We start from the raw sequence: 72,089 nt of genomic DNA, 5'->3' as shown, positions 1-72,089 counted from the left end.
TTGTGTATTTTTATTTTATTTTCATGATTTGGAATATATTTTGAATATTAATTTGAAGAATTATCTATTAGTTTTTAAGAAAGTGTTGATTTTTATTTCTGGAGTTGCATTGAAAAGATATATCATTTTCCCCTTGTGCTGATATTTGGAGTTATCTGCCCTTTTTCATACAAAAAAATCAATTTAAGCCTTCTTAAAGTGGTTAAAATCATAAATATTGTTATCTATTCAAGCAGTTAACCTAATTCATTGATGGAAAATATCTAAAAACAGAATTTCATGCTATTATTATTTGTTAAGTCTCAATTAATAGACTTTCTTGCTTGGAGTTATCTGCCCTTTGCAAAAAATATATAGAAACAATTCTTATAAAGCCAAATTAAATTATCCTGATACATTGAATTTTAAATATTTTAAAATATTTAATAAGTTTTTCATTTATTTAAGCAGAAAAAGTATTTTAAAGAAGTTTTATGATCAACTTATTGTTTAAAAAATATTTCTTAAAATTTTTAGGGGGTTGGGAAGGTGTCAAATTAAGAAATTTTGGAAGTAAAATAAACAAAAACGAAAAAGATACCCGCTCTAGTTTTTATAAATAATATTTTATATACATATGATGTTTTAAAATTTGCAATTGATTTATTTTTTCTTTGCCTGCAATTTTTGAGAGACTTTCAAAAATACAGGGTGAAAATTGAAATATCAAAATTTAGAAATTTTGGCCATCTTTGAGCCACCAGCTTTATAATAAACAAGGACATCGAGATTTTTTTTCTCTTGCATCATGTACATCTATATTTGTACTATGTATATTATGTGTGAAATATCTTGAAAATTTATAAATAAGCCCATTCTGTGACTTTGAGTTTACCTTATTTTCCAACTCAAAAACTGTGTATTTGGGCCCTAAATGAATGAAATTGGTTACCATGGCAACCAAGGTCATTGGCATCATTTTGATGGTGGATAATGTCATACCTTATGAGTATCAATCACCTGAGAAAGTTTCATGAAAATCTGAGATCATGCGTGCCATGACCCTATAGTAAAACTTTGGTTTTTACAGAGAATTGATCTTAAGATATAAAAAAAATCAAGAAATAAAGAAAAACGGTTTATTTCCCAAGAAGATAAATATACCTTTTTTATACCACAGAAAGATTTCAAATTTGATAAGAGAATGCTCAACCATAAAGGGATAATTTCTTTTTTTATGCAATAGCTAATTCCGATCCAATACTATGTAAAATGTAATAGATACAGTATAACTATCATTGAATAATGACATAAAAATGTTAATCATCTCAAGAATGACCCTCAATAAATAAGAGATAGAACCATTAGATAAGGGATCTGATTACTACACATGTACAATGTATACATGTACATGCACCAACTCTATGTACACAAAGGAATGACAATTACAATGTAAGAATATAAAAGGAAATGTCAACGATGTCATATATTTTTCAAAAAGGTTGACGACTTATGCTTGAAACAAGTTTGAAAAACCATTTCTAAAAATAATTCTGAAAGTAAAATGTTGAAATAAAAACGAAAAAAAAAAGAAAAGAAAAAACGAGAGGATTGAATACGACAAAAATCTTCCTTTAGATGTACAAACGTCTATTCTTATAATACTATAATATTTTGTATCGGTTTGCCGCTTTCTGAAAGAAACAAAAGGTGTAAAATTACACAGATTCAAGTTTACCTACGGTAAAACAAACTCATTTAAATTCATAAAGATAATATTACAGTCTTCTATATGGACCAGTTTCAAATGTTCTACATATTATTACCTTTTAATCAGGACCCATTTATTATGCTATATCAAGGGTTACAATGACAAATACAATATTTGTCGATTCTCTCACACTGTGCACTACTCAATTTGCAGTAAATAGGATCCATAACTCTGTATTTATCTGTAAGATTAATACGTAATTCATCTAAAACCTACACACATCCTTTATAAACATTTGGAATAGACCTTCAGACTTTCACAAATCATTGTTTAAGTATGTGTGTGACTAACCTTTATTCCACGACGAACATTTAATATATATGTCCATGGATTTATATGCCCTCTGTGACGGTCGACAAATTGACTGCGTGAATGTCTGCTCAGTTCCTAATGTGACATGAACTTGACGTACGTAGTATGTGTACTGATTATTCAAATAATAAATCCGGACATTGCATTTATTAGTACAAGTTGCCCCTTTAATAAGAAAAACAAAACAAACACAAGCATTAAAACATTTTTTACATTAGCATACACTACCCATATATTATATTTACATGTATAAGCGGAGCCTTTGTGCAGGCCAATTTATTGTGTCATCACTTTTGTTGTGTCATTGACATTTTTTTTTCATCCAAGTCAATGTGTGTTGTCAACGTATGATTTCTATTAATCAGTTAAAGGGAGTAACGACATTTTCTTTGTAAAATTTGTTGATAATTGCAGATATCACTGTGGTACATGTATAAATTTATCTTATTTGATAAAAGTCAATAAACTAAAATGTTTTAAAATATTTCTGATTGATATTTTTTTTTTTCAAAAGCTACAAATTAACCGTTTTTAGATAACAAAGCGTAAATAAATAAGTGTAAAATAAATGGAACTGAAACATCATTTTTTGTTTTCTAATTAACATATACAATGGAAACTGAACAATTTCTAAAGATCATTTCTCAAAAGATTATAATTTTAAGATGAAAATAATTAGGATAATTTTATATTCTTTGCAGAGGCACATATGAAACATGAACATGCAGTTGTTGTTCAGATTTATACATATTATATAGGATTCAGTCAATTTGCTAGATTATTTATAATCGAATTATATCATGTTACATCCTTATTGAAAATCAATCCTATTCAAACAATAACGTTTATGATACTTGGAAAATAAACATATTCATTCTGCAACATTTTTAAAATAAAAAATAAGTTTTGAATATACCCTACCGTCTTTTAGAACAACATCTTCATTATCAAATCGATATTGACATCGGTATGGTCCATTTATAAATCGTACAGCTGTTTCTAAACATATATTTCTGAAAAAAGACGTCATTATTAGCGGTTATTCAACTCTTTAACAAACATATACATACTTTATCAATAAGATGTCTTCTGATGGTTCAAGCAGATATGGTATAATTATATCCTGTCTGCGTCAGCGCATGGAAATAACAATGTATTCATGACAGTCCAGATCAAATATCATTTATATTAATACTTCAACAAACGACTTTGAAACGACATATGAACATATAGATATGATAAATGTTTATCCTCTTTTTTGCTATAATATGATAAAGCAATGCTTTAACAGGCAGATCACGAATTTAACACGTCTTCAAGGATCACTTGATAAAGTTAAATTTAAATGAGGATCCAGCGGACTTGTTGTAATAATATATGAACTGTGTATTCTAGTTTTAGAATTTTACTTTTTCCACTTAAATGCTAAATCGATTTCGATATTCCATTTTTAACAAATATATACTTCCTGAATTGATGTAAATTTCATAGCTTGTATAAGACAACTTCTTATATTTAATTTGAAAAATTTGACTGATTTACAGTTAGTGAAGGAATACTATTATTTTTCTTTAAAGAACGTGGTAATAATGTGAAATACATTTATTTAAACAATTCGTTCAAAAATATGCTTAGGCAATATGTTTCACTGTTTTATACAGTCGCTGATGCGCTTCTCATATTTTGTTTCTACTTACCTGTTTATGTTATAATAGGCAGCAGATGTGTATATCATGATCCCAATGACACCTATATAAAACAAAAACAAATTTTAGTCGGTTCAGGGCTCCCGATGGGTTTTTCCTACGACAACAATAGCATCTAGACAAGTGGAGAAACGTTCGCACTAATCTTTTCAAATTTCACATCAAACGCACGCTACTTACACCCTCAAACTGTGATCAAATATCTTTAATAATTTCCAAACTGAACTTTTATTCTGTAACTACATAGGCAAAAACCCATAATTTATGAGACACTTTAAATTTATCATAACAAAAGATAATGGTTACTTGAAACTCTATTTTAAAAAATGTTGTTGCAAGTTTATGACACGATTTAATGATTAACTTCGTCTTAAACTGGCTAAGGTCCTGTCACACCAAATTGCGTTTCCACGGCGTGTTCATGGCGTTGTAAATTCATGGAATCGCCGTAGGATCGCAAAAAAAAATTCAGATAAAATGTACAATTTTATTTTAAAATTTTACAAGTTGCGATGTTACGGGGTCCTCTCAGCCACCGAGGCGTTCTTACGGACCTCGCATGGCGTGCAACTGCATTTCCACGGAGTTATTGGCGATTGACTGTGCTCTCTCTGAGTATCCACTGAACTCTCATGACGTGTTAGGAGTTTTTACCGCGCGTGCACGACGTGCTTTGAGCGCTGACTGCGTGCACAAGACGTTCTTTACTTCTTGGTAGGTTAATGTTAATTTGTACAATTGGATTGGAAACAAAAAGGAATTTGCAACTAGTAAATAAATGATAAAATAAATGTTTTGTTTTGATGATTAAGTACATTGTAATTGAAACGTTACTACTTCAAAATAATTTATGAAGGACTAGGATAACAGTTTTTGTAGTCAAGTCTATAAAAAGATCCGCTGTAAGTTGTTATAAAACATAGAAATGATGTGATAACATCACAACCAAATGGCATGAATTCCATGTACGTCCTTGAAAATTAGCAAGTGTTACTTTTTACATACTCATCCACATCTAGTTTGATAACTACTACATCGCTTGCTATTGTACAACAGCCATTGTACAAGTTTTCGTGGTCTGGATGTTAACGCACTAGAAACGCCGTTGGAGCGCGGTACAAACGCTAACAAACGCAGAATAAACGCCAAGAGAGCGCGATGAACGCAGCAATAGCTCTTTGGGGTCGCTGTGTGAACACAGCCAAATGAAAAAGAACTTGTTCGAACGCAGTGGATGCACAGTGAGAGTGCGATCGAGACGCAGTGACATTTCGCAAAGGACTCTGAGATGCCTCTGTGCAAGCGCAATCGACTTATCACTGCGTCTACACTGCGATTAGCTGCGCTCCTTGAGCATGCCAACGGAGCTCTCGTAGCGCTGTTGGAGACCTTACGGCGCTGTCACGACGTAATCATTCCGTTTCTACGGCGTTTTTATCAGAACGCAGAGCCACAGCGCGTAGTTTGTATATGTTCAAAGTGCGCGCCTTCACATGGCGTTCTAAAATGTTCTAGGCGATCCCACCGCGACAAATGAAGATGCTGTTGCGTTGTCCCAAGAAAATAACAACGTGTTGTCATGTTTTTCAACTTTTACAAAGAAACACTCCGTGAAGTCTACATCGCTATCGCACAACCTTCTTATGTTTTGCACATGTATGATGATAAACATGAACACAAGAAAACACTCTACGGTCGTCCTATTTGCTTGGACCCTGAGGTCCACGCAGAAAATATATAAGCGAAGTTAAACCGGATGCTATGGGGAAAATGCAACCTGCGCATGAGCTGGCCTGGTTCCTGTGCGTAATGGGTAGCTCAGGCTAGCAAACGTTTATCTGAATCGGGATCGGGATTCCGTGCCATAAGTTCAAAGGCGCTGTTATTGTAAAGTTGTCGGTAAACAGTACAGAAACAAAGTATTCCTTTTAAAGAAATGATCGGCATGTGATATGAACTGTCAGTATTATTATGCCGAAATTACAACATGCATCAAATATCATAATTTGCAATGTATTGTTGTTTTCCGAATACACATGTAACTTAACTTTGTATCTTTATATTTACATTTTCATGTGTTTTTGCCTGTGATAACACTACGTATAGATTTTGTATTATATAACTCGTAAAGCCAAATTGAGGCGCCAGCAGGGTTTGCTTATTTATATTCAAACATTTAATCGATGGTTTAAAATGATGGCTTAAGATGGTTTAAAATTATATAAATATAAGTAATAAGGAATCATTCTTTGAATATTATGAGGTGATAATTTCGGTAGGGGCGTGATCAAATCTATCATTAAGCCCTTCGGGCTTTATTTGATTTTATCACGCCCCGACCGAAATTATCACTCATAATACTCAAAGAATGATTCCTTATCCCTTATATACATGTAGTAGGCGGGGCTAGAGTACGTCCCGATTAAAAATTTTTAAGCATTTAAGTATGATTGAATAACTATGTCACTGTATAAAAATTTAAATCTCAAGAAAAATGCATGAAAATATGAAATTTTTAATTTACACAAAGCTGTCCCTGCATAGTTAACAAAGTAGTGCGGGTCGTAATGTGTGAGCAAATAGTAGAATTCACCGAATGCCTGATACTATACATGCAAACTTCACTAACAGATAGATCATGATTATTAAGGAAGTACGAAGCCTTTTAATTCTGAGATAAAAAGTCAGGGTTATACATACATGTATACGTAAACAACGTACACATTTAGTGGTTAAAAGCAGGAGGCTATGGTCGGTGGAATCTCTGATAATCTGAAGGCTTTCACGTTTTCATTGGAAACACATGCAAATGGTCCACTTATTGTAGTCCTTTTTTAAAGGACAGCAACTTGTTTTGTTAGATATTAGTATGTTAAGATTTTAGTATTTTTTTTTTACTTGAATATTCCTTTCCTGTGCAGTGATTGTCATATTTTCTATATATTATATTATTATTGAAATGTTCGGATAAATAAAAACTGGAAAATTAATGGTGCTCTTGCCCATATAAAAGGGGTGTTTAGCGATTAGCTTAACACTGGTAATCGAAAACTAATGATTCGGTAGTCACAGATGAAAATAAAATAATGCCTATATATGAATTTACGTCAACCTTTACAGAAAACATGATTGTGGGGTCATATTTATATATATTTATATTCATATTTCCTGAATGTAAGAGTTTTGTTAAAATAACTGATGTTGTGTAAACTTTTTATCATGATTATCATTTGATGAAAAGGTATGATATGTCTTCTAAAGAGTTCTTAAAGGTAAGGAGTCTTAGTTTAAAAGAGAAGTTGAGACATTGCACATAACAGTTGTTATAAAAGGTTTAAGGCAACATTAACAAATTAGATTTAATTCAGTTTTAACTTACTTTAATTGAACCTTTATGGTATTTAAATTCAAATTGCTTGTTGCTATGCAAAAATATGTTCATGAAAGCGATGAATTTTAAATATATAAAACTGATAATTAAAAAAGTTCAGAATTCAGCCTGTCATCCATGAAAGTTATTTTGTATTTGTTTGAAATTAACTACACTTGTCTTGATGATTTTTTGAAATATTTCTTCCTTGTTTCGGAGAAAAATGATATTACATGTATTAACCCAATATAGCTGGATTACCGCATGCAAGAGGAAACTAAACCTATTACAGTTTTGCGCACATAATTTATAATGTATAGATCATGGGAGAATTTAAAAATTGGCTAATAAAATCTTCAAAAATGTTTTTCTTAACAAGAATTGTCTTACGGTATATTACAAACGAAACGAAACAGTTACAACGATGGTAAATTGAAATTAAAACGCTATACCATTGTATTTTTATGTATATCACATGTACATGAACGCGTTCAAAACAAGATGACTGTAAAGGTCAACGTATTTGTGAATGCAATGTATAATCAATGAGATAATCATTAATCAATAGTTGTGTTGGTATCCTAGTGTTCCTTCTACATATTTGTCTTATACGATAGAAAGTAAAACATTACGTATACAATATAACAACTGATATAGTGTGGTGATATTGTATGCTTAGAGATTTGTTTGTCGATCTTTTATGAACCATGATTTTAATATATTTAAAGTCCAATGAACACAGGGTAAATAAAAATAAACACACGATGATCACATTGAAGATAAACAAAACGGAAAAAATTATGTACAAAATAAGTTCCCCCTCGAAATATTTTACTTTTGGATAAAAACCTGAGTGTATATACATGTTCAGTTTACATATAATCTAGATGTTTTAGAACAACAAATATGCTATATGGTTTTATCAAATACATCTGAAACAGTGTAGTAAATATAAAAGCACTGATTGAAAATATAAACATTATAATCAATAAAAAATGGAATGTGAGGTTAGGAAACATATCATTCAATGTGATTTCAGAGAGAGAGAGAGAGAGAGAGAGAGAGAGAGAGAGAGAGAGAGAGAGAATACTAAATACTAAGAGGGAATACTACTTACATAATATGATGGACTCATACATGACCACCATAGCACAATTATAAAACGTGTTAAGATCTTCAATCCTTTTCATCAACTTCCGGGATTGTTTGATTTATTTGACAACAAGGAAATACAATATTGAAGCATGTATATACTTCCTATAATCAAAATATTGATTTGTTAGTAACAGTACATGTACAATTTTTCTAATACATTAACACAAATAAATCGATCGCTACAAACATTAAGTTGAATTATTCATTTTTTTTTCTACAAAGTTTTTTTCTATAAGACCATAGTCATCCAATCATTTTGTTTTTAAATTCAAAACAACTAAATTAAGGACTCAAATAAAAGAATAAGACTCCATAAAACGTACATTTAGTATTGATCATAGTGTAGTGAAAGTCCAGCTCTTTTGTGTTGACAAAAACGTTTACATGGTTGGCACATAGAAACAATAGACTTTTGATAGTGATCATTTGATAGCCAATAGCTGCATTTTTCAAAGCAGGATACATTATGACGAAAAGAAGTATTCATTACGAATGCAATTCTCTGTTGAGTTGAATCACATCACTGAGTTTTAATCTAAGTGTCAGACTAATGTGCTTCTTGAAAATTGCTTAAAAGCGTCTTTACTAAATGGCACTTTCTTCCATGCTCATATGTCTTCTCATAGTTCTTTTCAGGAGTCCTTTCTGGAGGTTTGAACATTTTCAAAAACCTTTTCTGGTGCCGGAAAGAGAAAGAAACCTTAATTGATACGTTTTCGCTTCCATTCACTTTTTTGACAACTCGTTTCTCTTATTTAAAAACAAACATGCTATACAATTTCTTTACTCTGATAGCAGTTGTTGTCAATCAACAAGTATCCTGTTTGTACACTTCCACATACATAAACCTGCAAACTTGGTCCCAGTGCATTGCCAATCGTAGGTTACTAATCTGGTGAAAAAAAACCAGTGGAATAAACAAAAAATTAAGTAAATACTTTTTCCTTTATTCCAGTGTGTTTTGAGCAGTATCCATACGTGCCAGTTAGATACTGACACAGCCGAACGGTATAAAATGAGAAATACTGCTTGTCTCCCCTTACTATTAAGTTGGTCTAAAGAAAAAAAACCGATATTATAAATCAGATGTTGCCTCTTCCAGCGATGAGGACATCATTGATAACAACACATGAAATAATAGAGTCAACGTCATTTTGAATCTAAGCGTTTGAGTTACACTGATTTGAAAAAAGTAACTGCTTAAAGCGTTTTTGGAGACCCAAACTTTAAGTATTTTTTCCAAATCGGATAAAAACGAAAATAAACGATTTGCTTAAAAAATCCATTAAAAATTGAGTCGGGGGTAAAAGCGAGGGTCGGTCAGGAAAGCTGGAACAAACTTTTTTTTTCTTATGCCTTAGAGATAGGCATTCGCAGGTGGCCATGCATTAATTAATATGTTAAAACGTGTGTCAAAAGCAGAATCCACCTGGCAGGTTGGAGAAGTAGTTGCCTTACCAACTTGATATTTTTGGAAAGAGTGACTGTACTGTGGTACATGATCTAATCTCCAAATTCTTTGCAATGAGGTGCATATTCACGTAAACGTACGTATAAAAGATTGCCAGTGTACTAACGAATAAATTCAATGTGTACATGTAGTACAAAATGTTTCACTACCAAGATCACAGCTGTTGTCAATCAACAAGTATTCTGTTTTACACACATCAGATCTACACAGTGCAGTAAATTTAGCTCAATGCATTGTAACTCGTGGGCAGGGATGGGGTAATGGTAATTTGTAATGGTAATTGAGTGTAATTAATTACAAATGTTGATGTAATTGGAAGTAATGTGTAATTGGCCACATTTTCCATTACATGTAATGGTAATTTAATTCATTACTTTCAAAAAAGGCATGTAATTCCAACATACTAAATATTTTTCAAAATGGATTTTTTCAACGATTCAATATTTAATGATAAGTTTGCCAAATTTCATTAAGTACATGTATTCTATGATTTGTTTGATCTCTTTTTTCTTAAAAAATACTTATTTCCCTTCTTATTAGAATATTTATTGTGTCAATTATGATCATTGAGTTAGTTTAAAACATCACTGTTTAATTTACAAACAAAATCAGTATTATCGAAATTATATAAACTATCAAGTCATGTTTTGTAAGTGATAGCCTAAAATACACAGAGCCAACATGTATGGCTTCAAATGGGTTTAAGTTTTGGATGCCTAGCATGTCCACAGGGTGTGTTCCCTTATTGCTAACATTTTGATAATTAGGTAGAGAACAACAGGTGTGGATTGTGTTTTGATAACAATTATAGTCAGCCCTCTACCCGAGAATAACCAAATAACAAAAGAAAAAAAAATAGTGTATAACAATGCAAAGGAGAGAGTTTTCATATAATAGTTTTGCATGCAAGAAATACTTTAGTTTACATGGTAGGTGTAGGTTAAGGGATATGACTTTTAAATGTTTATTAAATATCAGGGTGTATGGGACACCTCCATATTGTGACTACCAGTACCTGCGTTTTAAAATAAACAATAAAAACCAAATATATATTTTTTCTTTCCAAAAATTGTAACTACTTATCAGAATAGTAAGCAAATTCTCAAACAGTGAAATTATTTTGATTATGAGGAAATTTTATTTATTTTATAGATATACCTCCTTAAATGTTTATGTGTTGTATATAAATCATGGTTTTAGTAAATTTTGATGAAAATGTAATTTTTAATTTAATTAATTACATCTGCAAAGTAATTGTAATTTAATTAATTACATTTGAATTAAATGTATATCTTAAAATACTACTTAACATGATTCAATTGCGGTATTTCGTCTATAACTCGGACTTCTTGTCAGAAAAGTCCGAGAACTCATATTCGAATAAAATGTGCGTAATTTTTCAAATACTTGTCATGCAAAATTGCATAATGTTGATTTTAAAATGATTTAAAATTATTAAACTCCATTCATACTTCAGTACTTTGAGTTGATGGAAAAGTCTTATATTTGCAACGAAGTTTGAAACAAATTTTCCTTATGCGATGATGTGCGTTACTCAATTTGTAGGTACAAGACGTTAAGTTGCATGCATGAGAATATCTGTACTACTATATTGAAATACTAGACTCGAATGTTCGGGCTTTAATACCGATAAATCAGAATAGTACTGTCTTTTGTTTCAAATATTTTTTAACATCATTGGTACTTGAAGATTACCAATTCGGTTTTTTATTCTCAATTAACCTTTGCTAATTAATAATCAACGAAAATTCCTCAAGAAATCCCGGAAATCATCTTAATTTTTCAGATTTTATAATCTTGCGCGTGCGCAAAACATTCACGCTAACTAGTTTATGTTTCTACAATATCATAGTTCCATGAATAAACTCAGACACAATAAAACAAATTCGTGTACATGTTTATTTGAAATTTGCTTATATATGAGAGAAAATATAAAATAACAATTATACATATCAACTTAGTACTTTCTTAATTGTGTCTTCTTGATGGCAAACAAATATTTGATTCCATGCAAAAATTCACATTATATTTCTTAGGAGAGTGAATATGGAATGTTTTATCGTTGAAATTATAAAATGTCCTATTGACCCGGTTTTACGATTAAATCAGTTCCGTGTATTGTCTCTGTAGCAAAAAAAATACGTGTACGTTGGTGAAAAAGTGTTGAACTCTTTCATTATATGGATTAAAATTTTAGATAAAAGGTATTTACAGTGTCAAAAAGGTTTATGATGATTAATTTGACTTATTTTCAATGCAACTCCAATTGTCTGTTACATTACGGGTATATGGGAGGCATTCTAACTGTGGTGATGGCCTTTTCCGAGACACACTTGGGTTGTTCTAGCCAAGGAAAGTGTTGTGAAATTAATAGCATTATTGTAGGCTTATAGCTTTGTTATGTAAATGTCAACAATACAGTGTTTTGGATATATTTATTTCGTAAATATCCGATATGCAATGCACAAGTCAAAATCTAGTATCTTTTAAAAATAGTGATTCCCCTGACTTCCGGATAACAACGATCCAAGTAAGAGAAAACGAAGTACATGATTCAAATATTGCTTTCATATTTTTTAGCAATTAAGCGTTGATTATAATAGCAAAATAACCTTACGGTACAGTACATGCGGTACACGTCCAGGGAGCTAGCAATAACAGAAGGGCTATTGAATATATGAAACAGTGCCTTTGTTATGTAGAAAATATCAACTAATTGCTTTCTCAGTAATATCTTAGCACTGAAGGATATATACCTCTGATTTAAATGTGCGCTTTACCTCACCAAAATAAGCATACACGTTAAATAATTAAGGATTTTTAGACGCTTATAGGTATTCTAAATTAGAATCGTACGGAGCCTATTTAAAATGTGTCCAATAAAATAGAGGGAAGAAACATTAAAGTCGACTTTATTCTGTTGGTAGATCAATTGGTGCGCTTGCTGGGTTATACTTTGTGTGTTATTTTTGTTTTTGGAAAAAATCGAATAAAGCTTTAAAGTTGCATATTCAATTAAGCAAAGTGATCAAATAAAAAAAAGAAAATAACAAGCCGTGATCCATCTCAAAAATTCATTAAACGAAATACAAATTCAAAGCACAGCAACACGAACCTCCAAAAAGATGCGCCCAGTGTCATATCGGTAAAACTGTCATTATCGGGGAAATGTCGTAACTTATGGAAAATATGATGATCGAGAAAAACGGAGAAAAATCCGACAACAATTCGGTATTCAATCAATAGTCGAGAGCAGAGCCATCACGGACATCTGGAAAACCTCAGATGCAGGATCAGGTGCAGAGGAGGAGTGAGCATTCTTTGCTGACCGTTCACACCCGCCATGTGCTCTTTGTTGTAATTGGGAAAAAACCGGAAAAGTCCGTAGACAATTAAGGGATTAATTATGCTCTAACAATTAGTATGCAAAACGTCAGTCAGCATGCGACCCAGTGGCAGATTGTATTTGCTGACAAGGTCGTTAAATTGACCATACGAAAAAATGACTTCAAACGAGACTGTTGATAGTCCTCTTTTATCAACTAGTTTGTAAGTAGCTTTAGAAACTGTTCATACGAAGAGCATATACCATTGCGTATTGAATTAACTTAGAGACAAAAAAAACATATGCAGGTGATGAAAGTATATTGCTACATAAATAAGGAAAGTTGACTATAGAAAAATTGAAGTTATCGCGTTTATCATAGGTTAAACCATCAGTGCCCATTTCCTTTGAAATATGTAAATATGAAACAGATGACGCAGACTCTGTGGTATTTTTTATGTCAAGTTCACTGGGATATATCGAGTCGACGTAAGAAAGGAAATACATGTAACAATTGTGAATTGATAATACGTCGTCGATATACCTGAATGTTGAGTTAAAGGCAACGGCGATTTATTAATTTTTTGCACTTACAAGTTTTGTTTTTAATAAATTCTGCGTCATAAGAATACAAAAATAAGACTTCTAACAATGGGGCACGATTGGTACCCATGGGAATTCCAACAGATTGTTGGAAGACTTGATTTCCAAAAACTACATAGATGTTGTCTATCAGAAACTCAAACATATTTTAATGTCAACTTAAGAGTACATGTGTGTGCAATCAGAATGGTTTTTAACAAAAAAATTTTGTCAGATTTCCAATGATAAGGTAAGCATTTTTATGACTTCAATTTTAATAGAAGAAACAACTATCGATGATATCAAAAAGCCTAGATTTTAATTTGTCATGAGGAATGGTTGTATAAAGCGTCAAAAAATCGTACGTTTAATGCTATGGATTTTGGTCAGATTTTGTGACCTCAAAGTTTCTAATAATTCTTAAGAGTTTTTTAGTATCCACATCTGATTCACACCACTTCTGGAATATATATTGTTGTTCAGAACATTTGAAGTTTTCCTTCAATACTGTAAGAATTTTAGGAAGGAGTAATGAGAGGTTTGGTATAACATTTATTGGAATCTGCTATATATCTCTGTTTGTAAGGACTTTTGTGAAGCTTTGGAATCCAGTACAAATAAGGTAAAGGCCCTGTCACACCAGGTTGTGTTCCCACGGCGTGTTCACGGCGTTGTAGAATTCATGGAATCGCCGTAGGATCGCAAGGAAAATTTAGAAAATATGTACAATTTTATTTGAAACATTTTTAAATGGAGATGTCACGGAGTCCAGACGGCGACCGAGGCGTTCTTCCGGAGCTCCCACGGTGAGTAACTGCGTTTCCACAGAGTTCTACCTTGCAATTGACTGCACTCTCGCTGAGTCTCCGCAGAGCGCTAATGACGTGCTCTACGCGCTGACTTCGTCCACAAGATGTTCTTTACTTTTTGGTAAGTTAAATTGTATCAGAACGCAGAGACACAGCGCGTACTTTGTGCATGTTCGAAGTGAGCGCCGTCACATGGGGTTCTAAAAAGTTCTAGGCGATCCAACCGCAACAAACAAAGATGCTGTTGCATTGCTATGGCGCTATAGAAGACTCTATTGACTTTACCTTCGCGATTAACATTATTTAAAGACGCAGTGGGATCGCCGTGAGGACGCAGCTCGGTGTGACAGGGGTTTAAATCAAATTATGTTTATTGGTGATTTTAAAGATATCCATAATCGATTTATGCTTGGAAAGGGTGTTATTGCTGTTAAAAGATTACCATGTGTAGAATAAAAAGGAAAAAAAGAATCGTTCTTTGAAAATGCAATTAATATAATGTGCATTACAAACATAGACATTGTTGTTACATGCCTTATCAAGAGAGATCAGAAGATACTGATCGTACAATCTATCTAGTATTTTCTCACTTCTGATTTATTAAAACAGGATACATGGTTTTCATTTTACCTCTCAAATGTTAAATACGATATTTTAATATACATATGATGCTTTTAACCCACTATGACAAGGTATCAATGTCTTCTTTTTCCGATTTTGCCCATCGCTTGGCGTAATCTTCAACAGAATTTATGACAGGTATAACAATATAACGCCATGTGAAGGATTCTGGCATACTGCAGTTTGAAAAAATAACGTGGTGCATGAGCAGTATTTTCTGTTTGTGTAGGTTTAAAAAGCCGATGATAAGCAATATCCATCATATTGACTTTTTGCAAGAAGATTGTTTAACTCGTTCAAAGGGACGGAGTGTGATGCGAATGTAATGGAGACCTATTTTTACATAAGGTAATACTAATTCAAAAGAAACATCGTGTATAATTGGTTTGTTATAAGACCGATCTCCATGAACAAACAATCCTGACTATACAACGTTGATGGAAAGCGATTTAAAACGTGTCAGTGTTTTACAGTGAGCACGTTTGACAAACGTCTACCTGGATAGAACCCACGTGACTATTTGAAATAATTTATTACATACGTAGGTTCAGCATGGGTCACTTAAGTAAAAGCTCTCGCTTGCTATCTGGGAACTCTTAACATTTTATATATTTGTGTTTTTAAAGTACCAGCCTTCAAGTCTTTGGTGAGATTTGCACTAGCACTATTATAAGACACTCCAATTTAGACTATCAAATATGTTTGTTGTCTACAGGCTGGTTGTACTGTGTGAAAAACAGCAAGTATAACCAGATTCAATAATTATTGGTAATCTTTATTGAATGTAGATCTGATGTAGATCTGATGTGTTAAATTGCTGAAACAAATTATAAACAATTTATAAATACATGGGATAATATGCAAACTGACATTTTAACAATTCACACAATAATACATTTATATCATATATGTATATATATCATAGTTATCATAAAAAATAAATTGACAATTATCAAAATAGACCAATTCCAAAATGTGCACCCAGTATTGAAAAAGTAGCCCGAGGGAAAATTACGGAATATAGGTAAAAAATGGAAAATAATTTAATTGAAAAATATAAACATAGAATTCCCACTTTATAGGTGTGCTGTGTACTTAATAATGACCAGTAAATCATATAAATGATGAAGGTATCCTTATATGTTTAACCTCAAGATATGTCAACACGAGAAAATATGGCACCTACAACCTACTTCAGTAACAGTCATTACGAGGGTGCTTATGTTTGCTTTATAAACATGTCATGGCAAAAACAACAAATAAAATGAATATTTCATATATCTAAATGCATATGATACTACAATTTGAGGGGACAAGGATGAAACATGGAATATGTTGGTATAGAAAATGTGTAGCACTGCGGCGGGACCGCACGTACACAGCGTGAAAAACTGAACATAGAAGACTTCCACATAAAGAGGAATAACTCTCAGACTGTATAATACAAGATCAAGAAAGATAACTCTTGGTTCCACTACACTCCCCGCCTGGCATCTTTGAGATGCCACTACTCATATGCATGCACACAACATTTAAAAAAAAACTAGTTGATAAATAATACATGACATCTCGTGATCACTTGATACATGAATCATAATACCGGTACAAGTCAATGTTTACAAATTCATTGTTAACAGTCCATTATTCACAGTCCATAAGATACAGTTCACATCTAGTCACTGTTCACTTTCTATTAGCAACACGAGATCATGAATTGGTCGAATATAAAATGTTGGTTTTCCTGCTCGAATAGTTCGCACAACAACTTTTCTCACGATTCCATCGTCACTTGGAAATACGCGGTCGATAATACCGGTTGGCCAGTTGTTCCGGTGCTCAGCGGGATCTTTCAACAGTACCACATAATCTACTTTAACGTTTATTGTTTTGCTTTTCCACTTACGTCTACTTTGTAGGATAGATAGATACTGCTTACACCACTGATTCCAGAAAATATCTGCAAGGATTTGGACACGTTTCCATTGTGCTCTGTAAACGTCTTGTTGACTGAGTGAATCAGACACGACTGGTAGGAAATCAACTTTTCCGGTGAGAATCATAGTTGGTGTAAGAATCATTGGGTCATTTGGATCCAAAGGTATCGGTGCTATAGGTCTAGAGTTTATGATGGCACAGACTTCACATAAAAATGTTGCTAATGTATCATGTGTTAGAGGTTTACCACTATATTCCAAAAGCATTGAATCGAGGATTTTCCTTGTCATTCCTATGACTCGCTCCCAGACACACACATATGGGAGGAATGTGGGACGTTGAAAATCCAGGTGAAGTAGGATTTGTCCAGGAACTGTTGAACTGGTCCCTCTTCTACTTTTATCGTGTTCAATCTCATTTTCTCAGCAGCTCCAATGAAATGAGTGCCACGGTCAGATCTTATTATCTTCACTGGGCCACGGAGTGATAGAAATCTACGCAGCGCATTTATAAAACATGAACTCGACATCTCTTCAATAACCTCTATGTGAGCCGCTCTTGATGTTAAACAGGTAAACATCAGTCCCCTTCTCTTGCTGTTTGCAGCTCCTCCTCTAGTTCTGCGGGTACAGACTTCCCATGGTTTTGAATTGATTCATTTGGCATAGAGATTAACCCGTCATCAACGTAGAAGTTATGCTGTACAAAGTATTTCACATCTTGATCAGCGTGTTCGACAGTCTTAAGGAGTCCATAAGTTGCAATAGCAGGCGACGGACTGTTGCCGAATACATGTGAAGTCATTCTGTACTCTATCATGATGTCATCTGGGTTGTTTTCTTTTTACCAAAAGAAGCGTAGGTAATTGCGGTGGTCTTCATCAACACGAAATCGGTAAAACATCTGCTCTATATCTGCTGCCATCGCCACCTCATCCTTCCTAAAGCGAAGCAAGATCCCAAGAAGACTGTTGATCATGTCTGGACCAGACATGAGTACTGAATTGTGGGAAACTCCACCATACTTAGCTGACGAATAAAAACGCCTCTTATTTGATCTGGTTTCTTTGGGTTACGAACGCCAAACAAAGGTAGGTACCAGCAACCTGTGCTTGTTGGAGGTGGCGCAACTTCTGCTGCTACACTGTTTAGAACTTTCTCCATGAATTTCACAAACTGTCTTTACTTTTCTGTATCTCTCTGTAAACTGTTGTGTAGTATCCGAACTCGATGTAATGCATGAGGTCTGTTGTTCAGAAGATCAGGTTGGTTTTCTCGAAAAGGAAGAGGTGTAGTCCACATGCCGTTCTTGTCTTTAGTGAATGATCTATCCATCAACTTTAGAAATAGTCTGTCTTCTACCGATAAACCAGTACAATCATCTCCAGGGGTCTTCATGAAGACATCTTCACCATGAAATTGAAAGTCACACACACCAATTATATAGCTAGACACAAGTGTTTGCTATTTCACATCAATGTTGTTCTGACACGGTTGACTGCACGTAACTCTACCATCATTGAGAATAGACACTTTGTTGACATTCACGGAGGTTCTTCTATGAAGTCTCCCAAGACAAACTTCACCAATTATAGCCCAACCAAGACTAAGTCTTTGAGCGAATAGTTCCTCTCGAGGTCCAGTGATCTGCTCTTCAATGTGATGGGCCTCAATCAAGTCTCTACCAATAAGGAGCTGTATTTTTGAATTCACATCAAACTCAGGTATACTAGATGCAATTCTGAGAAGGTGAGGGTAGCTCTTAGCAACTTCTGGTGTAGGAATTTCAGAAGTTTTGTTAGGGATGTCATCACACTCCATTAGAAGAGGAAGGTCCATTGTCACAACTGTGTCTAATGATCGTAACTTCAAACCATGTGCTTGCCGACCATTTTGGGCTGTCTTTCCCATACATGTAGTCAAAGTGTAATGAATGGGTGAGGACATAATACTAAGGCATCAAATAGTTCTGGAGATGCAAGAGACTGGTTGCATTGGTCATCCACGATGGCGTAAACACGATACATGTTGTTAGGACAGTCTGTGTGAAATACATTCACAAGGAAAATTTTGCTGCATGATCTGCCTTGATAATGGTCGCCACAGAATGTAGTACACTTGACACTAGTGTTTGTTGAAGCTTTCATAGGTACAGGCGATATGTTGTTTGTTTCTGACTTCATGGTTTGTAGAGCTGAGTTGTACATTTTCTCCCCGCCATGCATGCTTTGGCTTGATGATGCACCTTTGTTTATATGCAAAGCTGTCGTATGATAAACACTCCCACAAGCAGTACATTGGATTTTGACTTGGCAGTCCTTTGCTGTATGACTAGTTGAGGTGCAACATCTAGTACAAATGTGTTTACTTTGCAAGAAGTTCTTGCGTTCAAAGAACGGTTTTGCACGGAAGGCTCTACAATCATGAATGCTATGATCTGCCTTATGATATGGACAGCGGGCGTTGTTGTTGTTGTCTGTTGACACCTCCGACTTTTTGGAGTATACCGGTCTCTTGAGAGCTGGTTGTCGGCTGTTGGTGAACACAAATGCCGGATCATTTCTGATTTCACTCATTTTGCGTACAAATGTCACAAAATATGAAAATGGTGGAAACGGCACTTTGTTTAACTTTTTGTAATTGGAGGCTTTGGCGATCCATTTTTTCTGCAGATGAAATGGTAATTTTTTAATGATGGGATTCACTCCAATTGACGAATTAAAATACGATAGGCTTGTAGAAAATGTTGAATTGGCCATCAGTGATTCTATCTTAATGAGAATGTTTAACAAGTCATACAGGCGTTTGATTTCAGCTGATGTCACTGGTCGGAAGTTTTCTAGCTGGTGACGTATCGACGCTTCTATCATTTCTGGTCTCCCGTACTTCTCATCTAGTCTTTTCCAGATTATTTGAAGTGCTTCCTTAGGTTTCCAAGAATTTGCATTGCAAATTCCAATTGCTGTAAGTTTGGAATTGCCAGTGAGTCTATTTAACATTAACTCAAGTTCTTCATTACATGAAACTTTTAGTTCACTGATAATATTGGTAAATGTTTCCTTCCAGGCAGTGTACGAATCTGGCGAGTCATCAAAGTTTGAAAAACGTTCAGGAAGCATTTGCATTTTAATCATAAGCAGAGCCATTTCAGATAGCACATGAGGCAATTCAGTTGTGGGTATCTGGACATCATCAGGATTGGAAGGGATGCTTTCCACAAACTTCTGTGTTCGTTCCCCTGAACTCTCTCTCTCTCAATGTCCGCAAGGTCTTGCTCCATTGAAAGTTCATCATCACTAGCACTCTGTTCTTGTTTCAGTAAATCTAAGTCAATGTCCAACTCACACTTTTTCCTGTTCATTTCAGCTATACGTATTGAGTCATCTTCCTCAAGGCGAAGTTTCTGTTTTCTTAGCTCAGCTTCTTATTTCATTATTTCTTACTTCCGCTCTTTTCTTCTTTTCCTCTCAGTGCTGATTGTTGATATTTCTGAGGCTGTTTCTAAGAGGCCTAATTTTGCAGCTTTAATGTTGTCTAAGGCCTTGTAAACCACTGACTCTCCTTTCTCAAAGTCATCGGTACATCGTTTTATCTCGCTTTAACCTTGTTTACTTCTGGAGTGTCATTGTAGAAAGACAATGTACTCTTTAATACTGTTGTGAAATTCACTGAATGTGTTCTCTATATCACTCTGTAAGATTTGATATTGTTCAATAGTTTTGTCACATTTTTGCACTCGTAGAATGCATTTCTCAACTTTCCCCCATGTTTCGAGTATAGGTTTTTTATATTTGGAACTTTCATCTTCAAATGCTAAGAGTCCTTTTTCACTCAATATAACATCACGTGTATCCTTGGTAGAGGTGTTGGTTTCTTCAATCTCGTTCTGGGAATCATCGTTCCGTGGTAAGTGGAGCCCTCCAGTAGCCATGTTTCATTGGTGTGTAAATTCAATTTACTGTACTGTTTGAAAAACAGCAAGTATAACCAGATTCAATAACTATTGGTAATCTTTATTGAATGTAGATCTGATGTAGATCTGATGTGTTAAATTGCTGAAACAAATTATAAACAATTTATAAATACATGGGATAATATGCAAACTGACATTCTAACAATTCACACAATAATACATTTATATCATATATGTATATATATCATAGTTGTTATAAGAAATAAATTGACAATTATCCAAATAGACCAATTCCAAAATGTGCACCCAGTATTGAAACAGTAGCCCGAGGGAAAATTACGGAATATAGGTAAAAAATGGAAAAAAAAATAATTGAAAAATATAAACATAGAATTCCCACTTTATAGGTGTGCTGTGTACTTAATAATGACCAGTAAATCATATAAATGATGAAGGTATCCTTATATGTTTAACCTCAAGATATGTCAACACGAGAAAATATGGCGCCTACAACCTACTTCAGTAACAGTCATTACGAGGGTGCTTATGTTTGCTTTATAAACATGTCATGGCAAAAACAACAAATAAAATGAATATTTCATATATCTAAATGCATATGATACTTACAATTTGAGGGGACAAGGGTGAAACATGGAATATGTTGGTATAGAAAATGTGTAGCACTGCGGCGGGACCGCACGTACACAGCGTGAAAAAATGAACATAGAAGAGTTCCACATAAAGAGGAATAATTCTCAGACTGTATAATACAAAATCAAGAAAGATAACTCTTGGTTTCACTACACTGGTTTTTCGTGAAACTACAACATTGAAAAAATACACCTTTTTCGAAATAAATCAAGAACATTTTATAAAAACAAAGAGTGAAGAAGCATCGTTTTAAGTTTTTTGAGTCTAGCAAGTGGGATCATCCTCTTTAAAAGTTTCTTCTAATGACAACATTGGCGGATTTATATTGATATGCTTTTTTATTCGAAATATATACCAAACATATATTTAATACACCTTTGTCAGGTTTTTTTACGTTATGAAATTACAGATTTTATTTCATTGATAGCTTATGTCCATTTTTAAAAGTAAGAATATTAAAAATAAATTACAGTCCTCATACTACGCTTCCATAAACCAGTAAACTTAAAATAAACTTAAAATAGAATATTTGAAAAAAAAAAGGAACGCTATTCTTCAATGATTGAATCGATAAAATTGATATATGAATTCAACTAGCTCCAAATATCTATTAAAGTACTGCCCTGCAGAATTTTAAATTATAACTAACAATAAATTGCCTCTCTTTAGTAACCATGAATGATTATATTGTTGAGTTACATTGTAATCGAGAAATCAATACAAAAATGCAGTATAAAATTTCGAGTTGAATATTTGTGTCATATAATAATACTAACTGACATTCGCTGACAAGGTTTTCCCAAGTCACGAAGAGATATTGTCAAAAAGTTAAGACTGGGACCCAAAATGGCGGAATCATCCAGCACAATAACAGTGGACTACAATATGTCGAGATTATAGTTCAAAAAGAAGAATTTGGAAACGGATTATTGGGTACGTCACTGCTTATCTTAGTCCTCAGGAGTTCTTGAGTGTCCTATTTAAATCAGGATATAACTGTGTTGCTTTGCAGTTGTCAAGAAAACATTGTAAACAGCTTGTTGTACCTAAAACAATTGAAGTTGATGATTCGTGCATTGAAATATTATATGCTTTGAAAACTAAAACATATAATAAAATGCTAAAGCCCCCCAAAATAGACTCTCTTCTGGAATCATTCCAAAGGTCTGGGAAATACAAATTAAAGAAATATGAGGGATGCTAATAAACCATCTTATGTTTTATGTGCTTGTATTGATACGATTATTATGTCATTTTCAGAATCCTCGCTAGAACATCCTTGGTTTGAAATGTTAAAAACGGTTATTCTTTCTATAACAAATACGAACTTATTTAATACTGCTTACCAATCTAGATTTGCTATTGCGAGTGCCGTCAGAGGTGAAATAGAAGATTTTAATAAATATCTATCGGCTGCCTTAATGGAATCCTTAGGAAGATCTCCTAGTTCAATCATAACAAATATGTATTATTTTGCAGCTTACATATAGAGGTGTGAGTTTGAAAGAAATCCGACATCCGCTATCAAGGATGAAATTTTGAAATTCAGCGATTTGGGGCTTCAAACCCTAATGACACAAAAAGTCGAGGTCCAAGAGTTTTAGGGAAACACGTTTTTGTAACGTAAAATTTGTTGTTATTACATTCTTTTTTGTAGTGGATGCACGCTATCATGAACTTCAAGGGAACAAGCATACTAAATTAGCTCTAACATATTTAAATCACACAATATCTTTGGACCCTGGAATAAAATTTGGTGAAACTCGTTTCATCAAACAGTATAAATCAGAACTTCAAGAATTCTTGAAGATATGTCACGAAATCAAACCATCTCAACAAAAGCAAACGCAATCGCTAAAGGAAAGACCAATTACTTATTAGGTTTGTTACTGACTGTGTACAGAAATTTGTGGGGTCGGTAAAGTCCATAGAAGGCGAGGCGGAGCCGAGCCTTCTATGGACTTTACCGATCCCACAAAGGACTATGTGCGGTATGGTCAAATATCTGCCCCCGATTTCAACCAATTTTTAAATAGTATCGTATAAAAATGAAATTTTCACAAATCATTGTCAAGAGGATGCCTATAACTTTATCCTTGATTTTAATCATCATTGCTCACTCGCTGTTTATCTATGACGTCACCTAAATGACCTAATTCCCGCACATTTGCAAACAAATGAAGATATTCTCATTTTTGCCCTATATTTTGCATTCGGAAGTATAGAGCGCAGGTCTGCTCAAGTGTAATTTTAACATAACTTTTTCTTCAGATTGAAATACATATCATACTAAAAAATGGTACTTGAGCAAGCCTGCGCTCGATGTTTCCCAGTCGATAAACCATCGGAAAACACCCATATTTTGCTACAAAACATCAATTCATCAAAATAATGAAATATTCATGACGTCATTTATACATTATGACGTCACTGTGGTGATAACCTTTTACACCTTTATTTCCAATATGAGTTTAACTATCTTTCATCTTATTTTAAAGCTCTTTCTAAAACTTTGATTTTGGGGGGCAAACATTGCATAAAACCGCACTTAGTCCTTTCTTTACACAGTCAGTAACAGACCTAATAAGTGTTTTGTTTTGTCGAGGACCTAAAGTTTGATATGTAAACAAACAGAAGATAATACATAATATTAAAATTCATAGCTTAATTCTCTAATTTTTTACATTTGTCGTCAGTAGTCTGTGCAAACCTGGATGTCATATTGTAGGATCATAATATTACGTCACGGGCAAAGGGGGTCACTCTAAATATATTTGGGGGCTTAAAAATCAAAGGTATGGTTGAACATTTGTGTAAAAAATCATCTGAAATAACGTTACGTACGCCATGTTGCCTTATAAATGTTGACGCTCGCCGTGTAAAGACATTTATAAGGCGATCAAGTGACGCTATTCGTCCACAGACGTCGAGACATTCCAGTCCGGGGCAAAACAAATTGATTTGAGATTACCAGTTAAATATATAGATTTACATCGAGATATTTGCAAGGTAAGAAAAATGTACAAGTTTGCTAAAATGCCTGTTTCATAATGTTTAAGCTTTTCGGTCAGTTGAGTCACTCAGAATAAACCTCCCAAATGTGACAATTTTTCAAATATCCTCTTATGTTCTTCTGCAGTATTAAAAGAAAAAGTGGCCTTATACACAGCAAAATGTGCCACATACGTTTCAAATATGTTTAGATCATCATACGTTCAATTCATGTATCTAATGTGAACCATGCGTGATTTTCAACATATGTTAAACATGTGTTTGTAAACGCATGCATCCACACACACATATGTAACATATGTTAAGTTTTCAAAATGTAACACATACGTTATACACGCGTTATTCACGTTATACATACATTATTTATGTGTGGCTTTTATCAGATGTTTTACATACGTTTTTAACACCTGTGATATGTGAAGAAAATTCTTCCTAATGTCCCTGTTTATTGGCTTAAACTCTACTATAATATATGTAGTCATGAATAAATAAATATGTTTTTTCAACATAATTCACGTACCTTCTTAAAAATAATTTGATAACGAATCGGATTTGAGTCGAAATTGGCTTTAGTTTTGTTGTCGATAAATTATAATACGTCACATTTTTACGTCACGGACTTAAGAGATCGAACTGCATGATGAATTTAGCAGAGGTAATATTTGTCAAGCATTCGATTTTATTTAAGTAATGATTTCACTATTTATTTGTTTTATACGATAAATGGTTTGGGGCAGTTAACGCTTTATAAACTGCGATGCGGTTTATAAAAAAAAGTAAACTGTTTCAAACCATTTTATATCGTATAAAAGTAAAAAATATTGAAATCATTGCTTATAATTTTATTCTTTTACTCTTCATTGTAGATAAAAATGGTCATTTGGCCTTTAAAATGACGTATAATTGTACAAAATTCAAACGTAACGTCAGGCGTTTTGATACGTTTTTAACGTTAGTCTTACTATGACGTAGGCAACATTCTTAATACGTATAAAATATTTTTTTAACTAATCAGAAAGCGCGTTACAACCAGAAATAAATTATTTACTAACTTGCATTTGTAATTCATACCGTAAAATTGCCGATGGCAAAAGAGGAAAGCTACAACATGTAGCACAGAGCTGTAACTGTGTTTTCAAGGGAAATTCGGGTTAAAATTAATAAGGATAAGTGATGTTTCCCCATAGAGCTACTACTCGGCTGTCATTTCGTTAAGACAAATCAATACGTATGGGAAGCCCATAAAACATATGTCGATCTTTTAAAAACTAAACAAATGAATATAGCGAAAAAATATAGAAAAGCCCATGGAAAGCAACGAGGAGGTCTTCTATTGCAGCTAAGTGAAATGATTAATGAGTTGCGTATATAAAGTTAAGTCTATTAAAAGCAGTTTGAGTTTATAATACATTTGTATACAAAATTGTATGGAGTCGCATCATTGTCATATTTATTATTTCTGTAAATGTATGTGTATTATAACAACAATCCAATTGTTTTTGTAGCTTTGTATTTAAAAAAAAGTATGGAAACTTGAACCAGAACAGTTTTTGATTTGTTGTATTAAATCTGTTTTTTAGTATGTATGTGTAAAATAAGTTCAAAAATGTACATATTTATATCTGTATGCATGAATGCCATCATACAATTTTGTTTATGTTATGATATACAATACAGATGTACTGAAATTGCAACTCATTTAGATGCATCTACCTATTTATTTATTGTATGTATTATATTTTGTATGAAATGGATATAATACAGAGGTTTCAAAGATACATTTTGATGTAGCGTGAAGATTTTGTAATGAATGATCCAGGATCCAAATTTTCTATTTGAGTTCAAAGACAGATGCAATGTGCTTGCTAGCCTGGATACATATTTAGGTATGTTGAATTAAATTAAGTTTAACACAGCCATGTATCATCGGGGGGGGGGGGGGGGGGGGGGGAGTGTGCTTGTCGCAGCAAATTTTTTTCTCAAATTTACATTAAAAAAGTGAACTATCAAGAAGTGTTATCTCCCTCCACTTTTGGGGGATTATGTGAAACTATGAAACGTGTACATGTACATTTACTTTAGAACACCCAAATGATTCACGCTTATTGGCATCAAGAGATATTTACTATTTACGTTGCTTTCCGCTTATATGTATAAATTATATTATTGTTTGACGTTGCATTTCAAAACTTTGATGAAAGTATAAACCTTAGTTTTTATTGACATTTTAGAAAGAATTTCAAACAAGCATTGTCATTTATAAACATTAGAAAATAAGAAGTAGGAGTTTGGCAGAAATCAGAATGAATATACTTAAGGATGACGTTTACTCAGAATGAAAAAAAATTCCACTGATGATAATGAAAAACCAACTATTGTGTGTTATAGACCTTACATGGTAGTGTTATTCTTCACTTTCGAAAAAGTAGGTCAATGACCTACTTTTTTAGTTAATGGCCATTGAATGATTTTTGAAAATTTAAGAAAAATCCATAAAAATTTTACACTAAGATTGAGATTTTTTTAATTGTGAAAATAATACAAATTGCTTAACTTTTTAACAAATGAAATACAGTTTATGAATGGTAGTGACAATAAATAGATACAAAGCATAAAGTTTTCATTCACAATTTTTATAGATATTCTAGTCCGAATTTCCTCTATCAGTTTTCAAATTACTACACATTTTTAATTCAATATAACAATAACAAAAAACTGAATGATGATAATGCTAAAACATTTATAGTATTAAACTAAGTATATTGACCTTTCTCTGCTGGCATAAAATTTATATGAGGTCAATGATCAAAATTTTGAGATATGGTGTCTTTTATCATTTTTAGGCATTTTTCAATATTTTTGTAGTGTTTTCCATACGATTATCTGTAGGAAAAAGCAAGATAAAACCAACAAAAAATATGCAAAATTATGTTGACTAACAAATAAAATCTTAACTTTAAATATTACAGTACACCCAAAAATATTTCAGTGGAAAACAAAATCTGAAAAATTTAGTTCGAATTTCCTCTGTTTTGCTAAAAGTCAAACTTTGTCAGACCCTAATTCCATAATTTAGTAAAAATATCGATTGTTATGTCAATAATAATTCATTTCATAAATACTCTTTTTGTATTTAAAACAAATTTTACTCATGAAATTGAACTTTTTAACAATCCGGATTTGAGAACTCAAATCCTGAGTAAACAACATCCTTAAGGTAAAAAGGACTGTATTTGGTATGGTCAAATATCTGCCCCTATTTTAACCAATTCTAAATAAATCATTATACAGAGGATGCCTATCAATTGAATCTTGATTTAAGTTGCTTATTTGCTGTTAATTTATGACGTCACCTAAATGACGAAGTTCCCGCATTGTTGCAAACAAATGAAAAAACTGTCAGTTTTTTCGTTATATTTTTATTTCAGTAGTATAGAGCGCAAGTCTTCTCAAGTACGATTTTAACATATGTTTTTTTCTCCATATACTCAGTAATTGTACACATCAAAATAAAAAAAGGTATTTGTGCAAGTGTGCACTCGATACTTCCTAGTCGAAAAATCCTCCGAAAACACCCATATTTTGCTATAAAACATCAATTTAAATAAATAAGACAATCTTTTATGACGTCATTTCTGCATTATGACGTCACTATGGCAATAACCTTTTACACAATTATCTCAGATATGATTTCAGTTATCTTCTACTTTATTTTTAAGGCTTTTAAACGTCTTTAATTTGGGGGGGGGGCGGAAAATGCATAATACCGTACATAGTCCTTTATTTTGTCAAATGATTACTTGTGATTGACTTTTTTTATTTTGTCTCTCTCTCTCTCTCTCTCTCTCTCTCTCTCTCTCTCTCTCTCTCACGACATTTACAAATGTTAAACATATGATACTTAAATTACGTTAAAGGTACATGAGGTCACATACGTATCACACATGTTTAACGTATGTGATACATCTGTGGCACATTTTGCCGTGTAGGTGAGTTTCTGGCTGTAAGATGACATCTAATTGATTATATTTTATAATTTAACTTGTAAAAATTTATTAGAATATTTTTTTTTAATTCTTCTGACACCGAAGAGAAACTGTAGAGAAACTATAGAATTGTTTTTTCTTTAATTGTAAAATTCTTTAAACCTGAGGCTAGGGTCCTGGCTGCTGAAGGGTGGTCTGTTGGTCATAGATAATATATTATGTAAGCATTTCTTGCCCTACTGTTTTACTGTAAAGATTAATTCACATTAAGCGGAGACTATACAACCGTCTAGCCATGTCTAGAAATCAGATTAGCCCTTCAAACAACACTTCAATGTCTCGGTAGTGTGGGTAAGGGGTTAAAAATAAGAAAGGTTAAGAAATAGGGGAAGATTTGTATCTGTCCACGGGGATTGTGGTGGTAATTCGTTACTTTTCAGGCATTTTGTAAAACTATAAATGTATATAAATGCAATATTATATCTTTATATTTATAGGTTTTGAAAAGTAGTTGTGATGTAGATTACCGGGAGCTGATAAATACAGTTAGAATAATCGGTTTTGATTTATACATTGGAAACAGGGACGACCAAGACCTAAAAACCCATTTTAACGATGATTTCTATTTTACATTTCTCAGGCACCAAGATTTGATAATACCTGATGTTGTTGTTAAAGAACTTCGTCGCAGATTGTTAAAGTTTCTCAAACAAAACCCATTACATGAAATGAACGAACATCTTGGTGACTTTGTTAAACGGTCATGCCATTCTCATATGTCTCCTGGATCGGAGTTCATGACTAACTTGGAAGAGAAAATGTGTTGGCAGGTTATTCTTCAGATAATGGACAAAGAAACTTTTTGTTGTGCTATAGAAGTATGGGGAATTGCTCGTCTATGTAATATCCCATTATCAGTGCTCTCTTTTAAACGAGATACCATCTGTACAGATGGTATCCTTTAATTTCTGTTGTGAGAGTATGACAAACCATGTGCTTTATGTCGGTCACGTCCTTCACGAAACCCAAAAAGTAAAATAAGAATAAGAAAAGAAAATATAATTTGTTTAAATGAAATATACTTTTATATAATAACAACAAACATTGTTTTGGGGCTTTTTTTATCTGCTTAATATACTATTTCACCGTTCTGCTTGCTTAAGAAAGCTAATAAACCAATATTGTCATCAACCAAAGTGAATATCTGTTGAGAGATAGCGGTCAAAGAGTCTAAATTTGTGTCTTGTACCAGTGTAATTTTGAAAAATAAAAATATGCTCAAACCAAAATTAACAATTTTACATGTTTGAATGAAAGTGACTGTGGTCACAGGTTTAAATCATGTTTTTACAATACATTTATATTTGTCTTGGATTTGTACTTGATTATGTTGTTTTGCATTTGTCACTTTAAATATATTGGGTACGGTCTTCGTGCAATCTATAAGTACTTTAAATCCAACCAGGTGCCTGAGTTATTTTTTATCATCTCTGCTCAATCAATGCACTACAGATATTTAGTTTCGTTCGTTTAAATATTTAAAAACGTGTTAACACATACAATATGTTAATGCATTTGACTTGTATTTTTTATCTGTCAATAACTTTTTCAAATGTCAGGAAATTTTATTTTGTACGTAAAACATATAATTGTTTGTTGTTTGGTTGATTTTTTAGTCGTTTTAATGAATTAAGGCTTTCAATAATTCTCAAAATCTGTAGTGTAATTATATGAAAATATGTTTGCTTCTGTTGTATAGGTGTCGTTTGAATCACGATATACAAATCTGCTGCTATACCATAATACGTAAGTATGAACAAGATTTGTGAAACATATAAGTTGCATTTTCCATTATTTACAAGTTAAATTAACTGATACAATATGAAATGTCATTGATTCTTTATAAGAATTTAACATTAAAATGAAATATTTACAACCATGATAATGCCCACTAAGTCTGATCAAATCTAATATTCTACTCTCCACTGAATTATCACTTATCCACTGAATTATCCAACTTTCTTTTTTCCAATATTGAATATAAACGCAAATACACCCATTCAAAACATCGTGTTTGTGATTAGGTTAGGTTAGGTTGATTGATTATGATTTTAGTAAAAAAATAATTGTTTCATTGATTGTTTCGTCTGGACTGTCATATATACAATATAATCAACTCACAATCTATATGTTTTAATGTCCTTTGAATTCATACCTGCGTGAACGTTTTTTGTAAGAGTATACCAATGTTTAAATAAATGTTGTTCAATGGCGTCTTTTTTCTAGATCTGTTTGTTTGAAAACAGCTGTACGATTTATGCGTGATTAGGACAACTGCAGTTTTTCTTTAAGCTATACAAAGACATTGCTACAAGACGATAGGTTTATATTTAAACTGTGTGTCATGATATGTATGTATTTAGATACTTGTTCTCATGCTTTTTACCAAAGAAATCGAACAGCACTTGCGAGAATTTCTTATTTTAAAACGCATCATATTTTTCTTAAATAAAATATCTTAATATTTGAGCTTTACTTATAAATGTGTGAATCAACTTTACCACGTGCAACATTTAAAAAATTTTCAAAAATGATATTTTTTAATTCATGATACAGTTATCTCATTCTTAAATTGCACTCATGTTGTTCGGAAAAAAACTTATGATAATGGATGCGATTTTGAAGAGTATTTCAAAAATGCTCTAAGTCCAGTCAATGAAAAACTAGCTGAAATATAATTGACTCTTTGGCGTGAATTGAAAATTGAACAAAGTGAAATACAATCATTTCAATTAGAAAATGAGAAGCTTAGGCAAGAACTGGAAGCATGCAATTTAGAAAAATGCAAACTAGCTGATTCCGAATCGCATCTAAGAACTGAAATACAAAATTCTGAACCAGAAATTCAAATCGTATGATGATTGCAATGATGCAAAAACCCAAATCATAAGCGAAGTAAGGAAGCTGCAGAAAACACACAGTTCACCAAGAAAACCATCACAACAAAAAAGCATACACCATTCAGAGAAACACACTACTCTTCAAAAACACACCAGCAGTGATGCATCTTGTGAAGAACGAGAAAATGCTGTTAATATCAGTCAACAGAATGATACTACGACAAAACCATCCAGTCATACAGTTAGTAACCATAAATCGTACAGTGCAAACAAAGACGCGCAGATGCAGAATAGTCCTTCAGTAACGTATGCAATGGTGATGAACAGCCCTCAGGAACACAAATCTTGTTCGGAATCCAAACAATCACATCCGTATAATGATTTTACCGCGGATTCAAAACAGAAATCGTCCACGTTAAACGACGTGTTTACGAACCAGGATCGTGCTTCAGAGGTTGATACTGATGTTGCTGCAAAGGATAATACTCCAAACTCCTTCAAAGGATATACTTTTGTCCGCAAAAATCATACACCCTCGAAACGTGTGGTCCTTGCCAATATCAAGGCACGTGATACCACCTTCGAAAAGGTTAAAGAAGATATCGTCAGCTGGTGCCACAACAAAAATGTCAATGTTTTAAGAATCTTCCTTCTGGTAAATCACTCTGCACGACGATACCCGATATTCGTTATCCGTGTAAATATTGACGAAAAAGATTATAACAAAACTCTAGAGCCTGAATTCTGGCCAGATACAATATCAGCCAGAGACTGGATTGTAAGAAATGAAACCACGAACAGATAAAATGGCTCCGTCGTCCTCATATTTATCAATTTTAATGATTCTCTGTACATGGAATATACATGGTGCATTTAGTGGCATAGCTGAACTTAAAAAAGTAGTCACGTTTAGCGACATTGTATTTGTATCAGAGCACTGGCTCTCTAAAAACTGTCTAGTCACTTCTAGAGACCTCTTTTGATAATAAAGTTACACTTTTCGCAAAATATGGTGTTACCACAAATAATACTACCAGAGGAGGCGTGGCTTTGATTGTTAAACAATCTGAAGACTACATCATAAACCATATTGAATTATCTAATGAACGTATTCTTGCAATCAAATTGACAATCCGATGAAGTCATGTATATATCATTGGTTGCCTACTTCCTTCGACAAACCTTTCTTTTGAAGCTTACAAGGATGTGCTTCTAGAACTCTTTGATCTCTATGACGAGTTATGCGAAAACGGGTCTGTTATTATATGTGGAGATTTTAATACAGACATAATTAACAAACGCAGCAGCTTGAAATCTAAACTACTAGTTGATTGCGTCATTGAACGAAACTTGTGTAATACGTTTGAATCAGATGAAGTGTTTTCGTATCAATCAAAAGATAGAAAATCCCAAACATTTTTGGACTACATTTTTGTACCGGAATGGCTGAACTCGAAAATTATGTATAAAGAAATTTACTTTGAATTCAATTATAACATTTCAGATCATTTTCCAGTATTTGCAGAGATTGACTTTGAAGAAGCTTTTACACAAACTTCTTTTGATTTATCGAGAATTATACCCAAATGGAATGTTGCAAATTCCGATAATCTGAATTCCTATAACAACAAGTGTGACAACTACCTGTGCATATTAGAGGAAGATTACACAGCCCAAAAATGACATCGATCAACATCTGATGAAAATAACAGTTTCTCTACTAACAGCATCCGACCAACATATTCCACACGGAAAGTTTAGACATTACTTAAAATCATATTGGAAAGAGAGCGGTCTCGACCAAGCTCACTATGACATGAGATATGCCCGCCGATCATGGAAAGCTGACGGGTCACCGAGGTCAAGAGATGCAAACTCGTTTTTAAACTATAAGAAAGCAAAGCGAAACTTTCGAAGATTACACCGACAGACGGCAAAACAATGGCAGCAGTCCGTATTTGATGATATCGACAAGGCAACAGAAATGGACCTAGGAACGTTCTACAAGACGGCATGGAAAAACATGAAACGATCCTCATCCAAACTCCCTAGTTCAGTATCATATCGAGGCAAGTCCGCAAACAAAATACCTGACATGTGTAACTTGTGGAAAGACTATTACTCAAAACTAGCAGAGGAAAATCAGGACCCGACTAAATTCGACAAGTTATTTAAACAGCATATTGACCAGCGTGTGCACGATATCGACAAAGATCTCAACTCAACATTAGATTCAAACATTGCAATATCACGCGAGGAAATTCAACATCATATTAAATCATTATCCAAGGGAAAAGCACCTGGTCCAGATTTTCTCACGAACGAACATATTATTTTTTGTGGCGATAAAATTGTTAATGAATTATGTATTTTGTTTAACTCGATACTTAGACATGCTCATGTTCCCGAAATGTTTAAAGTTGGAAAAGTTATATCAGTTTTCAAAGGTAAAAACAAAGATAAAAGTAATCCTACAAATTATAGAGGTATAACTCTAACATCAGCACTTAGTAAACTGTTTGAGATGGTTATTCTGTCTCATATTGAAAATGATTTATTAGATAGACAAATCTGTTTTCCACATCCATTACAATTTGGTTTTAGAGCTGATCATGCTGCTGTCCCTGCCTGTTATGTTATAAAAGAATTCATTGGTTATTATAATAGTATAGGTTCACCAGTTTTCTGTATAGTTCTTGTTAACGAAAAGGCTTTTGATAGAATATGGCACAATGGTCTCTTGTATAAGTTATATGAACTTGGAATTGACAATACCTTGTGGAATTTTTTTTAAAAAATGGTACTATGATAGCAAATGTTTTGTATCTTTTGCTGGAGTCAATTCTGAACTCTTTAAAATATCTCAAGGTGTTGGCCAAGGTAGGGTGCTCAGTGCCTTTATGTTTCTTGTTTATATTGATGACCTATTGTATGAACTATGTACATCTACCAATGGTATACTGATGGGCAGTTTGCATATTCCAGGGATTCTGCTTGCCGATAATACAGCTCTAATAAGCAACTCGCCTCGATCTCTTCAAGAATCATTATATATTGTTGAATTATATGCTTACAAATGGAGATTACATTACAATCCAAATAAAAGTGTCTCTATTGTTTTCAACAAACAGTCACATATTTCATTGAAACTTGATGTTCAACTCTTTGACAATGTGATACCCAATTGCAATGATGTTGTTTATGCTGGCTGTTTATTGCAGGCTAATCTGAAAAGTGATAGACTTGTAGAACGAGCTTGCTAAAATGCAAGAAGTAAAATTCATTCTCTCCATCCTGTTGGCGTTAATAATTCCCAAATCAACCCAGCTGTGTCAGCCAAAATTTGGAAAAGAATTGTTCTTCCTTCTTCTCTTTATTCATGTGAACTTTGGACTGATATCACAAAATAGGAGCAGTCCAAACTGGAATACAACCAACGACATTTTTCAATTGTACAAGGACTCTCGAAATACTCACCTTCTCTATCCTGTACATCAAATCTGGGCCTGTGGTCAGTAAAAGGATATATAGACAAATGGCGCCTTCTATTTCTCGGTAGACTAATGAGAGCGGACAAAACCTCTGTTCATAATAAAGTTTTTATGTGTTTATCTTCCGAGGATGTTTCAGATAAATATATTGTTACGAAGACTATTCAAAAGACAGCAATTGAGTATGATTTGTCTCTTAATGTTAATACAGATTGTGTGTACAACAAAGCTACATTTTCAAAACAAGTTGTCAAGAATGTGTTTATTGAAGAGGAAACAAACTGGAAACATTTGTTGTACAGCACTCCTGAAATGTCAGTATATAGAAATATTCATTGTAAATTAAAGCCAATTCATTTATGGGCAATTGTTAAAGAAAACCCTGGTCTAAGAAATTATTTTAATCGATTTATTGCATTAATGTCTATGAAAACGGTTCCCAAATTGTGTAACCATTGTAAAAGAATGGAAAACAATTTTAACATGCACATTATGCTCAATTGTTCATTATTTATGAATCAAAGAGACAAACTTTTGGAAGATTTATTAGATATTCTAGATGTATTTGAATGTTTCTTTTGATTTACAAGATACCGAATATTTGGCTCTATTAGGGTGCATTGCAAATACCAGTTTTGCCCAAATTACATTTGAAAAGTGGAAAAAAATTATAATTTGTGTATCGAAATTCGTATTTTTATTGTGGGATCATTTTGTTATTGATTGTAGAAATTTTTTTAATAATACTGTTTTCTCCTGAACTGATTGTAAATATGTTTGCATTTATGTTAATTTTTTCTCCTATTGTTTTTTTTTTGTTATTTAGTTTCATGTTAAACATCATAATACTCTCCAATAATGTGAAGGAAATAAAGAATATCTTATCTTATCTCATATAAATATATATATATATATATATATATATATATATATATATATATAATACGACTGTAATATGAGATTTTGCTACATTTAGTAACAAAACATATTTTAACGCATTAGGTTTTACATAGTAAAAACACCAAATGTCTTATAACATTATTTCTTATAAAATAGACATTTCAAAATGAAAGTTGTTTTTCATGTAGCTTTGATTGCACATATAATAAAACCTCTGACTTCTTATTATGTTATCATGTCTGTCTTTTTATTGTTCAAAAAGTAAATTTGTAAAACATTTTTTACCAATCAAATTATTCGGTTTCTTAATAATATTTAAAACATAAAATTGTCTATGGTATGCAGGATTGTATTCGGCGACCTTGTACATATAAGATATAAAACCAAATTAATTATCAGATGCCATGACTTTACTATCGTATCTTTGTATCCATTTTTAATATATATTTCTCTGGAGTTTCAATTTTTTTTATCCTTTAAATGTATAGAGAGAATTTACTAAGTTCACGAACAGTTTATGGCATTGTTAGATTTAGTAATGTTCTACGCATCTGCAGTTTAACGATGGTGCTAATACTTGATGCAATATAATCTTGAGAGTCAGACGATCCCCGAAATGAGTAAAAATCCCTAGATGAATGGGATATATGAATACGTCTGCAAAAAAAAAAAATGGTGTCGTAGGATTTTAATGCAATTAAAGATGGGTCGTATGTGTAAAGAATTGTCACTGGACAAGAAATAAGTAGTTATAATTTTCAAAATGATGGATGAAGGATTTTTTAGATATCAAGAATGTTGGGAGAGCCAGAATCTACATGTAGATCAGTTATCAAGACTTTTCAGGAATGGGGTAGACCATTAAATGCAAAGAGGAATGCCCCCTCCCTTCCCCCCCAAAAAAATGTCTTGTCGCAGAGAAGCAAGATTACATGTACTTCGATTGGAGCAGCGGAAAAGTATTAAAAGATGTTATAGCCGAATTCAATGTTAAATGTGTTAATAATGTTAGCAGGAAGACATGCAATGCATTTTACATAAAAATTATATTAACCGTTTAACCAGCACGATTATAGTTCTGCAGCAATTTATTTTGTCTTCTTGATAAAAAATCTTTTCTCATCAGGAAAAAATATCAAATTAATGAAAACTCTCAAAAAAATTCATATTTATCAAAACATATATCAACATGGGTAAAAAAAAAATTGCAGACCGATGGTTTCTATCAGAAATGGGAATCTTCATTTCTTATCCTTTTTAGACCCAAGAGTTGAACAATATTTAGGTTTTCAAGCAATAACCCTACATGTTAAAAATAACCATATATCGCTCTCTCTCTCTTCCCTCTCTCTCTCTCTCTCTCTCTCTCTCTCTAACAATGAATGATTTTGTTTTGATTGTTTTAAGGTAGGAGCCAACGGGCTATATTTTAAAATGTATTAAGATGTCCTACTACATCCAGAAAAAAGATTTTCCCTACCACCCTAAACAAAAGAGATCTAAAAAAAATCATTAATTAACAGATTTCCAAATGACCTTGACCTTTGACCTTTATGTCATTTTGTTTGACCAAGGTAGACGCTTCCATTCCAAGTGGTTCGAAATCTGTATGAATAAAAATTTTAAAAAAGTTGAAAGTAATTTTATAGAAATTAAAATACTTTCGGGGGCTGTAACTACTAGAAGGTGGGGGGGGGGGGCTCAGATCCTTTAGGTATGAGTAGATTGAAGAACCCTCTAAGTGTACTGAAGACATTGGTAAACGTTTCAAGTCTCTATCTCTTTTGGTTTCAGAGTAGCGATAACATACTTTTAGTACACAAGAGCAATAACATTGTAAGTTCTAGGAGTTATCAAGCAAAGGGTCATTTGGTACCATAACTTTTAATAATCAATAACATAAAGAAAAAGTTGTTTCAATATCTCTAGAAATAAAAAAAGCTATCCCTTGAAAGAAAAGAGAAGAAAAACAATAATAAAAAACTTAAGATATACAAAAGGTCTTTCACCTGAAAGGTGGAAAGACTTAAATATTAATTAGTTAAAACAATGATAAAAACCAAAGACATGCAAAAGGAATGTGACATACATGTATGCATTACAAATTGTTGGGAAATACTCAACGAAGTTCGAAAATCATAACGAAAACTCTTCGCAAAAACTATTAAACAGGAAAAGGTACATAAAATGCAAACTGTCCATCTGGGCTAGGTTTTGCGATGATCTTCCATCGTAGATAACCATAAAATCCTGTATTCATAAGCTCTATAATATTTTAAATATCCATTTGATTGTAATTTTGCATAGTTTGTAGAATTTTTTTTCCATTCATACGAACATTGTTAAAAAAACAGTGTTTCATTGTTCTTTCGGGATGCTGAAAATTCATTGATAAGGGGTATCAACAAAATGCACAATGAACCTCTTTCTTCGAATTCTGTTTATTATTTTTTCGAAAACATAGTCTCTTGTTAATCAAGCAGTTATATACTATAACAATATCGAGTTCACGGCATGTTACTATAAACGCTGGGCTCTGTACCGAGATACGATGCAGCACACGGATGATCATAATTGTCGTCATGTTCATTGTCATGTTTTTCCTGCTCACGTAGATGATTGTAAACACCCTCTGTCGTCGGGTGTTCAGTTCCTGAATTTCTGTTCACGAAGCTGTACACTGCACCTTTCTCTAAGCAGGCGTATGGCAATTCGTTTACGACTTTTTGCTATAAAAAAAATAAATATACATTGGATTTGCTTACATACATTTTTTTCTAAACTGATACTCCCCATTTGTTGTAAGTTTGTCAGTAACAAATCTTCACAAGCACTTATTCAGTAATATTTATCTCTTAAATTGTATATCATGTCAAAATGTAGAACAAAAATTATTTAAATTTGTTAATGTAATGTACTACCTTCTTATCGTTTGCCTGGGAACCTGTGATATCTTCACGCTCAACAATGATTGCAGAACTGTATATTACGTCATTTGCAAAAGATACACTGGGTTCTTCTCTTTTAAAAAGGTTTGTTCTAATTTATTATACTGCTACAATAAACATACACTATATATTTTGCAAATCGACGTGCCTACTTACCTCAGTTTAATTTTGGTTTGCATTTTTTTAAACATCAAGAACGCAATGACCGCTGTAAGGATAACACCAATAAGTATTCCACCAAACAGGGTTCCTAATATCTTTCCAATCATGTTATCTGTTATGTATCATTAAAAATATGCGAAAAGTAATATTAAATGGAATGAATAGCAGCGTCACTTTGCACAGAAAGATTGGTCAACAAATAAATAACAATTGTAACATTTATTACTAAGGTCATTAAGAGACCAGGATTTCGACATACATGTAAAAACACTTTTTCTCCAAAATTAAGTTATGCCAATTTAAATTTGAACACTGTGTTTAAACCGACAACCAATCAATAAATGAATTAAATGATTAGATCTACTTTTTGATTCGCTAACAATCCAGTTATTTTATAAGCTAAAAATGATAAAAATCAAAGTAAAAAAAAATAATTTCCTGAATTTTGTCGATATATTTCTCTTAAGACACCTATTGGAAAGTTATAAATCAACTGCAAGAAAACGCATGACTAAATGTATATTTATTAAGCAGATCATTCTTCCTGCTGAAAGCATAATACATTTATTTTGTATTTTTGAAAACCTTGTGAGGAATAAATTATATGATATCTCCACATTTGTATTCTGAAAATATAAAATAAAGGGTTACATAGGACTGTCTGCCCCCAAAGAGATGAATTACTTTAAAGAGAGTAATGTTATAATTCTGCAAAATGAATATAATTGATAAACAAAAATGTCATTTACCAGTAAGTCTTTTGTACATGTAAGACAAGGAGAAAACATACTAGGACGTTTTGTAAAATATATTAAAAAAGGTAAAATAACACAACTTTAACGTTAAAACATAGCATTTTATTACACATGTCGTTTTATGTGTAATGGCATTGCGTTTTAAAAGGTCTTTTTTTTTTTAAAATGATAGTCTATATTTGAATTAAAGTTTGACCTTTGCAACGGCTCTTATGCGTTACGATACACAATATCAACAGTTAAAACGTCTTAGAGCTACATTTCAGTAAACCGATGAAATTACCGTTCCTTAAGTCTTACCTACATGTAGTATTTCAGATGTGTGGCTGCATTTCAAAAATAAATATGGCAAAGGGCATGTATCGATGCTACGTTTTAGAATATTTGCAATTTACATGATTTGTCAAAGAATCAGGCACAAGGTTTTAGCCAAAATTATCGCTGATATTGCTAAGCATTGCCAAAAAGTATACGCCATAAACAAGACCGGAATTAAAACAAAGGGGAATGTTAGTACATTTACATGTAGTAGGCCTTCTGTCGGGGAGGGGAGGAAACTTGCCTTGGGGAAAAGGCACTATAATTATTTGGTTTTGTATAACAGCTTGTCTATTTAAAAAGCACCCCCTCCCGGAAAACTGGCTATATAGTAATCTCCCCCATACCCCATCGCGAAACCTACTATAAAGTGGATTGTTTTGAACATCTTTTATTGGTTGTTCAAAAGTATAAGATACAATTTTTAACAACTAATTATTTCCTCTACTTAAATATAACAATAATTGTGCATATAAATTTTAACCAAAAGAAAATATTATTGATATAAACAAAGAGAAAAAAATTCTTTTGTTGATTTGTATGTTGATATGTACATGTAAAGATAGTTTATTGTTACCATAAAAAAGTAAATAAGTGTAAGTATTGACTAGATCTTGCATAATAATTGATCAAATAAGTTGCTTTTGCTTAGAGATCTCAGAAAAAATGATACTGTATACAGAGAAGTATTCGCCCACGTTTTCTTTTCGCCTCTTTCACCCTTGTTGTCAGAGGGCGAATTTAAGACTGGGCGAGTTCTATATTGCAAATTATATCTTTGTTACATAACTGCATTTGGACGAATTTAAGACGAGGCGAAAGCGTTTGCAATTGTTAAAGGGCGAAAATAACACTGGGCGAAAATGACCCTGTTTACAGTACACATTTCCTTTACCACATAGACACGACGGATTATTTATAAAATTACGTGTACAATAATCATAATTTAATACACGGTTATGTCGATCTCAGCTTTGTATGAATTATATTGGTACAACGTTTACCATAAGACAAATAGATATGAGGTTTCGTAACATTATGCATGTGTTTGCTAAACAAATTGAGATGACTGTTCTGGCTTCTACAGTTAGTTTGGTAGAAATGATTTTTTTGTAAATCTAATCTGCACTTTGGAACATTAAATTGATCCTCGCTTTAGGAGATAGTCGATTTTCCCCATAGCAGATTTTTGCTGGTTTAGATTTTCAAAAAATGTTAATGGAAAGCCAATCGCAAATAAAACCAATGTTTTGTACACCGAAGGGTTGCATACTCTTGCATTCATCGGTACACTTGGAGTTGCGTTTTGCTGATTTATTGTTTTATATAAACAACATTTGAATTTGATCCAAGGAATACATGGAACTTTACTTTCGTAATCATTCAATAAATGCACAAGTTATGACATGTTATACAGTCAAGTGCATAGATGTGTTCTGAGTTTGCTGCCCAAAATATGGTGAAGTGTTCAGGCATTTAAAACACAATGTTTAGATGTGCATATTTCCTTAATAATCGGACTCCATCATTTTCTTGAATATGTTGGCCCTTGGAATATAGAATTTTATCCAAAAACAGTAATACTCGGTTATAGCGAAGTTGTAGGGATCATTTGATTTACCTCGCTATATCCGAAATAATTTATTCAAACTACTATGTAAAATGGTAGTGCAAACTTTTTTTAAAATGTAATAAAAGCGTTATAAAAGTGTTTAAATTTCGTTATTATTCACCTCTACGGGACTCAAAATCAGTTCGATATATCCGTAAATTCGTTATATCCGTATTCGTTATAACCGTAAAATTTTGCAAAGATGTGTTAAGATTGTTACCGGGGACTCACCAAAACATCTCTATATCCGAGATTTCGCTCTATCCGTGTTCGTACTAAAGGAGTTTTACTGTATTGATTACATGTAGTAATGACCTGTTTGTCAGCGAAACTCCTCTAAAACCGCTTTTCGTAAAACGTTGTAAGTATTTAGAAAAAAAAAACATGCAGATGTGCATATTACTAGAAAATAGGTAATTGGAATTTCGACCCATTCAAACTTAGAACTTTCGCGAAATATTGAATATAGTACTAAAATATTTGTCTGCACAACTTCTCTTAATCCTTTGCACATGATTTTGTAAAACTGTGCTGGTATATTAGAAACAGGACATTCAAAATGTTCTTTTTGTTAAAGATATAAGAATATACGTATGTAATTATACATATACATTTGCAGAAAGTGTTGATAAAACGATTAATGCTTCTTATGGTACATATATTTGTCTACCCCGAGTCTCTTTTATATTAAAACAAATTGGTAACAATGCATGGGCACCGAACTGTATACTTATAGAGAATCAGAAATGTGATCTGATTACCTTAGAACTCAGACAAAAAATAAAATTAACCATGTTCAAACAAAATTATTATCTGTTACCAACAAAAGTTGTTCAATTTTATAAAGCTGTTCAAAAAAGAATAAACCATTTCTCTAATATGTTAAATAACATACCTCTTTTGCACTCAAAATCAATCATAATGTATCCATTTGAACATATGCATTTTGAATGTTGGCATAATCTAGCATGTTCACTTCCAGTGCATTGGGTGTCATGACTGCAGAATCCACCAACAGTTATATTTTCTTGGATGATAAAAATTATATGCATTTATATATAGATTTATATTCTAATTTATTGATAGAAACTTACTTATAATGTTAACATGATCATTAGTGTTTAATTTTAAAAAATGTAAAATGTCAAAGAGCTAATCAAAGATAAAGCATTCTATTGAAAAAGTATGACTGCTAACAAGGAATATAATTTAAAATCACACACCATAATGTCAGTAGGAAATTTGTCAGCTGGAAGTGACCAGCACACTAACCTTGAACCAATCTCCTTTATGAAAAGGTTTATTTGTTTTTGAAGACTGCAATATGATTAATATTCAAGCCAGCCTGCATCTCATGTTACAGTCAATAAGCTGATTGTACTTTCTTTGATGACAATTTTCAAGAAGGTTTAAAAAACAGCATAAAAACTATGCATATCAGTTTCCATAAAAAAAACTATTTTATACGTACGTTCTAGACTGTAAGAAAAACAGATTGAAAGTAACCTAATTACAAGGGTCATTAAACACAGTTCAAGTCCAAGACTTACACCAGGAGCTTTATTGATCATTCCCAAAGCTCTAAATTCTACCAAGAGTTTATTATAATACCTTTTTTATGGAAAAAAAAGATTTCAATTTACCTAATTTTTAAATTCTTTCAATAAAGAAGATTTTCGTAAAGAGTTACTGTACTGTAATATATATAGATGTAAAGGACACCATAAAAGTAACTCAGAATGTTTATATTCGCAAGAAATAGAATATAACGGTGCGTTTATGTTTTTACAGCTGGTAAACATTACACACCTTGAAATCTTTTGTAATTTATTAAGTTTTTTTTGATCAGGTTTATTTTATCTCTTATTTATTTCATGGATTCGTGATAAGGTTTTTCTTACAAAAATTCAACACTTTCTTATTCACAACATGCAACAAAAATCGGGGGAGGGACTCATGAATTTAGATTAAATCATTTTTTTACTTAGATCTTCAACGTTACGGTATTAATAGGGGCAATATATACATATTTACAAATAAGATACAATGTCATAAAAATTTAGAGAAAGTTTGAAAAATTATCAAGAAGGATAGAATCATATATAAATTTCGAGAATAAATGGATTTTTTGTGTTTATCATGTTTTAAATAAATTCAATATGATTTTAAATTTACTGAAGGTGTTTACATAGAACATGGAATTGGGTAGGACTTAATATAATCGCGGAAGAGAGAGAGAGAGAGAGAGAGAGAGAGAGAAAGAGAGAGAGAAAGAGAGAGAAAGAGAGAGAGAGTCGCTTAATGCAGATTCTCGTTAAGGCAGTCTTAACTGTATAAATTATATTATTTTATATAACAACGCTCAACATTCCACATCTGTCATACCAAGGCTTTTATCATTATACATTATTAAAGTTGATTGGTGACTACACCCCCTTCCCAAGTGCAAGGATAACTGCGAACTTTTATTTTTGAATTTGAATTTGAAGGCATGTGGTGTTTGCAGGCACCAAATCAACTGAAGCCAATTATTACTTATTAGGTTTGTTACTGACTGACTACACAAATATATTGGGTTAATCAATCTCATAGACAGCAAGTTTTTTGTTTTCCCGAGAACTATCAAGCGACATATTTTTTCACAACTAGCCATGCAGTGTTGATATACGCAAAGCCATCATGTATAAGATGCTTAACATGTGGTCCAATTTTACTTATCTAAACTCTTCAAAACTATCAATCTATCAATCTCCCCTTTTAAATACGATTTTAATGTCGTAAGCTCGGACCCCACTGTCGGCGCTCGTAAGATGTTCATTGAAATATTTGCCGTGCTCTATTGCAGCATAGTACGCTTACACTATATAAACCCTTTGTATAGTATGCTAAAATAGATGAGTATTAAATATATAGCGACAAACTAACGGGAGGCATAATAATCCCTAATATTAATTCTCACCGAACTAACATAGAGATGTATGGAGTAGCCACGTGCTGTGTTTAAACCAATGAAAGTGTGACAATTCAGTCCACGGGAAAACAAATATTTTTGTGCTGATTCATATTGGGATTTGAAGTTGCTGAACAGCTGAACCAGTGTGCTTGTCAGATTATATCACTCTCTTATAACAATAATTCCACATACTATTGTATAAATTAAGTTAATGTACTTAATAAGTTACAATTCGCAGTAAACTTGGGATGGACAGTGTCAACTACAGTGTACACTATTGACGATATGTTGATTATTGACGTATATCTCTTGTGACATTTATTTGAGTACGTAGGATTGTCCAGATGTTGTCAACGGCATCCCAAATTTCATTAACCCCGCGGCCAATACCCGCCAAAGAGATCTTTGAATATATTAATTTTTGCAATTTATTTCTGTGTTTAAAGATTCATAAACACATGTATTTACAAGAAGATTTACCGTCGCAATGTTGAAACTCAATGCAATGAAAATATTACTTAACAATTATTAATTTATTAAAAATACATGTAGTGTATATATGTATGTGTATTTACAGCGTATGTAAACATTGAAATGTCTATACATGTTAATTGTACAACATTAATTGTAAACGACAATTTTCGCTGCACAATGATACCAAAATATTTCTTTACTTAAAGAAATCGAAATAACTAGTACGGATCTAGTTATTAAGAATTGAACAAGCACTATAACTAAACATAATAACTGATTCAATCTGTTAATGCATTTCAGCGACTCAGATACTGAAATAGTGCACACCTTGAACTCTGTTAAAATCTTCTGTGTAAGTTCCGTAAACAAACGAAAAAGGAAAGGACGCTCGTTTCTCAGCGTCCAGGTATTAATAGAGTATCAAAAGAAGATAACTTATTACAATTCAATACGTTATTTGCATTGATTATCCAATCATATTTAATCCTCATCCCATAAATATCGTAACATTCAACGAGAAGATATTACACATAAGTAAAACAATTTAAAGTCAATTATCAAGCGCAAAAATAATAACGTACAAGTATTTAATAATCGAGATAAAAAGTAAATTGAAATTCTCCACCGAAATGAACTACGTTATTATAGTAGAATACGGAACTATAAGCAAGTAAATGAATGTCGGTAAGCAAAGTGGCCGCAACGTAAACAATCAAAGCATGTGGGAAAATAACTACGGGATGACAGCTGCCATGTTATAACATTCTGTTTTAAGCATAAATAATTTTTAATTTCAGTGTTCATAAATATATCAGAGAGATGTATGAGTCAGTCACATGCTATGTTTAAACCAATGAAAGTGTGACATTTCAGTTCAGGGGAAAACAAGTATTTTTGTGCTGATTCATATTGGGATGTGACTTTTCTGAACAGTTGAACCAGTGAATTGTGTAAATTGTGATTGTCAGATTATCTCACTTTTTTATAACAATAATTCCACATACTTATGTATAAATCAAGTTTAGGTACTTAAATAAGTGACCATTCGCAGTAAACAAGGGGTGGACAGTGTCAACTACATTATGAATGATATGTTGATTGTTGACGTATATCTCTTGTCACATTTGTTTGAGTAGATTTGTCAGATGTTGTCGATGACATCGCAAATGTTATTTACCCCGCGACCAATACTCGTCAAAACGATCTTCAAAATTAATAACTTATTTTTTTGTTAACAGACTAACATTTATCTACGCCATGATGAAACTTAACCAAATAGAAATAAACTGGTAACTTAATTTATTAAAAATACATAATGAGTATCTATATATACTTGTACGTACAGTGTTTGTAAACATTTAAATGTCTACTTGTTAATGGTACAATATTAATTGTTACAACGATTTCCGCTGCACGATGATTAGAATACAAATAAGTTGTCAACTGGAGATCTGATTGGTTGGCGCTTTTATTGGTCAACGTGTTTAACTAAAGATCTGATTCAGCAACACACTGATTTGTCAACTCGATATCTTGATTGACTAGTTCATTAGTTGTACCAGTACCAGTGTCTGCTCTCTTTGCTTGCCTTGGGTTTGCTCTGTCTCAGCTTTTGTTTACACGGGATCAGTTCTGCTCTCCGTTAGAATGGGTCTGTTCAGTACTGTATGGAAGAATTGTTAAATATGATGCTAACCAATTTGTTTACCTTGATAACAGTTGTTGTCAATGGACATGTATCCTGATTTACATGTACACACACCAGATTTACAAGAATCTGCGAGCTGGGTTCCATTGCATTGCCAATCGTAGGAACATAAATTATCAACAGCAATGTTCCCTTTGAAAGGAGAGGAGAAAAAAAAATATTAAACACATTCAAAGTGTTTGTTATAGTATTCCATTTATTAAAATGGCACGAGGGAAATGTTTATAAATCAAATGACCCACTTACAGAAGGTATATCTTTGATTGAAATTTGAAAACATTTTTTTAAGTAATGCCATCTTAAATGTTGAATAAGTCATGCTTACGAAAAATCATACACTAAAAATGTTACTTCTTAAAAAATGCAATAAATCAATGTTTAATTTATTTAAAATTCAATACTTTACATAGAAGTTTAGTTACAAACATGACCACCGAGGTTATTTTTTCAAAAGCTTTCAATTAATGCTAAACATTTTTAGGGATTTTGCAAAATGAATAAATATATAAAAATATGAATTTAATAATAAGATAATGAATAAATTAATGCATTTAACATCTCATTTTGAAAAATTGCATCATACTTCATAATTTTCGTGTATTCTTATACACATGTAAAATGAACTCTTTCAAGATAACAGTGGTACTGCTATTTTGCAAGGAAAATTGATGCATTTTGTGGGAGTTTAAGATAAGATAGTACATGTACGTAAATAAGAACAATTGATGTTACGTCATATTTCACAAAACGTTTTCAATTTGTCCTACAAAAAGCAGTTCCAAATTTATGTTGAAGGGGTCTACGGCAACATGTGTTCAAGACATGTTTTAAACATAATACGTTGAAAATACGTTAACATACATTTAACATAATAATTTTCATAGTTTTGTTGAAAATATGATGAACATTTGCTTGAGAAATATGCATTGAACCTAATCATGTTGGTGGAAATCATGTGTTAAACGAATATTGGACATATTATTGACATATGTCGGTTTTTTTCCAGACATATGCTCATCATATGTTTTTAATTTAAGTAACGTTCATTATACCCATCTCTTTGCTTAAGCTTAACATGTCATAATGATTTCATGTATAACAAATATTTAATCTTTTTTTTTTTATAAAAACGTATTCTTTCAAAAATTCTGCTATAAACATGAATAAGTTTTAATTTTATTATTCACAAGTATACCATACTTGATATCACTGAGGCAGAATATTTAACTGGATGACTTTTAGCCTAAAGGTAAGGATCGCATTATCATCGCATTATCATTTATTGCATTTCAAATTGATATTATTCAACTGCCGGTTGCAATAGAGCCAACCTACAACCTATAGTTGAGGGTTGTATTTGTCTTCTCCAAGATATTCGGATTGAAATACCATAAGTATGTCAAAAATAGACTGACATTATTGAGTTTAACAATTTGAAAGTACTGTATTTAAACTTTTTAAACTTTTTAGGTTGGTAGAAACGTCAATAGTCAAATATAGGGATTAAAAAACAAAGTGCATTTAAAAGAATATCGGAAACTTTTAAACGATACACGGCGATGTTAATTCTAGGAATATTTTAGGTCTAGGAATATTTAACTCTGTAAACTGTTCCTAAAAAGTTAAAATTCTTGCGGACAGGTTTATGCAAACCGACATCAATCCTGAACTGACTGGGTTCATCTGTTATCAGAAACAATCAAAACATGATGGGGAAGTTACCTCAAAATTGTTGTTTCCACGGAAACAAAAGTGTATATTTTACAACTTTCAAACTTCATAAAACCCTTGCTATGGTTCATAAATATGTGTAAATTATTTCCTTTTGAGAAAAAAAATATGTGAATATTTAGATATGCAATACATTGAGAGTGTTTGAAATATTGGTTTACAAATTATCGAATCTAGGTAAGATATATAAACAGTCGTTACCATGGAAACATGATAAACAATTTCGTTCAATTCTATGAATAATAGACAGTTTATGTCTTTGTATCTCATTTCATTATGTAACGATTACCAAATTTTGATGAATAAAAGGAAAGCAGATTTTATCAAACTTATGTTACTAGCTCATCTGAGCTTAAAGCTTTTTGGAGGGCATCCGTCTCTGTCTGTCCGTCCATCTGGTAACTTTCCACCTATTTAGTTTTTTCTCCAGAACCATTAAGCCAATTCTAACCAATCCTAGCACAAATCATCCAGAAGTTTAGGGGATTCAAATTTGTTAGAATAGAACTTTCAGGGGGAAGTGATAAAGGACTAAACATTTGCTATAATCTTAACATTTGACTTTGAAATTGGTTCAAGGTCACTGCAAACTTTTTACATAAAATGTTCTGTTTATGAAAAGTATGAGCAAGACAGAGCTTAAAGGAGGGTGTATATGCTTAGAATTTGTTTTAGAGTAATCTGATATGACCTTCATTAGATGGACAGATGTTTGGATGGATGAATGAACACACAAACAAATGACTATATGTCACATTCATAGCACGACCCTTATTTATAATTATTAAAAATGTGTTGGCATTCTTTAAAAATCTTCTCAAAAATCATTTGGCCAAAAAAGCTTAAACTTGTGTGGAAGCATCCTTGCGTAGCGTAGACTCAAGTTGTTCAAATTATGATTCCTAGGAGTAGGGTGAGCCCACAATCAGAGGGGGTGATTTTTTACATAGAAATAAAAAGAGAAAATTCAAAATATACTTCTCGTAAAAAGAAATTGACGTTTACAATGAGAATATGCGCAGAAAAAATCTAAGATCTTTTCTAAACAAGAATTACTTTAATTACTAACTTGTCAATATACAGTGTTCTCATTTCATCAGAGTTATGGCTACAGTTGATTAGGTGAGCCATGAGCCATGAGGCCCCCAGGCCTCTTGTTTGCAAACCTGAATGCTTTGGTAAAATTGTATTATATGGTAAGAAAGATCATAATGCTACATGTAAATGTATTCATTTAGTGCGAAAAATTTCATTCAAATAATTTAATGATTAAGGTATCGAAAAATATGATCATGGTAATTATTACTCATACCAGTTATAAATAGTATTCTTATAAATCATGATATCCTTTGTCGTCTTCTTTTTTAATCCCTCAAGTAATTGTTGCAGCACTCATAAATTATTTCATTTATTAATATAACTTTAATGAATAAAAAAATGCATAAAGATGAGAATGCTGAAATTATTAACATTTTAAAATCAACTGTTCATTTATATTTGAAAATATTACCATGCAACTATACTTGTGAGTAATGATCCATGTGTTGATTAAATATATACTATGTTCATGAATGCTTACATTTTTCTTAGCTGCAAAATAAAAGTACTTCTAATTATAAATATGCTGGTCAGAATCCCATTTGTTGTAGTTTCCATTTCTCCATTGCTTAAAATCCCTATTCACTCATTCAAATAACTTGATTTTTTTTATTCATGTATGAACCCATATGCCTTTAACCATGCAGTTTGAAGAAAAGGTCTAAAGAAGTCTTAAAAATTTATCTGGAAACTGTTACTCAGCATACAAGGTTATTTTTCAGTTACCAAATATATACATGTAATACCAAATAAGTCCTTGTAATAGAACTGTATTTGAAATACTCTACTCCTCTTAGATCAAAGTATTTGCATTGCTGCTAATTCCATATTTCCTGTTAAACTGTAATCAATGATCAGAAGTTTTCAAATTATCTTCTTTAAAACTTCACAATCTATATTATATAAGTACCCGATATGATGTTATAACTATTAATTTACATGCATTATTTACAAAAATACCATTCCTGCAATTTACCAATGCAGAGAATTTTTAAACATGTTCATCCAAATAGCAAGTATGTATTTAAGGTTAGGTTTACATTCCTAATGCATAATATTTAATTTGTTTCATACAAATTAATAATTTTGGCTTAATCAGAATTGCTCATTTATATAGAACTCAGCTTAGGAGTTATGCATGAAATAAAATTTCTCAGCAGAAAAAAAATTACTTTCATTAAATAAGGTATAAATTCATTACTTATCCCAAATGTCATTAAATTTGATACTGATTTTAAAATTTTATAATAATTATAAATCTTAAGGTATGTGAATTAACTTCAATAGATAATAAAAGTAAATTAAGGTAACTCCTATCATAATACAATGGACCCCACAATACATTTTAATAAACATGATTTGTAAGTGTTTTCCTGGTTAGGCTGGATTCATTGTCATTTTATAGTTCTCTTTATGAAATTTGTAATTGTAAATACAACAGGGGAAGTGACACTGACTCCCGATACCCCTATAGATCAGTGCATGTAATGGCAAATTATTAATACTCACATTTTTGAAGAAATAAAAAGTTAAAAGATATGCGAATCTGATATTTTCAGTCCCATTCCTATATCCCAATGACAATTACTGGCATAAAGATCAGTAAACACAAGCCAATTTAAAACAATACCTTTCAATACGTACATTATACCTACATGCATTTTTATTCATTGATGTGAGTATGCTTGGAAAAATAATCCCCTCAAACAGTAGAATAGTTAGTTTGGTAACATGTTTCAACTTTCTTAATAGCTAGCAGGAAACTTATAAGAAAGTAACAAAATTCTCTACTCCAAAAATTTAGAAACTACCTCTGACTGTTTATCGTATTCCCTATGTATATGAATGCATTCTACATTAATGTACATGCAACAAACAGTTGTAATACATGTATTTTAAAAATGAATACATGTACATATAAGCATTTGTGAAAAGTGTTTTGTTTTAACAATCAATTTTCTAACTTTCAAATAATACATATGTGATTTTGTGTGAATTTTCCAAGCTGTTGAGGTGAGGGAGGGGGTAATTTTCATATTAATAATAGAATACCAGAATATGTATAATGATAGCTATATCTTTGCACAATTTTTTCTTTGCTTACAGATATAATTAGTTTGGTTTTCTTGTGTGTATTGATTTTCTTGTTTGTTTTCATGCAGGGATTGAAGGTGCTAAAGGGGTAACAACTCATATATTTTAGATTAAAAGAAACATTAATAACACATGCATGTAAAAACACGTTCCAGTAGTATTGTAATTAAAAAACTGGTATTTTTATTTATAATTTATGATTTTCCTCAGTAATTCATATGCATAACATACCTGAAGTAACAAAGATCCATTAAATCAAATTGCACTACATTAACATGATAAGCATTGGATGGGATTTCAGAAACACTTATAGAGGTTCATGTTAGATGTGTAGTGACAATATATATGGGTCTTAACAGAAAAAAGGATAACATCTTCAAGATTTTGGGGAAAAAACACTTTGTTGACATGCTGTTTCAACACTTCTCTTTTTTGAACTCTCGGCACAAAAGAGTTCTAAATTGCAAAGGGCGATGATTCATTTTCAAAAAAATGTAATCATTTTTTAACTTAATATTTCACAACAATAAAAATAGCTTCCCCAACAAGTTTTTTACATTTTTAGATAGATGAAGGATAGGATTGGTGATTTTAATTCTGTGCTTGTTAAACATTGAGCTTGTCGCATTTTTTTTTTTATAACACTGCAGTAAAAATTGCCTATTTTGATAACAAATGAACTTTGGGTCGAGTTTTCAATGGAAACTGGTCAGTATATAGACAATTTGGCATGTGCATTTTAGATAGTTTAATAAGGCCTACATTCTGGAAAATTTTAGGCAAAATCCGTTTCTATGCGTGCCGGAAAAGTTTAAATGCTTACAGAGAATGGCTCTTAATATGTATCATAAGCATAAATATTTGCTGATATGATCAGTCAATCACCTAGGTTAAGTGTTACTCTTGAAACATACAAATTTAGAAAGTGTTTCTGGTATGCTATGGGTTCAGGACGTATTACAGAGGACATCTACTGACACATTCAGTAACAGACGTCTCTCCAAATTTATCCTTGGGAATTCCAATTGAACATGTATTCACATCTTTAATTCTGTTGCACAATATAATTTTCTTCGATAATATTGCAGTAAATTCTAAACAAAATAGCATACAATATTGTATAAATAAGATATGTCTTCTTTTAATGTTGGTAATATCATAATAATATCAATGTACTTGAAAAATGCAACTCAGCTAATATATCCAACTATTGTGTGTCAGTTGCTTACCTTCATAGCAGTTGTTGCCATTCAACACGTATCCTGATTGGCATGTACACTTCCTAGATCTACATGAATTTGCATATGCAGTTCCTGTGCATTGCCTATCGTGTACGCATGAGTCACCGACGGCAATGTTCCCTGTAAAAGAAGCAAACAGACAGATTGAACAAAAATAATAAAGGTGTTTGTTTTACCATTAAACGTATAAGAGTATCAAAAGAAAAAAAATATTAACACATCAAATTACCTACTGACACGAATGCGGATTAATCATTTAAGTACGGTTAATTTCATTATTTAATATCGCATGTTTACAACAAAGTAAACTCCCAAAATTGGGCTTTTTTAATAAACGAATTAATTTAGACTCTTTCTAAAAACGTGTAAAGTTAAAGTAGCAAAAGGAAATCAAAACAAAAAAGGAGAGAGAGAAAAAAAACCAAACAAACCAAAAACTACATAGAGTAACACATGCCTTCTGTTGAGTACAAAACGGCTTTTTGTTTTATAATTTATCCAATTATTAATAACCTAAAACAAATAACAACGTCGTTCAAAAGAAAGTATAGACAGCTCTCAGCCCTTGAAACGATGGCAAATTCGGTACAATTTCCGACACAAAATCCAGTAAGTATACACTTTACTTCCCCGAATCATAAAAATATTAAAAGATCTCAATAAAATATCTATGAATTAATGTCATCGCTACTTGTTAAAACTACTAGACTAAGTATACAATGAAAACAATGCAAATATTTCCTTACTTTAAGAAATCGAAAAAACTAGTACGGATCTAGTTATTATGAATTGAACTAGCACTATAACTAAACATAACTAGAGCAGAGCTCGTGGCAAAGCCACGAGTAGGTCTTCCGTTGTCGCTGCGGGTTGAAAATATATGTGATATGGTGTCAAACGATTATAATGACTAAACTTTCAGTTGTGCGTTTGTTATAAAAACCTGTTGTGATTGAAAGCCTGTATATAAAACGTGTTTTGAAAAAGAAAGGAGAAAATGTTTTAGGAAAATTATTTGTCGAACACAGTTTGTGTAATCATTTCAAAAATTCTTTAAAAATGAGATGTTTAATGGCGAGTTAAATTTTCGAAGGGTAGCAAGCATTGTTATAAACAGTATGTACTCATGATTCATATCAGGAATTGTATAATTTTTTTAAAAACCGAACCCGCCTACAAAACACGTAACCTTTTCTATGGGATAACTTCTTTATTTAAATCTTTATAAATTTTTGAAGACTATGTGCAAGTTTAGAATTATTACGTGCTGACAAAATTTAGTAATTAGTCAAAATTGATGGCTTCTCTGAACTTTTCTAAAGGGAAATGTGTGTCGTCTGATATTATTTAATGATACGAGTAGACTTGGACATTCAAAAAACATTCAGCTAAAAAAAATCAGCGGGAGAATTTATGCAAAAGCGAGCATCTAAATTTTACACCAGATGGTGCTGTTTCATAGAGACACCGCTATGTAACGTGAATTAAATAACCTTATTTACAGAAATGAATATAACTTCTCTCGACAATATAATAATATGCAAAATCCTTATTTTTATGTCAGTGGGTTGACTAATTAAATTGAAAAAAACTTCAATTGCGCTTGCGTAATTGGAATTTTGGGAAGGAATTAGACAGTCCGTGTTAGAGAAATTCGAAGAAGTTATGAAACTGGTCACTTTCTAGATCAAACTGTGCATTGATGTATTAAAGGACTATCATGGGTATCGTCTGTACCCACGGTCCGGAATCCGTATGTGCAGTCATACATTGTATGTACATCGATACACCTTTACCTCCCCACCTACAGCCATACAAATCAGGGTGCAACCGCATAGTATTATAGTTCTAGAAACTATTTATCTTGTATTTTAATGTATTGGGTATTCATTGTTCAGCTAAAATTAGTATTCCACTGGCTGTAGCTAACCTTGTAAGTAAATTAAGTTGCATTACAACCTCATAATACACAACTTCAATTAAAAGTTTTTTTTTTTATCAATGTTCATACAATTAGCAATAAATAAAATCTCCAATAACGCACATCTATCTCACTTAACGTAGCTCGCGAGTTTGCTGACGTCACAATAGGATTTGGCGTACAGAGTTGACCGTCATAGCAAACTCATACATTTCTTTTGAAAATAACAAATGATCTTAAAAACATAAAATGAAATATTTTAAAAAGCTAAATTGCACACTTTATACAAACATTTATAATTATCAAGTGCGAAAAATTTAAAGATGTGACATACATTGTCGCATTTAGTTCTTTAAGGTATGAGTGTGTGTTGGAACTATTTAATCTGATTTATGTTTAGACAAGTACATTGTAAAAAAATTGAACCGTATGCATTAACTTTGGTCATTCTGTATATTCAAATACCGATATAACTATTAAAATTATTTTGGCTTTAACTAGTTATCGTATACGATTACAAACTTATTAATATGCCAATAGTTGTATGGTAATTGTTTTTGCAATGAATGCATGCTTGACTGATTGAGTTTCATGAAAAGAAAAGTAGCCAAGTTTCCTCTCTTCAAAACCTTACATTAATTGCATGTGTGCATTCGAAAACATTCATTATAATTTTGATTCGATTTGCATGTTCTAATATGTGTTAATCGGCTGTTCTGGCCAACCAGCGCATTTTCATTTTTTGATTCTCAAACGAAAGAAATTGATGACGTCGGGCTAACGTCGTGATGAAAATCTTTTAAATCTTTAAAGTTGTTTTGCGAAAAACTGGCCGAGAACACATATTGATTTTTTTTTTATGAATTTATTCAAAATTATCTCTTCTGTTATTGTGTTGAGTAAAATTAAGTTCGTCTAGATCGTTTAAAAGTTTGAAGCATAGTTTTAAAATGCGGTTTTCGACTAAGATATGCATTTTACTATATATTTCATTGAAATGGCGTTGCATTATTTTATCAGCGATACTGTGTTTGAATCACGATTACATTATTACTACGCAGACGAATCTCAAATATTTTTTTAAAATAAAACCCTGAAACCTATGGATCACGTGGACAAATTTTCAAGGTAGGTTTTCTCACAAGCAGGTAAACCCGCGAGCTACCTTAAGTGTAACTTTGAGAAGCGCATATATTTTTGGGAGGCAGATATGTCGCTATATAATAGTCTGCAAGTCAAGTGAATTATCATGGTCTTTCAAAGAAATAAGAAATATGTCGACACTTGCAGTACTTTGATGATTTCTATGGCGATCGACTGCATTGCATAATGTAGTCGTATTTCCCAAGAACAAAATTTCCATTGACTTCAAACTTTTACTTATAATACATTATGAATTATTCTGTTCATAACTATAGAAGTTTAGCGTGTTTAACATGTTAATTTATTAGCCACATTCTCAGGTTACGATTTCACATCTTCAATGTAAAGGTGATTGACTTCGAACAATAGTCTTATCGTTTATAAAAGCACCCTTCCAACTGTTACTCAATTACATATGTTCTGAGAAGCGGCACAAGATTTTCGGTCGCACGTGGCGATTGAATTAACACAGACTGACCGAATAAACAAACGGGTGGGAAAACGAAACACGTTGAGGAGAAAATGTTACACATAAGGAGAAGTCACCAAAAATGATTTTCGAAAGATCTGGATATCTTTTCGCCAACTTAAAAAAAATCCAGCGCGAGCACTTGTCAGCGGTGCGGGAGGGGGGGGGGGGCGCAGCACTGAGTTCGCTTCCACACTGAAACGAACAACCCTGTAGAAAAAACTACAGAGTGATTAATATGTGGCCGATAGAACCTAATCTTAAGTTGATTAAAACTCATGTGAATATTCTTTAATATAATCATCAAATGCCTCAATTCAGGACATTCTTTTATCGTGCTAGCACCTACCGCAAACATGTAACATGGAACTTTGATTATAATTTGACTTGATTTTTAAACTACCTTGTACGCTATCGCTTAATGAAATCAATGCTTAATCAACTGTACAAGTAAAATAAATTTATCTTTTCATCTTAAACCTATATAATAGTTGAAAACATAATAAAATATAGTTCTGTCCGTACAAAATATGAAACATGAACGCGTAATAAGGTATATGTAGAAGATCACGAGCCGACCGCGGATCACTTGTCCACTCGCGCTGGATCTCCTCGGCCATGTGCGAGGGATGATCATCATTTAATATTTGTGGAGGGGGGGGGGGGGGGGGTTAAATTTTTTTAGATATACAAACCAACCATTAATTCATGTTTCCGATTTGGAGTAATATCGTTCATTAATATTCACTTACACTCAAATTTTTAATAAAATAAATACAAGATGGACAAACTTAATAATAAACATAAATTTAGAACAGTTCTTGTATTTACGGCTATATAACTCAAACATATTCATCTAAGTGTGCGTCGCGGTGTGCGAAACTTGTGTATTAGATAACCATTTACCGCTAGGTAGTGCAGCCGTGGCTGATCTCCTCGGCCGTGGACGAAGGATAGATTACGTAAAGGCACAACGCACAGACACGCACAGCTCAGAACCCAGGAAGATTTTAAAAGTTTGCAGTATAATGACCATATTCTATCAAATAGAAGTTCTTTATTTTAAACTTGAGACCCACAATTGATCTATGCCTGATATTGCTTTAGATTGAGAATGATATTGCTTTTATTAATTAACTGAACGATTTCTTAATTGACACCTAATCGTTTAGTCCATAAACTTTTATGTGTAATCAAAACTAAAACAATTCTTGAGTTTGCCGCTAAATAAACTCATATTTGAAAGACGCAACTCTCGTGTATTAGATAACCGCTGACCGCTAGGTAGCCAAGCCGCGACCATGGTGACCGATTTTCTCGGCCGCGGGCGAGGGAGAGTTTCGTTAACTTGGCCAAATTGCCGCGAGAACTGGTCAACACATATTACTTTTTACCCTCATATCATGCAATACCTGAACACAAAAACAGTTTTATGAGATCAATAAAGTCACAAACAACATTTTTTGCAGCGACGCCTATATCGAAAAATTTACCGTTTTAGAGTTATGAGGCAAAGACTTTTAAGGGATCTAGACCACTCATTTTAGGGGCTAGCCCCCTTTTTATGGTATCAAATGAAAGTTCTTAATATTCTGCACAACTTTTGTTCTTTGTGTGACTAGAAAAAATATACAACTAAAAAGTTATTGAGCAAATATTTAAGCAAAATTTTACATTTTTTGAAACATAAATTTCGATGTAATTTTTTAAGAAGTAAACGTGGGTAAATCAAACATGTAAAACTAGGAGGACAACGTTCAAGATGTCTACATTAAAGATTTGTAAATTAAAACTACTTGCTACGGATCAACTTGGAGCCTTTGCAGGTACACGAGACCCACTTAAAAAATATTCAAAGGGGAATAACTCAAAACCGGAAGTAGCGATTTCACAATATTTTGTGCTATAGTAAGCTATTGCTATTTCCAATAAACCCTGAAAATTTGAATAAAATCTAATAACAAACAAGCGAGATATTACAGTTTAAAGAAACGTCTAGAAGAAAAAGAAGATGAAAAATAATAATGAAGAATTTCCAACAGAATCAGTACAAGGTCTTACGTTGGAAACGGAAGACCTTAATAATTGATTAAGCGACTCAGATACTGAAATTGTGCACACCTTGAAATCTGTTAAAATCTTCTGTGTACGTTTCATAAACAAACGAAAAAGGAAAGGACGCTTGTTTCTCAGCGTCCAGGTGTTAATAGAGTATCAAAAGAAGATAACTTATTACAATAAAATGCGTTATTTGCATTGATTAACCAATCATAGTTAATCACCATCCCATAAATATCGTAACAATCAACGAGGAGATATTACATATAAGTTAAACAATTTAAAGTTAATTATCAAGCACAAAAATAATAACTTACAAGTATTTAATAATCGATATAAAAAAGTAAGTCGAAATTATCCGCCGAAATATACTACGTTATTAAAGTTGAATACGGAACTATGAGCGACTAAATGAATATCGGTAAGCAAAGTGGCCGCAACGTAAACAATCAAAGCATGTGAGGGGGGGGGGGGGGAGGGATAAAAAAAACTACGGGAATACAGCTGCCATGTTATAACATTCCGTTTCATGCATAAATAAGTTTTAATTTTAGTATTCATAAATATATCATACAGATGTATGAGTCAGTCACATGCTATGTTTAAACAATGAAAGTGTGATATTTCAGTCCAGGGGAAAGCAAGTATTTTTGTGCTGATTCATATTGGGATGTGACGTTTTTGAACAGTTGAACCAGTGAATTGTGTAAATTGTGCTTGTCAGATTATCTCGCTTTTGATAACAATATTTCCACATACTTATGTATAAATCAAGTTTAGGCACTTAAATAAGTGACCATCCGCAGTAAACAAGGGGTGGACAGTGTCAACTACATTATGAATGATATGTTGATTGTTGACGTATATCTCTTGTCACATTTGTTTGAGTAGATTTGTCAGATGTTGTCGATGGCATCCCTAATGTTATTTACCCCGCGGTCAATGCTCGTAAAAACGATCTTTAAAAAAAAATCACTTATTTCTTTAACAGATTTATAAACGCATGTATTTACATGAACATTTCCCTACGCCATGATGAAACTTAACGGAATAGAAATATATCTTAATTTATTAAAAATACATAATGTGTATCTAAGTACTTGTATGTACAGTGTTTGTAATCATTTAAATGTCTACTTGTTAATGGTACAATATTAATTGTTACGACGATTTCCGATGCACGGTGATTAGAATACAAATAAGTTGTCAACTGATTGGTCAACGTGTTAAACTTAAGATCTGATTCAGCAACACACTGATTTGTCAACTCGATATTTTGATCGACTAGTCCATTAGTTGTACCAGTACCAGTGTCTGCTCTCTGTGTTTGCTCTGGGTTTGCTCTGTCTCAGCTTTTGTTTACACGGGATCAGTTCTGCTTACCATTAGGTTGGGTTTGTTCAGTACAGTATTGATGGATTGTTTTATATGATGCTAACTGATTTGTTTACCTTGATAGCAGTTGTTGTCAATGGACATGTATCCTGATTTACATGTACACACACCCGATTTACAAGAATCTGCGAGCTGGATTCCAGTGCATTGCCAATCGTAGGAACATGAATTATCAACAGCGATGTTCCCTTTGAATGGAGAGAAAAAAAAACCAAATAATTATTAAACACATTCAAAGTGTTTGTTATAGTATTCCATTTATTAAAATGGCACGAGATAAAAACAGCGTTTATAAATCAAATGACCCACTTACAGAAGGTATATCTTTGATTGAAATTTGATAACAATTTTTTAAGTAATGCCATCTTAAATGTTGAATAAGGCATGCTTACGAAAAACCATACACTAAAAATGTTACTTCTTAAAAATGTAATAAATCAATCTTTTATTTATTTAAAATTCAATACTTTACATAGAAGTTTAGTTACAAATATTACCACCGAGTTTATTTATTTTTTCAATAGCTTTCAATTAATGCTAAACATTTTAAGGGATTTTGCAAAATGAATAAATATATAAAAATATGAATTTAATAATAAGATAATTGATAAATTAATGAATTTAATATCTCATTTTGAAAAATTACATCATACTTCATAATTTTTGTGCATTATTATACACATTTAAAATGAACTCTTTCAAGATAACCGTGGTACTTCTATTTACAAAGCAAATTGATGCATTTTGTGGGAGTTTAAGATAAGATAGTACGTAGATAAGAACAATTACCGTTACGTCATATTTCACCAAACGTTTTCAATTTGCCCTACAAAAAGCAGTTCCAGATTTGCCTTGAAGGGGTCTACGGCAAAATGTGTTCAAGACATGTTTTAAACATAATACGTTGAAAATACGTTAACATACATTTAACATAATAATTTTCATAGTTTTGTTGAAAATATGATGAACATCTGCTTGAGAAATACGCATTAAACCTTATCATGTTGTTGGAAATCATATGTTAAACGTATATTGGACATATCATACTAGAACTAGCATACTAACAACATATGTTTTTTTCAGACATATGCTCAACATATGTTTTTAATTTAAGAAACGTTAATTATACGCATCTCTTTGCTTAAACTTAACATGTCATAATGATTTCATGTATAACAAATGTGTAATCATTTTTTTAATAAAAACGATTCGTTAAAAAAATTATGCTATAAGCATGAATAAGTTTTAATTTTATTTATATTCACAAGTATATCATACTTCATATCACTAAGGCAGAATATTTAACTGGATGACTTTTAGCCTAAAGGTAAGGATCGCAATATCATTTATTGCATTTCAAATTGATATTATTCCACTGTCGGTTGCAATAGAGCCAACCTACAGCCTATAGCTGAGGGTTGTATTTGTTTTCTCTGAGATATTCGAATTGAAATACTATAAGTATGTCAAAAATAGACTGACATTATCGTAGTTTATCAATTTGAAAGTACTATATTTAAACTATTTAAACTTTTAAGGTTGGTAGAAACGTCTGAGTCAAATATAGGGATTAAAAAACAAAGTGCATTTAAAAGAATATCGGAAACTTTTAAACGATACATGGCGATGTTAGGTCTAGGAATATTTAACTCTGTTAACTGTTCCTGAAAAGGAAAAATAAATGCTTGCAAAGTGCATGCGTATATCTGCGTGCAAATATCGTGAAAGTATAAATTAAAAAAGCCTTTTTATAAGTTTTGACCAGCTCAAATGGTTTGAGTTTTAAACTACCTGATATACTTAATTAGTGTTTCAAATAGTTTATGTATATATTGAATATGCGGCTGTGCATTTGGGGATGAATTCTCAAAATATTATGTTAACCCATATATTTACCTTCATTGCAGTTGTTGTCAAAAAACATGTATCCTGTTTGACATGAACACTTCCGAAATCTACATGAATTGGAATATGCGGTTCCTGTGCATTGTCTATTGTGTACACATGGGTAACCAACAGCGATGTACCCTTCAAAAGACGTAAAGCAAAAGGAATAAACACATTATGAATGTTTGTTATACTATTCCATTTATGATAAGAGTATTTCAAAAGCAAAACTAATGTTTTATTATCTACCAACAGAAGGTAAAAAATCTTATTTTGATTTACCTACACAGGTAAAATTTCAGCATGTGGGACAAATGTAGAACATAGTTTGAACATATAAATTATTCACAGTATGTTCAAAATATGTTTGTAAAATATATTGATTCTATGTGTGCAGATAACAACTATATTAGGTATTTATCATAATCAAAACATAGATAGAACATATGTTGGTAGTAACCCAACGTTAAATACATGTTGACCATATGTTTGGATTTAGATTAATAACCATAGTTAATATCAACAACCGACTGTCTTCATTGTAGTTTTACTGAACAAAAGCACTAAACTTGAACGTAAAAAGTAGGTTGAAATGTTTAAGGAATATTTGAGTCAAATACATTGAATAAATCATACAGGAAAAGAGGGTAGAATATTTATAGAGGTTCGTTCCTCTGTTTTTTTGTAGCCATTTTGGGTCACTTCTATTCTGGAAATTATGGATCTTACATTGATTTTACTCATAAATTAATATTTTATAATGCCAATTTAACAATGTTTAATATTAGATGTAATCCTGTAGGTATTCTCCCTAAAAAAGATGGGGGTTGGAGATTAATTACAAACCTGTCTGCCCCTACTGGTAACAGTGTCAACGATTTCATTGACCCCGCATTATGTCCAGTTTCGTATGCATCCTTCGATCAAGCAATAACTATGATCAGTTCCTTGGGTAAAGGTTCATTGTTATGTAAAAATAGACCTGTCAAACGCCTTTCGCTTACTGCCAATTCACCATTCGGATTTCTGTCTATTGGGCATGTGTATTGTAGTTAAATACTATTTTGACAAGTGTGTGTCCTTTGGATGTGCCATAGCATGCTCTACATTTGAAAAATTCTCATCATTTCTTCACTGGGTACTAGCTAAGAACTGCAATAGTCCGAATATTATTCTTTACCTTGATGAATTCCTGTTTGCGGGTAGTAGGGACACATCTCATTGTACCCAGTTGGCAGAGTCTTTTCAAACATTGTGTCAACAGTTCGGTAAACCTATCAATTCTAGCAAAATTGAGGGCCCTACTAGCAAACTAACTTTCCTGGGTTTGGGTATAGACACTGTTACACAAACTATTTTCATCCCAACCCATTAATGCTCTGAGCTTCAGACTGCACTAACATCACTCCTTCAATCAAAAAAGGTTACCTTCAAATGCAATCACTCTGCGGCTCACTTAATTTTTTTGCTAAGGCACTTCCTTGTGGCAGGGCATTTTGTCGTCGCTTTTATAATGCTACTATTGACAGAAAGAAATCACATTTTCTAATTAAAGTGACCCATGCAATTAGGGAAGGTGCTAGAATATAGATCCAGTTTCTTGGAAACTATAACGGTAAAACCCCATTCCCTGAGTTAGCCTGGTCCAGTAATAATGCACTCAATCTTATCACTGACAGTTGTGGTTCCTGTGGTTGGGGTGCATTTTTTTAACAATCACTGGACTGTAATTAAGTGGCATAACTCATGGTCACTTAAAGTCAGCATAGACATTACATTCTTGGAGCTTGTACCTATAGTTGTTGCAATCGGGTTATGGCAGGATTACTTTGTAAGCAAAAAATTAATCATAAATACAGATAATTTGGCTTTAGTCCATATTGTCAATTCTCAAACATGTAAATCACACCGTGTCATGCGCTTACTCAGGCTGCTGGTGTTAATTTGCATAAGTCACAACATTTCAAATAAAATATGATCTTATTCCTGGGTATTATAATTCTATAGCAGATTCTATATCTCGTTTTCAGTGGGCAAAGTTCAGAACACTTGCTCCGAATGCAGACATTCAGCCTACCCAGATCCCGACGGAATTATTCAACCCCTGAGACCCCACATAGATGCGATTTTATCTGCTGCCACAGCAAAAAGCACAGCTGATACGTACCGGAGCGGTCTCGAGTCATTCGGCACATTTCGTAATAAATTTTCCTTGCAGCTACTTTGGCAACCACCAGTCCACCAGTTAGATAACTATGTTGCATACTCAGCATCAAACTCCATTTCATATTCAACTGCAAGATGTTATATTAGCGGTATAAGCTATCAGCTCCAATTGTAAGGCCACACTGACCATACAAAAACATTTATCGTCAAAAAGATGCTTGAGGGAATGCATCGCTTGAATCCCTCCAAAGACATTAGAGCACCAATAACTTTACCCCTGTTAGGCCAAGTTGTTACTGCATTGTCTTCAGTTTCTGCTAACTCTTATGAAACTTCACTGTTTGCAACCGCATTTGAACTAGCCTTCTTTGCATTGCTGAGAGTGAGTGAATTTACTGTGTCGATTAGGAATGCAGTGGTGTTACTTGAGACTGAAATTCATTTATTACACTCTGAAATCCAAGTTCAGATTAAGGGCTCTAAAACTGCAACTGGGCAAGGATGCTACAATCCAAATAACTCTAAACACACAAACAACAACATTATTTACTTATTTGAATCAATACATATCAATAAGACCTAATGTTTCAGGCCCATTCTTCTGCCACTTGAATGCAAAACCCCTAACATCATATCAGTTTACTTCAATCCTCAACAAAACAATAAAAATTCATTGGTCCGGATACCACATCTTTTAAATCCCATTCATTTCGCAATGGTAGTGCAACACATATGTTTCTACAGGGTATACCTGAAGAAGAAATTAAGATCAAAGGCCGTTGGAAATAAAATGCTGTTTATTCATACATTCGAATGTACCTTGCAACACAAATACTGTTTTCTAATAGTATGCTAAGTTTGCAGGTACCCCTACCACAGTATGGATAATGGGTTCATCCTTGATCTTCTACGCTTATCAGTACTCATTTACCAATTACAAAAATCAAGACCTACATCTGAAGTCTCACAATATTTCCATAAAGTGGTTTGGCAAGAAAGGCATAGTGTGGGAGAACGTTGAGCCAGGCTTTCCTGATCTAGTCCAACAGTTTGGTTATCCAGATGTACTAATGATTCATTGCGGGGGTAACAGTATTGGTACTATGTCCTTGGATCGCCTTCAAAACTACATGAAACTGACAGTTGCCAATATTCACTCTATGCGGCCCATTTGTAGAATTATTTGGTCTCAGATCTTGCCAAGAACATATTACCGTCATATGTTCGCGCACATAGGAGCGGAAAAAGCACGCGTTAGGATCAACAGTTCCATGTCAAACTTCGTCATTGCTAGAAATGGAGGCTATATCAATTACCCAGATTTACAAAAATGCAACTCAGATTTATACCCTGATGGCACTCATCTCTCTGATTGTGCTCAAACTTTATTTTTGAATGGAATTCAATCTGCCTTGTAAAAATATTGCTTGAAAACCTTGATACTTTTCCTTCTTTACATTTATGAAGCAGTTTTTGTCATGGCATGGGCAAAATTTACCCGCTTGTGGCGGATGTCCGCAAGCATCAAGGAAGTCATCTTGATGCTTTCGTACATATGGCCGAATTTGGCATGAAGCCCCGCCGCAGATCTTGTTTATTTCCAGTGTCTCTGGCCAATAATATGGGTTTCCGTCATTTTGTCATTGTCATTGTTTTTCTACGTCATAAACTATTGAAAAGGTCGACGTAGACCCTTGTGCATAATACACTGATTGACATTGAATTTGTGTTATTTAACCATATTGAACATTTATCAAACTTCATTGATCATCATTGTTATGACCATTGTTTAACCATTGATACCTCAATTTATTGTTAATTGAAGTTATATTCTATATATTGTATTCGTTGCCATTTATTATACTACTAAAGTAAAGCCATGACAAAAAACTGCCAACAGACGTGTTTGTTATTCTATTCTGTTGAAATAATGCTTACTATGGGTGATTAAACCATAGCAACCACACTTTTAATGTTGTACAAATGATTTTGATTTTTTTTCATTGAATTGATTAGACCTTCATTGTATTAAAAAAGTGTTTGCTTCTTAATTTCAAAGCAGTGGTTGGCGTTTAAGCTCTGAAAATAAATGTTTCTATGGAACATGTGTATCCTAGCAACAAAGTATCCAAAACACAAATTGAAGATGTATTGATACTTGATACTTTTCCTTCTTTACATTTATGAAGCAGTTTTTGTCATGGCATGGGCAAAATTTACCCGCTTGTGGCGGATGTCCGCAAGCATCAAGGAAGTCATCTTGATGCTTTCGTACATATGGCCGAATTTGGCATGAAGCCCCGCCGCAGATCTTGTTTATTTCCAGTGTCTCTGGCCAATAATATGGGTTTCCGTCATTTTGTCATTGTCATTGTTTTTCTACGTCATAAACTATTGAAAAGGTCGACGTAGACCCTTGTGCATAATACACTGATTGACATTGAATTTGTGTTATTTAACCATATTGAACATTTATCAAACTTCATTGATCATCATTGTTATGACCATTGTTTAACCATTGATACCTCAATTTATTGTTAATTGAAGTTATATTCTATATATTGTATTCGTTGCCATTTATTATACTACTAAAGTAAAGCCATGACAAAAAACTGCCAACAGACGTGTTTGTTATTCTATTCTGTTGAAATAATGCTTACTATGGGTGATTAAACCATAGCAACCACACTTTTAATGTTGTACAAATGATTTTGATTTTTTTTCATTGAATTGATTAGACCTTCATTGTATTAAAAAAGTGTTTGCTTCTTAATTTCAAAGCAGTGGTTGGCGTTTAAGCTCTGAAAATAAATGTTTCTATGGAACATGTGTATCCTAGCAACAAAGTATCCAAAACACAAATTGAAGATGTATTGATACTTGATACTTTTCCTTCTTTACATTTATGAAGCAGTTTTTGTCATGGCATGGGCAAAATTTACCCGCTTGTGGCGGATGTCCGCAAGCATCAAGGAAGTCATCTTGATGCTTTCGTACATATGGCCGAATTTGGCATGAAGCCCCGCCGCAGATCTTGTTTATTTCCAGTGTCTCTGGCCAATAATATGGGTTTCCGTCATTTTGTCATTGTCATTGTTTTTCTACGTCATAAACTATTGAAAAGGTCGACGTAGACCCTTGTGCATAATACACTGATTGACATTGAATTTGTGTTATTTAACCATATTGAACATTTATCAAACTTCATTGATCATCATTGTTATGACCATTGTTTAACCATTGATACCTCAATTTATTGTTAATTGAAGTTTTATTCTATATATTGTATTCGTTGCCATTTATTATACTACTAAAGTAAAGCCATGACAAAAAACTGCCAACAGACGTGTTTGTTATTCTATTCTGTTGAAATAATGCTTACTATGGGTGATTAAACCATAGCAACCACACTTTTAATGTTGTACAAATGATTTTGATTTTTTTTCATTGAATTGATTAGACCTTCATTGTATTAAAAAAGTGTTTGCTTCTTAATTTCAAAGCAGTGGTTGGCGTTTAAGCTCTGAAAATAAATGTTTCTATGGAACATGTGTATCCTAGCAACAAAGTATCCAAAACACAAATTGAAGATGTATTGATGTTCACTGATGATAACTTAACATGTTTATAAAGAAATTAATTGAATTTTCGTATTATGAATAAATCATCTCCTGCATGATTTTTAAGGCGGAGTGTTACTTTAATAAATAAAAGCAATACATATTACAAAAACATATGCATATAAATACGTTGGATATAAACAGTTTTACATATTTCTACGTACATATACACAACGATTATGCGTGTAGGTATGTCAAAGTTACTGGTATATATAAGACTAATGAGTGTGGGCACTAGTCCAGCGGTAGTCAGATACTCATAGATTTATAACTGATGTTCGTAATGAACCTCTTAACTTGTTTATGGGTATAATTTCCGTATGTTGTACACTGTAAAGGACTACTAAATGTTTGTTAGACACATATGTGTGGGGGGAAGTATAAGAATTTCTCAATGGCAATTCAAACAGAAAATAATACTCTTCGTAAAGCATATCAAGAAAAAAATCTTGAATTTCGAAGGATAACGCAATATTGTTACTACTGACGAAAAATACAGAGGAAAAGCTAAGAAAAAAATATGATTTTATAGAAGTTTTCAGGCACATGGTTTTAAGCGACCACTGTGCTATGCAAGTGGAGATGTGAGTGGTACTTCTTTAAAAAAGAGGCATAACAATGTACACATATTAATTTTAGAACAAAACTAACGACTTATCATCATAAATTAAGGATAAAAAATAGAGTTTCTCAATAGAAAGTATCCCGTTTTATTAAAAAAATATAAAACTGGAATAAAGGTCAAGATCTAGTAAATGATTCCAGTGTCTTTTGGTGCTAGAACCATTATGACGTAATAATTGATTTGAAGAATCTTTTTCCCATACTTTACGGCTGTAAAGAAATTACGTAGAAAATTAGAGAAATTCTTGACACTCTATGTAAAATCATATAAAGAAAAAGTAATCCCGATACCTATAATTAATTTGACATCATTTTAAAGAGGAGGTCAAGAGCTTCTTTAATTCCGTTTTGCGATAGATTGTAGGCATTCTAGATACATTTTATTCGTCAAAAATGGACAAATCTCCGAAATTTGTTCCTTATCTCCTTCATATTTCATTGAAAAGTACAGTTTAAAACATGATTTTCCATTGTGTTTACCACAAATTTGAGCCCCCGTACACCCTATCAAACAAAACTATTGTTATGAAGCATCATTGAAAGAATTTATATCTTAAATATTATAAACCTGTAGTCACCTTTCATTTACTAGATCTTGACCTTAACGCACCAAATGCAATGTTTTAAATAACTTTAATTTTTAGTTTCTAAACAGGAATATTTATACTGTGGTTTCATTAATATTCAAGGGTATCAATTTTCGTGGATGAAGAGAAAATCCCAGTTTCAAGGATAGGTAAATTCGTGGCCAATGACCCTATCAATACAAAATGTTAATAGAAATTGCACTTCGATGAACATTAAGTTTCGTGGACCAACTAAACAACGAAATCCACGAAAATTGGTATTCAACGAATATTGATGAAACCACAGTAGTTAAATTCCAAATCTATAAATTAAAAAAAAAATACTAAAAGTTGGAATACCGTTAACTCCTTAACTCCCGTTATATTCCACGATGCGTATAAAACAACAAATAATCGCAACTGTCGCTTCCGAAATAGTGTATAGTACGTAATATCAGGAATATTATATAGTAAATGAAACCCTACTTTTGTCAAAAAAGAAAAAAAAACAGTCTTTTATTATTACATCCTGACGAAATGTTCTGTGTGTCTTACCTTTTCTACAGTATCCATTTACTATGATATATCCATCGTAACAATAGCAAATGGTATGATTGTTGATACCGACACACTCTGCATTATTAAATGGGTAGTTATAATTATCTATTACTCTGTATTTATCTGAAATATTGAAATATATGACTAATCATTAACATATTTGATTATTACACTGTCTCTGTGAAAATGTAGAATTTAAAATCATATTTTCATGACTTGTTGTATAGGTACGTGTGTGTGTGTGACTAACCTTCATTCCACAATAAACACTCGATATGCATGTACATGGGTACATATGTATTGCGTAACTGTTCACAAATTGACTCCTTGAATGTTTGATCAGTTCCTATTGTGACATAAACTTCACGTAAGAAGTATGTGCTCCGATTATTTAAATTATTTATATGGACGCTGCATTTGCGAAGACAAGTTCCCGCTGTTTAATGAGAAAATAGCATCATTAAGTGCAAAATTCATGTTCTACCTTTAAATGAAAGTTTAAAAAAAGATAAAGGGCGGCTTGTTTCAACATTATGATGGGGAAATATAAACCTAAATATACTAGTACATAAACTTTTAGCTGTAATAATGTTGAAATGTATTGGAGAGGGTAATGAGTGTGTGTGAGTTTTGGGCTGTGTATGTATAGTGGCGGGAGGCGAGCTACAATTCCATATCGTTACATGTTATGTTGTAAGTTCGAGAGTACGTCACTACCGGTGTTATATATTGCCCCCCCCCCCCCTTGCCATCCCCCCCCCCCCCCCCCGGACAAAAATGGAGATAATGCAGTTTTCACCCTGGAAAATGGCTGTATAACAGTTTTTCTTCCAGAAATATATGCTTCATTACAGAGGTACATAAATCAGGGAATTGTACTCATAGAAAACATTAATGAAATATCTGAAGCAATGACGATCGGACTCTCTTGTTAATATTGTAGTATAAAGCAGTGGGAATTTTCTCATTTTTAGATTACTAGTTTATTTTGCATACTCAAAAAACTAATAACTAAATGGGACTGCATTCAGTTTTAACAATTGCAAAGAAAAAATGCCATAAGAATCTACTAGTTTGCTGAAATTATTTAACGCAAATGGTAAACATTAGTATAGAATCATACATATAACGGTTATAAACCTTTATTTAATGAAAGGGATAATAATCACTTCACTTTATTGTTTCACAATATTAATAATTACATTAGTACAAAACTTATGCAATTATAAACAAGCATAAGATAAGATAATTGAATCATAGATGAATTAGAATTCATTTTCAATTTTTTTTTCAAACGTTGCATGCGGGAAACTTATTCAACAAATTTTATGAACAAAGCTTAAGTCTTGAAATAGTCCCATCCAAAAATAAACGTGTTTTTTCACGATGATCAAGCTCACATTCAAGATCCTAAAGATTAAATTTTTCATATCATAAATGCAGTTAATTTGCTACTGAAATCATGGTTAGAAATATCTACTAATTACGTGTATATTTTATCATTATGCTCTGTATATATTTTGAGCTCGGAAAACACAAATTTATTTTAAACATACCAAAATATATTTGATTTGTGACATTTTGAAAATTAACTTACCGTCATTTAGAAAATTCTCTGTATATAATAAATCAAGTCTACATCTGTTTTCGTTCTCTAAAAGACTTGCAGCTTTTTCTAGGCAAATAGTTCTGTAAAAGACACCGTTGATCAAGATGTTCATTTAAACATATGTATACTTTAAGAAGAAAAGGTCAAATAATGCATGAGAATAAATAATATAAATACTTATGAGTACATAATATTAAGAAGATTGGCCTGAAATACTAGTAATGCCAATCATCCGAAAACATACTGGATATAAAGTCAGGGCCTAACATGTTCATTTATTATCTCCTCGTGCAACTTGTTGCAAAGGGGATATAGCATCGCTGCTGTGCGTGTGTGTGTGTATGTATGCATGTCTGTCTGTCTGTATTTACATGTATGTATGTGTGTCCATTTCAGCCTTTTTTACAAAAATTCAAAGAAAACCCTCACATGCATGTTTATCAAACTTCGCACACTTCATAAGCATGTTTAAATAACAAACCATATTTATTTTCAAGAAATCCTGTTACATATTTTTTTAAAATATCGTTAAAATTACGATACTAAGAAATTTTATATACGACTTCGGTTCGTAAAAGTAAACATTTTAAATCAACCATTTAATATTTTGTTGGATGTAAGCCCTGCATGTAAAGATAAGAAGCAAACGTTTTTGAGAAATGGGGAGTTATCCAAAGTGAAAAACTGAAGCAAGCAGGAAATTAAGTTCACCCTAATTTAATCGAAACAAGCAGCCGTCTGAGCCGAATTTTGGTCTATATTTAACGAATTACCCAGAGACGTACACGTTCATAATTCAGAGGAGACTTTGACGAATATCGCCAACATGATTAACCGGGAATGAATTTCATGTAAATCGCTGAAGAATTGTTACTCTTTTAAAAATATTTGAGTCAAAATTACGACATGTTTACTCAAATTTTCTCATAGACGAGACTATGAATCAACAGATCTTTGTTACGTTTCATTTTCAATATGAAGCTTAAATTTGCCTACACTAATTGTCTAAATGCTTAATGTATGTCACTGGATAAAGAGAATTCTTTAAACTATTTTCATAAAGTTTAACA

At 32.5% G+C, this 72,089-nt stretch overlaps 1 protein-coding gene across 1 annotated transcript; it reads right to left on the bottom strand.

Moving 5' to 3' along the window:
- Window positions 1-36,129: 36,129 nt before the first annotated feature.
- On the bottom strand, window positions 36,130-71,100 carry LOC136274415 (prion-like-(Q/N-rich) domain-bearing protein 25). The gene is made up of 10 exons (XM_066081163.1): window positions 71,008-71,100; window positions 69,661-69,846; window positions 69,408-69,533; window positions 61,886-62,017; window positions 60,046-60,177; window positions 52,992-53,123; window positions 46,840-46,971; window positions 39,014-42,731; window positions 38,831-38,930; window positions 36,130-38,638 (listed from the first exon to the last, which is right to left on the bottom strand). The coding sequence occupies exons 2-8, from the start codon at window positions 69,695-69,697 to the stop codon at window positions 42,556-42,558; spliced, it is 867 nt and encodes a 288-aa protein (XP_065937235.1). The 5' UTR covers window positions 69,698-69,846; window positions 71,008-71,100; the 3' UTR covers window positions 36,130-38,638; window positions 38,831-38,930; window positions 39,014-42,555.
- Window positions 71,101-72,089: the final 989 nt, after the last annotated feature.

Source organism: Magallana gigas, chromosome 4, assembly GCF_963853765.1.
Source record: "Magallana gigas chromosome 4, xbMagGiga1.1, whole genome shotgun sequence".
NCBI classification, from domain to species: Eukaryota; Metazoa; Mollusca; class Bivalvia; order Ostreida; family Ostreidae; genus Magallana; species Magallana gigas.
This window is presented reverse-complemented; position numbering and strand designations above follow the sequence as displayed.

Coding starts and splice junctions, on each gene's coding strand:
- LOC136274415 (XM_066081163.1), bottom strand. CDS start 69,697: ATGTACATGCATATCGAGTGTTTATTGTGGAATGAAG. Junction 46,972..52,991: donor TGGCAACAACTGCTATGAAG/GTAAGCAACTGA, acceptor CTCCTTTCAAAG/GGAACATTGCTGTTGATAAT. Junction 42,732..46,839: donor TGACAACAACTGTTATCAAG/GTAAACAAATTG, acceptor TTATCATCCAAG/AAAATATAACTGTTGGTGGA.